At 42.7% G+C, this 71,060-nt stretch overlaps 4 protein-coding genes across 12 annotated transcripts in view; 3 read left to right on the top strand and 1 right to left on the bottom strand.

The window, feature by feature from the left end:
* The first annotated feature begins 1,555 nt into the window (after window positions 1–1,555).
* On the top strand, window positions 1,556–3,688 carry CCDC166 (coiled-coil domain containing 166). The gene is made up of 3 exons (XM_051965232.1): window positions 1,556–1,660; window positions 2,010–2,457; window positions 2,751–3,688. The coding sequence occupies exons 2-3, from the start codon at window positions 2,020–2,022 to the stop codon at window positions 3,603–3,605; spliced, it is 1,293 nt and encodes a 430-aa protein (XP_051821192.1). The 5' UTR covers window positions 1,556–1,660; window positions 2,010–2,019; the 3' UTR covers window positions 3,606–3,688.
* A 16,648-nt stretch (window positions 3,689–20,336) lies between these two features.
* MAPK15 (mitogen-activated protein kinase 15) lies at window positions 20,337–33,302 on the top strand. Of its 4 annotated transcripts, XM_051971399.1 has the most exons (14): window positions 20,337–20,494; window positions 22,175–22,273; window positions 22,399–22,428; window positions 24,000–24,090; window positions 24,224–24,354; window positions 24,874–25,037; window positions 25,497–25,636; window positions 25,989–26,046; window positions 29,279–29,416; window positions 29,871–29,976; window positions 30,513–30,753; window positions 31,051–31,169; window positions 32,361–32,492; window positions 32,789–33,302. In XM_051971399.1, the coding sequence occupies exons 1-14, from the start codon at window positions 20,426–20,428 to the stop codon at window positions 33,008–33,010; spliced, it is 1,740 nt and encodes a 579-aa protein (XP_051827359.1). In that variant the 5' UTR covers window positions 20,337–20,425; the 3' UTR covers window positions 33,011–33,302. The 4 variants fall into 4 exon arrangements, with proteins under 4 accessions (XP_051827359.1, XP_051827360.1, XP_051827361.1 ...); XM_051971400.1 differs by lacking the exon at window positions 22,399–22,428; XM_051971401.1 differs by lacking the exon at window positions 25,497–25,636 and having other exon boundaries at window positions 29,283–29,416.
* Window positions 33,303–35,384: 2,082 nt separating this feature from the next.
* On the bottom strand, window positions 35,385–57,676 carry FAM83H (family with sequence similarity 83 member H). 3 transcript variants are annotated; one of them, XM_051971398.1, is made up of 5 exons: window positions 57,533–57,676; window positions 50,047–50,541; window positions 40,372–40,536; window positions 40,030–40,154; window positions 35,385–39,791 (listed from the first exon to the last, which is right to left on the bottom strand). In XM_051971398.1, the coding sequence occupies exons 2-5, from the start codon at window positions 50,521–50,523 to the stop codon at window positions 36,671–36,673; spliced, it is 3,888 nt and encodes a 1,295-aa protein (XP_051827358.1). In that variant the 5' UTR covers window positions 50,524–50,541; window positions 57,533–57,676; the 3' UTR covers window positions 35,385–36,670. The 3 variants fall into 3 exon arrangements, with proteins under 3 accessions (XP_051827358.1, XP_051827357.1, XP_051827356.1); XM_051971397.1 differs by lacking the exon at window positions 57,533–57,676 and adding an exon at window positions 57,283–57,419; XM_051971396.1 differs by lacking the exon at window positions 57,533–57,676 and adding an exon at window positions 51,634–51,717.
* A 6,498-nt stretch (window positions 57,677–64,174) lies between these two features.
* The window catches only part of IQANK1 (IQ motif and ankyrin repeat containing 1), a 48,538-nt gene continuing 41,652 nt past the window's right edge, over window positions 64,175–71,060 (top strand). The window contains exon 1 of one of the 4 annotated variants that reach the window (XR_007949492.1): window positions 64,175–66,100. Coding sequence is in view for 3 of the 4 variants with exons in the window: in XM_051971395.1 (XP_051827355.1) it covers window positions 66,010–66,100 (91 nt within the window). In the remaining variant the exon portion in view is untranslated. The remainder of the gene's footprint in view (window positions 66,101–71,060) is intronic. The other 3 variants (XM_051971395.1, XM_051971393.1, XM_051971392.1) reach the window with 3 other exon arrangements.

The following is a 71,060-nucleotide window of genomic DNA, read 5'->3' as shown; positions in this document are numbered from 1 at the left end:
ATGATACTATAATCAATGATTAGAGTAATCTTGTATTTGATAAACCCCCAAACTCCAGTTTCTGGAATAAGAATTCACTATTTCACAAAAAATTGCTGAGAAAACTGGAAAATAATGTCAGCATAGACCTGCATCTCACACACCATAACAAAATAAAGTCAAAATGAATACATGATTTGGAAGCAAAAGGAGATACCATAAGCAAATTAGGAAAGCAAGAGAGAGTTTACCTATCAGATCTTTGGAGAAGGGAGGAATTTATGACCAAAGAAAAAATAGAGAACATGATGAAATGCAAAATGGACACCTTTGATTATATTAAATTAAAAAGGTTTTGCACAAACAAAACCAATACAAACAAGATTAAAAGGGAAGCACAAAATTGAGGGGGGAAAAATTACAACCACTGTTTCTGATAAAGGCCTCATTTCTAAAATATGTGGAATTGTGTCAAATTTATAAGAACACACATCATTCCCCAATTAATAAATGGTCAAAGGATATGAACAGACAATTTTCAGATGATGAAACTAAAGCCATCTATAGTCATTCAAAAAAAATGCTCTAAACCACTATTGATTAGAGAAATGTAAATTTAAAAAACTTTGAGGTATCACCTCACACCTCTCAGATTGACTAAGATGACAGTAAAAGTTAATGATAAATATTAGAGATATGGGAAAACTGGAACACTAATATATTGTTGATTGAGTTGTGGATTGATATAACCATTGTAGCAATGGGCCCACAGCCCAAAGGACTTTGATTCAGTAGTGCTACTACTGAGTCTGTATCCCAAGGAAATCATAAAAGAGGGAAGAGGACCCACATGTGTGAAAATGTGTGAAATGTGTGAAATATTTGTAGCAGCTCTTTTGGTGGTGACAAAGAATTGTAAAAATGAATAATGTCCATCAATTGGGGAATGGCTGAATAAGTTATGGTATATAAAAGTGATGGAATATTATTGTTCTATTAAAAAATAATGAACAAGCTGATTTTAGAAAGGCCTAGAAAAATTTACATGAACTGATGCTGAACAAAACAAGCAGAATCAGAAATACATTGTATACAGTAACAGCAAAATTTGGGGATGGTAAACTATGAAAGACTTGGTTCTTCTCAGTGGTTCAGTGATTCAAGGCAATCCCAATAAACTTTGGATAGAAAATATCATCTGCAGCCAGAAAGAGAACTATGGACATTGACTATAAATCAATACATGTTGTGTTCACTTTTTTTTTCTTTTTCTTCTGGTTTTTTTTTTTCTTTCATGTTTCTTCCCTTTTGTTCTGAGTTTTCCTCTCCCAATACAATTTATAAAAAAGTGTGTATTTTTTAAGTGAATATACATGTATAACCAAAAAAAAAATGATAAAAAATAAAGTACACAGGGGTGCTCCCTTCAAATGATCACTACATAACCAGGGATTTGTGATGAGGGTGAATGGAGCCAGGACCAAGGCTGATGCAATAGTAATAGTGATGTTTAAAGGGTCTTGGAGTTCTTTTGCCTTTCTCTATAGCAACAGAACTCCAATCCCTTCTAAAGGAATTGGCTGTCAACATCCACAGGAAGGGATCTTCCAAGCAGTGAAGAGCTAGAAATGAGGTGACCCTATGAACTCAATCAGGCTCCAACCAGCCCAGCAAAGAACAGGTCAGTAGCCCCTGAGCCCTCAATATCTGTCTGTCTCTTCCTCCCGTTCAGTCCCTATCCCTACTTCTTATTTCTAACAGGCACCTGGGAATGAAAGGGTTCATCCTGAAAGACTGAGGGTGGAGGAGGAGAAGGGAAAGGGAGAGGGAATAATAACGATGGGATAACAAGAAACTAGATGATCTTGGTGCAGGTGACAACCTCAGGAGGATAAAGGAATGGGTAGGATGACTCCAAGAGCACAGAGTGTTGAGGGGATGATCCTAGAAGGATGCATATGATATCTGAACACAAAGGAGGGGATGGAATGACCTAAACAGTGCTCCTGAAGTTCCCCATGTCCCCACAGGTCCAGCCCCATGGCCTCAAAGAAGAAGAGTGGGGGCGCAGGCCGCCGGGGTCCAGGAGGCATAGATGTCACAGAGCCGGTGCTATCAGAGCGCTACCAGTTTCTGCAGCGGGAGTATGCAGCATTGACTGAGCAGCTAGAAACCTATGAGAAGCGTGTGCAGAATATACTGTGGGAGAATGATTTCCTGGACCGGGAGGCTGCCCAGCTACGTGAGGAGAACCGGCAATATGCAGCTTATATGTCCTCACGGGCCCAGCGCTGCGCCAACATCATCATCACACTGGATGCACAAAATCGTGCAGACCTGGCTCAGGTGCATTTCCAACAAGAAGAACTCACTACCCTGTACCAGGGTCGGGAGGGTGCAGTGCGCTCCCAGCTCACAGAGATGGAGGCCCGCTCAGCCAACATGGCGTACCAGGTGGAACGTCTACAGCCCTTCAAGGTCAGTGACCCACGGGTGACCGGGGTACAGCACACAGGGCTGGGGAAAAGGGAAAGGAGGCAGGGGAAAGATCAGATAATGAGGACGCTACAGCGCCTTCGGAGATGGCTCGCAAAGGCAAGGGAGTGGAGTGGCTCTTGTCCCCATATATTTATCTGTCCCCTCAACATCAGAGACGCTGGCTCAAAGGTCTGGATATGAAACAACCTAGATAAATCCTCGGGACTTGCACAAAGGGGACTGAGCATGTCAATCCCATGGGGCTGATTCTGTGGTCCCCTGCACTCTCCCAGGAGCTGCAGCTGGAGCAGCTGGCCAGGATCAAGACGCTGGAGCGGGAGCTGCTGCACCTGCGGGTGGAGCACACCCAGCTGCTGCATCGGGTGAAAGGCCGCTTCCTGGAGGACAAGGCGGCTTACGAGCGGGAGGCCCGGCAACAGCTGCAGCTGCTGGTGCGCAAGGCGGAGCGAGAAGCCACGCGCTCCCTCGTCTTACACATTCAGTCTATCAAGGCCGAGAACCGCCGTCTCAGGCAGGAGCTCCTGGAGCTCCTGCTCCGGACAAAGCTGCTGCACGATACCAGGCAGGAGCTGCTGGAGCAGCGGACGCGGTTACGCCAGGAGCATGAAGACACCAGGGAAATGGGCAAAATCCATGACTGGCTTAAACGGGGACCTGATGGACCCAAACTTTGGGAGCCACCACTTCATGAAATCAGCTCCACTTCTCCCTCAACCTTGTTCGCACCTTCCTCACTCATGCCCACCTCTTCATCCTTACCCCCCTCTTCACCCAGGCCCCAAACCTCCCCCATGTACTTCGCCTCCCCCATGCTCCAAGGCTCCCCTATACCCTCAGCTTCCCCCATGCTCCAAGCCTCCCCTATACCTCTAGCCTCCCCCATGCTCCAAACCTCTCCTTTACCTCCAGCCTCCTCCGCTTCACCTGTTGCCCCAGTCTCACCCAAATCCCCAGAGTTTTCAGAAAACACTGCTGGTAGTCCAGGTGTCTCTCCATCTGTCCCTACAGGCCCCAATACTGAGTCTCCAACTACAGATGGATTGCATGAGGTTCCCCTCCAGGCCTCTTTACTGAGTGATAGCACTTCCCATGAGTCTATAAACATAGGATCAAAGACAGACTCCTGAGCAGGGACTTGGGGATCAGAGAGGGTTGAAAAGAATGGGGAAACAAGAAAGAGTTTTATAATAAAGGTCTATGTCATGCCCCATGTCCTGCCATTTATTATGATTTAGGTATGATCTGTGGCAATTTGGTATCTTTCTCTGAGTCTCAATTTTTTCATCACGAAAAAGAGGAGATGGCTCGAGTAATCTTTAAGGGCCCTTCCAGCTCTAACCTTCTATTAGGTTTATTTTTTTGTTCATTTATTCTGACTTATACCTGACTTTTTCGTAATGTAGATTGGTAGCTAGCTAGACCAACAGATAGAGCACTCAGCCCAGAGTCAGGAAGACTTGAGTCCACATGTGACCTCAGACACTTACTAGGTATGGGACCGTGGCCAAATCAATTAACCTCTGTATACCTCAATTCCTCATCTATAAAATTAGGTGTTAACAGAGTTGTTGAAAAAATTAAATGAGATATTTGTTTAAAAAGAAACAGCATCTGGCACATAATAAGCACTATGTAAACTTATACACTTCCCATTGAGCCAAAAAAAATGAGACAGTTGATGTAGGGTCAGTGCACACCAAGGCTACATTTGCTATAGAATCCTATCCCTGGTTTATTTCTCTGCTTTCAGAAACCTACAGAAAAAGATTGTCAATTGGTTAATGAACTAAAAAGGAAGTGGAGTCCATAATTTGACCATCAGATGGCATTAGTGTCTGCCTACCCCAGCAAAGGCTTTTTAACCAGATATTGAGCAGATAATGAAGGTTTTTTCAAAGGCCTCAATATTTCCACTGCTTATCAAAAGGCTCTCAGTCTACCAGTTCTTAGACTTTTCTTCTCCCAGTGATAAAGCCCCAATTAAATCTTGGTTCATGAATATGAGAAAATGTAAAATGTCCCTGAAATGTTAAAATTATAGAAATGTCAATGGCTCTGCCCCCACCCAACATTAGGACATGTCCTATTCTCATTCACTTCATAAGACTCCAACTTTGACATTTTTAACAATTAAGTGAGTTTTTTCAAGCAAAGGTAAATTTTTTAAAGTAAAAACTATCAGGTCCAACTTTCTCCCAAAATCTCCTACTTACTCCTGTTCCATTTGCATACCTAGAATGCCATCATTTAACTTAAAAGGTAAAAAATCACAAGAGGAAGACAAGCCTCCCTCCCCAAAACAACTGGTCGCCCTAATTATATGATAGCATTCCACCCCACCGACACTCTGGAACATGCTCCAACAGCAATGCTCCCCATAAATCTTGGCTCACAACTTCCATCTCCATCCAGGATCAGCCAGATCCTGACTTCATTTCTGGCTGAAATAGCAATACTACCATTACTTGATACTCTTAACTCAGGGGTCCTCAAACTTTTTAAATAGGGGGCCGAGAGCTGGCCTATAGTTAAAAAAACAAACAAACAAAAAAAAAAAAAAAACAACTTTGTTTTCTGGGCCTTTAAATAAACTTCATAGCCTTGGGTGAGGGGGATAAATGTTCTCAGCTGCTGCATCTGGCCTGCAGGAGCGTAATTTGAGGACCCTTACCTATTCTCACTCTTCCTTCCATCCTTTTCCCCTTCTCTCTCTCTTTCTCCACTTCCTCCTTCCTATGCTCTTTTTCCCTCTCTCTCCTAAATTGTTCCCTAATGGAAAAACTGGGTCAATCATATAGAAAGACTCAGAACCGAAGCAAAACTCTCCCCAAAGCAAAAACTCCATAAACAGCCCAGAAGTAGGGGCTGAATTATGTTTGCATGAATAATTATAGCCTTTCTCCCAACTTCTTATCTTCACCATAGTCTCAAATTTATGACTAAGCAGTCCTAATGTGATATCTTAAAGACTCAGTTTTTCCTGTGCCTGCCCTTAAAGACTCTCACACTACTATAGAGATACAACACATTGTAAATTCTAGCCAACAGTATGAGTTAAAAGCTTAAGCTATTTTCTCTAGCCATTACTTTATAAAATTAAGAATTTGGGATAAGTGATCTAAAATGTCCCTTTCATCTCTAGATAGTATGATTATTAAGTTCCTAGTTGCTTATATGATGCAAAGATGCCCATTTCTCCTATTTGATAGAGCTTTGGAAATGCTTAACAATAGCAATAAGACAGGAAAGAAATCAAAGGTATAATGATAGGTAAAGGTATGATGGTACACTTGAAAATAGCTAGGAAATCAGCAAAAATACTAATGAGAGGATTAATAGCTTCAGCAAGGTTACAGGCTACAAATAAACTCTTAAAAATCAACTTCATTTCCTTATAAAATCCAAGAAGCAATAATGGAAAGGGAAATCCCATTTCAAATAACCACAAAATACAAAAAAAATCTGGGGATCAGCCTTCCAAAGTACAAAAAAGACATAGATTCAATCACAAAGTGCTTCTTTAAAAAAAAAAATTCAATCTAAATAAGCATTTCCAATACAGTACAATAAAAAAGATGGTTAGACATGAAACTGTAAACCTACTATGCATAATTTGCTATTCCCTCCAAATATACAACAAAATTATCATGTAAATTTCTCTTTTCTTTTTTTTTCTTCCTCCCCCCTCAGGATGTCTACCATTAGTCACAATAGGTATGTGTAAATGTAAGTGTGTGTATATTTAAGTATAAATATATGTATATATGCATAAAATTATTCTCTACTTTTATATATCAGTTCTCTGGATGTAGGTAGCATCTTTCTTCATATGTCCTTTATTTTTAATTTGTGTATTTATAATAATCAAAATGACAGTCACTCAGAGTCTTTTGGGTTTTTTTGCTGAGGCATTTGGGATTAAGTAATTTGCTCAGGGTCACACATCTAGGAAGTGTTAAGTATCTGAGGTCATCTTTGAACTCAAGTCCTCCTGATTTCAAGGCTGTACTCTAACCACCACCACCTAGCTGCCCCTCAGAGTCATTCTTACAACAATATTGCTTTTAGTGTATTTAACATTCTTTTGGTTTTGCTCATTTCATTCATCATTTCATGCATATTTTTCCATGTCTTTCTAAGATCATTGAACCCATTATTTCTTATAGTACCTAGTATTCTGTCACAACCGCACACCACAACTTGTTCAGTCATTCCTTAATTGATAGAGATCCTGGTGATTTCCAATTCTTTGTCACCACAAAGAGAGCTACCATAAACATCCCATTCACATTCAAAATTATAATTATATTCAAAATTTGAATCTCCATCTTTTTACTTAGTATTTTCTTTCTCAGACTTTTAAAATCATATTCTTTTATCTTTCCCACCAGTCCCCTACTTCCCACTTCAACCATCCCTCCAAAAGTTCCCCCATCCTCCCAAATACTAATTCACACATCCCACTAAAAGTCCCTCCTCCATCCTCTCCCCTAGTTTTCTCACCTTTACACATTCAGAAGACTTCTACACTCTTCCAATATACACATTGTTTCCTCTTCAATCCAGATAAAAGGTTCCAACATTACTAGCCCTCCACCCCCACCTGCTTTCTTTTTATTATTTCATACCCCATTTTTATACTATAATTGTTCCCTCCCTCACTTAAATACAATTCATTTGCCTGTGGTAGCATCATCTCCCTGATGTCATGATCCTCTTCAAAAAAATAAGGACAAAAACAACAATTCTTTTTTTTTAGAATCACCCCATCATACATAACTCAGTCCTTATTTTTATTTCAAACTATTTTAGTAATGATGACAGTTTTAAGAATACTGATAACATTTTGATATATATAAGTAAACAATATGATTCTAATGAGTCCTTATGATTAGTCTCTAATGTTTCCTTTATATTTTTTCTGGAGCTTTTGTATTGAATTTGAAGTTGAAATCATTGAGTTGAAGTCTTTTTGTTACAAATACCTAAAAGCCTTTCAGTTCATCTAATATCTAATTATTTTTTTATTCAGGATTAAACTCAATTTTGCTAGGTAAGTTATTTTGGGATTTGGATACAACCCCAGCTCTTTTGCTCTTCAAAATATTTTCCAAGACCTATGGTCTTTTAAAGTAGAAGCTGCTAGCAGAAGCTGTGAAATTCTGACTGTATTTAAATCATGTTGGGTTTTGGTTTGGGTTTTTTTTTTTTTTTTTTTTTTTTTTTTTTTTTGGTTGTTGCTTGCAATATTTTCTCCTGGGAGTTTTGAAACTTGGCTATGACATTCTTGTAAGTTTTCCTCCTGGAATCTCTTTCAGGTGATAAATGATAGATTATTTTTTCTATTTTATCCTCTTGTTCTAGAATTTCAAGGCAATTTTCCTTAATACCTTATTGTACAATTGTATACAAGATTCTTTTTTTCTGGTCATAACTGTTCAGGTAGTCCAACAATTCTTATATTGTTTCTCTTTAATCTGTTCTCCATGTCACTTATTTTTCTGATAAAGTTTCAGATTCTCTCCTATTTTTTTCTAGTTTTATTATTTCCTAGTGTTCTATAATGTTGTTCAACTCCTCTTGCCCAGTTCTAGTTTTCAAGAAGTAATTTTCTTAACATTGTAGATATGTTTTTCCAATTTGTTAACTTTTGCATAATTTTTTTGGATTACTCTCTCCCCCCCTCTAATTTTTCCTTGATCTCTCTTATTTGATTTTTGGATTCCTTTTTTAAGTTCTTCCAATAACTCTTTTGAGACTTGTGATCATTTATAATCTTCGGGATAGGAGTAGCTTTTTTTTTTTTTAACCACACTATCTTCCTCTAAATATGAACCCAGATTTTCTTTTCCACCAAAGTAGCTACTTGTGGTCAGGTTCATTTTCCTCTGCTTACTCATTTTTATTTTTGTTTTATCTTATTTTTAGCAGCTTATTATCATAATCAGATTTTAATCCCAAATTGTTGGTTCTGTTGCCCTAAGCTTCTCGTTCTCCTTACTGTTATTTTCTGAATTCTATTGGGCTCAATCTCAAAGATTCCTCTCCTCCCCTAAATCACAGTTAGAGCCCCCAGCCACACTCTCCAGAAAATGTTCTTGCTCCCACCACACCACACTCGCTTCTGGTCAGTGCTGCTAGGCCTGACTACCAGAAACAGCTGAGGGAGGAAGGAAGGAAGGGAGGGAGAGAGAAAGAGAATGTCCTTCAATCTCCCCCCATTCAGCTACTTGCTGTTTTTTATGGATTAAAAGATCCTGAGGTGAAAGTTTATAAGGTGAAATTTCTTGAGGTTGTAAGGAAAAAGTTGAGGTGAAATATACCAATACCAACAGACTTCCTAAGTCCAGAACTCATTCATAATCAAGATGTGTTCTCATCTAATAAATGTATCAGCTAAGTGGAATGAGTGATTTCCTTGTTCCATATATGTTCTCATCCTATAAATGTCTCAGGATGTAGCATTTTATCGCTTACTTTAAAAGGGGTGGGATGATTATCTAGGCTGGCACTCCCCGACCCTTACATTTAAATAAAACAAATAAATAAATAAAAAGAGTCTGATTAATTAATGACTGGGACTTGTTGATAAAACTCCACAAAAAAAAAAAAAAAAAAAAAATTGGAAGTGGAAATGAGAACAACCCAGGGCTGTAAAAGCCCTGGGAGAAAGGAATCTTCTGTCACCTAGAGTTTACGGAAAACAACAATCTCATCTAATGATCAAGTAGGATCAGATTGGCTTTGAAAATCTTTGTTCCTACACCCTCATTATACTTAGAGAACTATCAAAATGCTCTTACTCATTCATGTAGTAGTATGTAGGGAAATTCCTAGCACAGAAGAAAAGGAAAGAGAAGAGAATAAAACCAAAATGTTCCTACTCATACTCATTCACGTAGGAGTGTGTAGGGAAATTCCTAGCACAGAAGAAAAGGAAAGAGAGGAGAATAAAAGCAAACCAGGTAGAGATGTTACTCTCAGCTTGCATTCCTGTCAGAGGCAACGTGTATTCAACTTTAATTTTTAATTTTAATTAAATTGCAGTAACCATATATTGCCAGTTTGAATTCTTTGATATGCTGAGGAAGGTAAGGGTATGCCTGTGAGAAAAGGAGGAAGGAAATTGAAAGAGATAGTTATTCCAAAGGAAATGAAGGCTTAGTCAAGATAATTCGAAGCCGCTTTAAAAATAATTTTATTCTCTATGGCTGCTTTCTGCTTAGAAAAATTCAGGCTTTAAGCTCCCTCTACTGGACAGAAGGGAGATTTCGGATTACTAAAAGTTCGAGGGCTCCACAAGTGTAGTCAAAAAAGAAATGGTTCGCCATCCAGTGGTTACTTCCAATATTGTACTGAGGCACTCTGCTGAGACTCTCACCATATTTTCATATTCCTTTCCTTACGCTGAAAGGAGAAAGCACTAAATCCAGTGTCTCATTAATTATTTAGAAACTAATTGCCTAAGAACGGAAATGTCAACAGAGCCCGGGACAGAGACCACTTTAAGCCCTCCAAAATTTAATTCATACCTTTTTTTTTTTTTTTAAGTACATTCTATCTAAATAAATAACTGAAATGCATCCAATAATCATCTGGATTATTTTAACTGTCTTCCTCTGCAACAGATCCTCAGTACTGAAGATGACATGTGCTTCTGTGCTTGGACAGAATATCCCAAAGAACAATTGTATTCTAGTCATTTTAAAAAGGGAAATTTACAGCATAAATCTCTAAAGCCTATGCAAGCATTAGCCATCAGTGGACTAAGAAAGTCTACTATGTAACCTTGCCTCAGTTCCCCTTGACCTTCCCCCTCCCGAAGACCGGGTAGATTAGATTTTACACATACATACACACACACACACACACACACACACACACACACACACACACACACACCTCTATTCTAGTACCCTTAATGGAGATGAGAGAATTTAAGCTCTCTGTCATGGGCTCCAGGCCTTTTTGATGGTCTCTTCCAAGTATAGACCGGGTACTCCTGCTCCCCAATTCCATTTAGCCACTAACAATCAGATTAGCTTTTACACAGAAATATTTACATGAGAAAGTATAATCACTGCAAAAATGTTTGTGGCGGCCCTTTTTGTAGTGGCTAGACACTGGAAATTGAATGGATGCCCATAAATTGGAGAATGGATGAATAAATTATGGTATATGAATATTATGGAATATTATTGTTCTGTAAGAAATGACCAGAAGGATGAATATAGAGAGGACTGAAGAAACTTACATGAACTGATGCTAAGTGAAATGAGCATAACTAGGAGATCATTATACATTTCAACAATACTACATGAGGATCAATTCTGTAATTGCTATTATTCTGTAAATGCTATTTACACTCTTTCTGTTACTGTTTGCTTACATTTTTGTTTTTCTTCCCAGGTTATTTTTATCTTCTTTCTAAATCCGATTTTTCTTGTGTAGCAAGACAAGTGTAAATATGTATACATATATTATATTTAACATATACTTTAACATATTTAACATGTATGGGACTACCTGCCATTTAGGGAAGGGGGTGGAGGGAAGAAGGGAAAAAGTTGGAACAGAAGTTTTTGCAAGGGTCAATGTTGAAAAATTACCTATGTATATGTTTTGTCAATAAAAAACTATAATAAAAAAATAATAATAACAAATCACTTATATTATCTGTAACATTTTGCTATCACTTCACAACATAATTTTATAGTTTTAACTTTTAAGGGAGAAAAAAAAAGAAAGTATAATCACAACTATACAAATTTATCCCTCTATATGTGGGAGGTATAAAACCCCTTTCTCTTATGTCCCAGTCTTTGGTGAAGAGAAAGGTTTTAAGCTCTCAGTTTAGCTGAATTCCTAAGAACACAGTCCCTATTCTCCACCCTCCTCACACCCAAGTTTCAGGCACCTTGGCTTCCCACAACTTTTATGATGGACTGGTTGGCTCCACCACCCCAAGTGCTCCAAAGGCTCAGGTATCTAAAACTGAGAACAACACAGAATCAAAACAAATATCACCAAGACCATTTCTTGGAGCCAAGAGAAAGGAGAGCAGAAAAATTTTTGCTTCTTCTCCCAACTGTTCAGTTCTGATATCTGCTATGGTGACAGTCGATGAGATTTGCTGAAAAGGGAGCAGCAGAAAGAATGCCAGAAAGAATGAAGCCAGACCAGCTCAATCTTGCCAGTTATAAAGCACATATCTTTATATTTATGCCAGTTATTTAGATGCAACCAATCAAAAGAGGCTCTCCCCACCCACCTGGTAGGGAACTAAAAGACCTCCATGTTAGGCAATCTAGTCATGTTCCAAAAGTTTTTTCAAGACACCTCCATCTCGAAGTGGATTTCTTGACAAAGAGACCTAACTGAGTTTCAATGGATAAAGATGGACAGAAACAGCTACACGCAAAGAAGGAACACTGGGAAACGAATGTGAACTATTTGCATTTTTGATTTTCTTCCCGAGATATTTTTACCTTCTGAATCCAATTCTCCCTGTGCAACAGGAGAACTGTTTGGTTCTGCAAATATGTATTATATCTAGGATATACTGCAACATATTTAACATATATAGGACTGCTTGCCATCTTGGGGGGGGGGGGGTGGAGGGAGGGAGGGGAAAAAACGAAACATAAGCGAGTGCAAGGGATAATGTTGTAAAAAATTACCCTGGCATGGATTCTGTCAATACAAAGTTATTATTAAATAAAATAAAATTTAAAAAAAAAAAAAGACACCTCCATCTCAGGTGAAATAGGTAAACATACCTTGGATATAAATATTTGTGTTAAATTTGAGTGAGTCTGCATCCAGTACTAAAAACCCACAGTCTCAATTGTCAGTTTGCAAATACCTAAAGTTTAAACAACAAACTGAATGAACTAGAGGTCTTAACACAAAGATGCAAATTTGACCACACATTTGGCGGGATAAAGACCATCAATATAATAAGATTAATTGGATACAACTTCCTCATAAAAAATAAGCCAGGTAAAGAAAATTTATTTATATTAGAAAATGTAAGAACTGGAGTGGGAAAGAATAACATCGGAGTAAAAGTGAATAGAGAAGTAACAAAAGGAATTCCATCATTTTAGTATGCTGCAGAGCAAAAGATGATAGATAAGGAATTTGAGAAATAGATTACAAACTCAGTATAGAGGCATGATATGGTAGTAATAGAAGACTCAAATTATCCAGGCAATTGCTGGATCTCTCTCTGCAAAAACTAACAAATAACTTTTTAAAAAAAATAAAACTTTAATTACTTGCTTTTATTTTTTAATCACATAATTTATGAATATCTTTTCCTTCTCTACTTGATGAGGTTTAGGTTTTGAGGTTCCCTTCTGTCAGGGAACCAAATGATGAGGTCTAGATTTAGGGAACCAAACTGAGATTAGGGTTCCTGGTGTCAAGGAGTTAAATGATAAGGTCTAGTTTGGAGCTTAAGGAACCAAATGGAGAAGTTTGGCTCCCCTACATCTCTTGGGATTCCGTGCAAGGGTAGGGAGTTTGGGGAGCTCCCTTCTGGTGGTGCAGAGATTCTCTGTAAAGGAATTTGCAAACCCGAAAAGGCTAGACTGATAAAAGAGATTTAGAGATTTATTATTGGCATTGGGAAGTCTATGCAAGAATAGGAAGGCTGAATTCCTCAGAGAAGGAATTCTGGCAGAGAAGTAAAGTTTAGAGAAATCCCAATAGAGAGGCAAAAAGTCTCGTTAGGGAAATAGATGAGGAAGACAGAGAGAGGGTAACACTGGAAGAGAATATTATTCCAGTGGGCAGAGGCTTGCTATGCCAGGAAGAGAAATTCCTAGGCACCTTAGGTCCTCTGCAAAGAGTTGTTCCAAGTTGCAGTTTTTATAAGCCTTGGCTACAAGCTAAAAGGGGATAGTGGGGGATAGTGGATGAAGTTCCAAGTTGGTTCTTTTTTCTTTTTATCTACAAGCTGGATTTCAGCTTGAGCTGAATTTGAATAGAATTAAATGAGTCTCTTTAATTCAATAGGATTGGTTTCTCCAGCTCCCAACTCAACCAGCCCCACCTAAGTTACAAAATGAAGCTGCTTGTTCTCAGGTAGGGTCCCTTCAGTGGCAGCATTAAAGAATAATTTGTCCTTCAAGGAGTTTTAGAATTTCGGGGTCCCTTCTTCTTTTTTATTTTATTTTATTTTATAATAACTTTGTATTGACAGAATCCATGCCAGGATAATTTTCTTACACTTGCTTCCATTTCGATTTTTCTTCTCCCTCCCTCCACCCCCTCCCCTAGATGGCAAGCAGTCCTATATATGTTAGATATGTTGCAGTATATCCTAGATACAATATATATTTGGAGAACCGAATAGTTCTTTTGTTGCACAGGGAGAATTGGATTCAGAAGGTAAAAATAACCCGGGAAGTCTGTGCAGCGGGAGAACTGTTCGGTTCTGCAAATATGTATTGTATCTAGGATATACTGCAACATATTTAACATATATAGGACTGCTTGCCACCTTGGGGGGGGGGGGGAGGGAAGGAGGGGAAAAAACGAAACAGGGCTGCCACAAACATTTTGGCACATACAGGTCCCTTTCCCTTCTTTAAGATCTCTTTGGGGTATAAAGCCAGTAGTAGCACTGCCGGATCAAAGGGTACGCACAGTTGACTTTTGGGGCATAATTCCAGATTGCTCTCCAGAATGGTTGGATTCGTTCACAATTCCACCAACAAAGCATCAGTGTCCCAGTTTCCCACATCCCCTCCAACATTCATCATTATTTTTTCCTGTCATCTTAGCCAATCTGACAGGTGTGTAGTGGTATCTCAGAGTTGTCTTAATTTGCATTTCTCTGATCAATAATGATTTGGAACGCTCTTTCATATGAGTGGTAATAGTTTCAATTTCATCATCTGAAAATTGTCTGTTCATATCCTTTGACCATTTATCATCGGGGTCCTTCTTCATACTCATTAATGTTTTCTTTGTAACGAAGATTTTTAAAGGCTATTTTAATAAAACCAACCAATATAACAACCACATCTCTTTATAATTTGTATTTAATGTTTTGTTTCTTACATCACCAGATATGCCATGCATCCCTCCTTCCCCGAAAGGAGTTAATAGCTTATTAATATGCCATAATAATAATTTCATCTTTCAAAGAATAAAAGCATCATACAAGGGGGAATTCTATTCTGGATCTGATTAACAGAGAAAAACTGACAACTGAAGTGGAAATTATGAGACCCGAAGGAGAAAATGACTACTGTTTTCTCGAGTTGGTAGTAGAGAGAAAAGTTAGACATAGTCAGGTATGAACTCTAGATTTTTAGGAAAACATATTTCAAAGAGTTCAGAAGAAGGATAGATCAAGTCCCATATGATAAAGTTATTTGCTGAAAGTCAGTTGAACATGAATAGAAAAGCCCTCAAAAATGAAATTCTGAAGTCACAAAAGGAAACAATTCTGATGAAGAACAAAATGGGAATTTTCTAAAGAACATATTGTGAACACACATAGAACTCAACAATTTCCTCAAATTTTTTTTATAAGATATAATACAGAATATAAGAGCAAGGCAACAAGATAAATACGAAAACTTCATACATTCATTAAGAAATGTGCCTAAACAGTCAGTGTGAGAGGGAACTATGAGAGGCACACTAATGTATTGTAAGAAAAACTGGAATGGTATAATCATTTTAGAAGGTAAATTATGCAAATAAAATGACCAATAGGTCTGTACTTATTATGAACTATGATGGACCTATTTCATTATGGGCTTACACCCAAAGAAAGTCCTTGACAAGAAAAAAGTCACCATATACACATAATATTTAGAGTAGCTCTTTTCTTTGATAATTAAGAATTACAAAGTCAGAGAATAGTACATGAAATTGTTGGGCACAAATGGACTGGAATACTACTGAGCTGTAAGAAATAATGCATACAGAGAAAGTATGGAAAGGTCTACATGAACCCACTGTGGAGTGAAAGAAGCAAGAGTCAAGAAAATAACATATATAGTAACTTTGTTATTATTTTCAGTAATATCCAACTCTTAGTGACCCCTTTGGGGGGGTTGACAAAGATACTGTAATGACTTGCCATTTCCTTCTCTACTTATTTAACAGATGAGGATCCTGAGGCAAATAGATTAAGTCACAAGCCCAGGTTCACACAGTTAATAGAAATCTGAGGCCAGGATTGAATTCAGGAAGATGAGTCTTCCTGATTCCAGGCCCAGTGCTCTAACCACATGCCACCTAATTGCCCCTTATACATAATAACTACAGCAAAAACAACCCACATACACTAAAATCAAAGAGACATGTAACAAAAGTATAAAGATTTAGCAGGATTCAAATGAAAAGATATGAGAAGACCACCTATTTCTTGATGAACATAGGAAGTTTACAGGTAATACACATTGTACATGCTTTCAGACTTTCTCAATGTATTCATCTATTATGATTATTTTTTTTCTTTCTCTTCTAAGAAAGAAAAATTTATTATTTGTTATCATGGATGGTTCTCAGGGAGGGGTAGGAAAGGGATAAACAGGATATTATGATGATATAAGAAACAAAAAAATCAATAAAAATTGTTTTTTTTTTTAAATAAGAAAAAATAAGAATTCTGAGTCAAAGCTCAGAATGAATAGAAAGGTGGCAGTGAAAACAATAAATAAAAGGAGGGAGTTTTAAAGCTAGAATAAGAATAGTATCAAGGAGAAATGCATCTATTGCTTGGAGTTAACCTAAAAGGAGCTTTCAAAGCTAGGACTTCTCAGGCCAAATGAACATTCTGCTTTTGCCATGGCATTCTATAGGGAATTGCTCAACACTTTTGCTGCAATCGTTGGAATAGTCAACTCTTAAGGCTTCAGACTCTGATTTGTTCTCCTGGACATGTTACACCTTCACTTGTTCATCCAAATTCAATAGTCATTATAGAGTAATTAAATTATGCCTTGCTCCTTATTGCCACTTCCAGGCTTTCCTTCTAGCACTGTTACAGGAGCAACCTGTTAGTGGCTGCTGGATGTTATGGGAGCCACCTGCCAGTTGGAGATCCAACTCAGACTAGCCAAATGGATTCATTCATATGAGAAGATGATAATGATACAAGGAGACTGAGAGGCAGTTGCATTCTCTGACCTCTCTCCTCTCCCCTCTTGCCTCCAGTTTATTTCGTCCCCAATCCACAAGCAACATCTGTGTCAGTAAAGGCTAATTTGGAATTCCTCCAGGGTTATTATGATTCCCAGCTGTAGGGGCTTTTGGAGAACCTACCTGCTCCTTCACACTTAAGCATAGTCCTTAACATAGTACCATGACTCAGTCAACTCTCCTACCTTGATAAATACATTTATAAATATAAATATAATAAATATAAGTATGTTTATTTATCATAGTTATAAATATATATTTATCATCCAATCAAAACTCTAGTTGTCTACAGACCTCCAAAATACTTTTTTCCCTTGCTTAATAAGTTTCGTGACTTGCTCACAGTGTTTCTTCCCCAACTCCTGCTTTCACACTAAGAACTCCAGCATACATACTTCCTCAACTACTTTTCTCCTAATTCCCCCCATTTACTCATTTCCTACAAAATATATTTCTTCACTACCATAAGTATACACATGAAGGGTCCTACTCTTAATCTTTCCATGACTCATAAATGTTCTACATCTATGTTCATGAACTTTAAAATTTCTTTATCTCATTGTAATGGGTTGTTTATTCCTCTTCTCCCTCTCCCTTTCAAAACTTCTACAAGTTTATATCACATAATCTCAAACTATGAGCTCATCTCTGCAAGGCAATCCTTTTAGATCTTCTTAAACCAATCACTATCCCACTTACTATAATGGCTTTTCATCTCTCCTTAAACCTTCCCTAACTCTCCCTAACCCTACCCTCTCAGATAAGAACCTTGTCTTTGAGGCATTTTGAAGCAAATATACACACACACACACACACACACACACACACACACACACACACATACACATATATACATATATATATACACACACATATATACATATATATACATATATATATGCCATTATCAGAGAGCTAGCTCTCTTTTCTCCCTTCATCTTCATCTTCTCCCTTGTTCCACCCCTCACATCACTCAAATGCCTTCTATCACTATTTCTCTTTCACACATGCAGATGTAGCTTTTCTTCTTGACAAGGATAACCCCTCGGTGAACAAGTGATCCTATTTCATACCATCTTTGCCAGCAGATTCCCCAATCCATCTTGCCTCATTATTCCTACTCTCTCGTTGCTATTTAGTCACTTTCAGTGTACTGGCTGCATCTACTTGCCAACATGACTGTCAGCATAATTCTCAAAAAAACTTCACCTGATCCGCCTATCCCCACTAGCTATTATTCTATAACTCTCCTTTTATTGACTAAACTCCTCATGAAAGCTTTCTACAATAGGTACTTCTTCCTTTCTTCTTACTCTCCTCTTTGCAGTCTGACTTCCAACTTTATCATTCAACTGAAACTGCCAAGATTATTAATGATTTCCAAATTGCCAAATCAAATATTTCTTAATCTTCATCCTGCTTGACCTCTCTGCTGCCTTTGACATTGTTCATTCTCTTTAATAACACTATTTTCTTTCTTTTCTGTGCATTTTGCTAGATCTTCATACATGTTATGCTTGCTAAAAGTTGGTGTCCCACAGCGCTCTGTGGTCTTGGACCTTCTTATCACCTCCCTCTAAATTATTTCATATGAAGATTCTCATCAGTTCCCATGGTTTCAATTATCATCCCTATGCAAATGATCCTTAAACCTACTTGTCCAACCCTAACTTTTCTCCCAGTCTCTAGGCTCTTGTCTCCATCTACTTATTATACATCTCAAACTAACATGTTCAAAACTGAACTCATTTTTCTCTCCAAATCCTCTTCTCTGATTAACTTTCCCATAACTGTGGAGGTTATGATAGTATTCCTAGTTTCCCAGGTTCACAAGGTAAATGTCATCTTTAATCTCACCTCTCTCCATATCCAATCAGTGACCAAGTCCTGTCATTTCCATCTTTATAATATATCTCATGAATGCCCACTCTATCTTCTGACACTGATACCATCCTGGTTCAGGGCCTTCATCATCAGACACAAAAGCCTTCTGGTTATTCCTTCTGTCTCAGGTCTCTCCCCGCTCCAATCCATCTTCCATTCAGTTGTCAATGTGATCTTCCTAAAGTGTATATCCAGCCATAACACCACCCCAAGTAATAAATTCTAGTGACTCACACTATTACCTCTAAAACCAAATATAAAATCTTCTGTTTGGTTTCCAATACCTGGTTCCTTTCTTCCTTTACAATCTTCTTAAATCTTGTTCCTCTCACATACTTAGATTCAGTGATATTGGTCTCCTTGCTGAAGGCAGAGGCATTTTTCTCTGTGCCTGAAATATTCTTTCATCTCAGCTCCATCTCTGGACTTCCTTGGTTTCCTTCAAGTCTCAACTAAAGTTCTATTTTCTGTAAGAAACCTTTCCTACTCCTCTCTAATGTTAGTGTCTTTCTGAAATTATCTGATTTATTTGTCAATATCTTTTTTTGTACAGAATTGTATGCATGGTTCTCTTCCCCCTCATTAGATTGTGAGCTTCTTAAAAGTAGGAATTGGTTTCTTTGTATCTTTAGGCTAGTACAGAGTAGATGTTTAATAAATACTAGTAGAATGACTGATTTGTTTCCCTCCCCACCCCTTATTCCCAACACTGAATAATTCCTGCTGAAGTCTTTTCTAACTCAGTGAGAAAGAAAAGAGCTAAAGTAGTCTTAATAGTTCACTTTTATATACCAGAAAAGGAAGAAACAATACATCCCGGAGTCTCAATCAAGTCCCCTGTGTTCTATCAAAAAATGTGCCCATAAGCATGTCCATATTCCATGTGGAGGTGTCGCTTAGCTGGCTTCCAAGACTTCAGTTCGTCATCACATTGACTGGGCAACACATGAAATTGATCATTTTCTACTAAAATCTAGGTGAATTAAAAGTGGCGCAGCAGACAGAGCAGGGACCTCAGAAAGACCCACATTCAGTTACAGCTTAGACAATTACAAGCGGCATGCCTTGGGTTGGCCACTTAAATAAGGATAATAGCCCCTTTCTCCAGGAGGACTAAGAGGTAACATTTGTAAAGCACTTAGCACTCTGCCTGGCACATAATAGACACTTTATAACTGCTAGTTGTTTTATTATTATTATTTTAAAAGGGAAATAAAGTTAGCTTCCCAAGACCTGCTGACCCTTGTTCATTGGTTTAGACGTATACCCGCCTGTACAAATATGGCGACCTAACAGCACGCATGCTCAGACTAGGACACACCCCCTAGAATTTGACAAATCCATGTCATTCTTTGAGTCTCATTTTCCTCTCCTAATTTCAACCGTTCCAGCCCTCAATTTTTCGACAAATGTCGACTAAGGAAAGACAGGATAATTAACAAAATGAGCCTGCAAAAATAATGGAAACCAATCGGTGAGAAAAAAGAAAACAAGGAAATTCTCAGAAACCTCCATTCCACAACCGGACTTAATAGTAAGGGGCGGAGAAGACTATTGGACGGAGGGGAGTGACACGAGCACGAGGGCGGAGCCTGGAAGGCGGTCACGGGGCGTGGTTAACTTTAAGCCACTCCCCAGGGGATGTGCCCCGGTGCTTCCGGAAGTCAAGTCCGAGAAGAGAAAGAGGGCTGGGCCAAACTGGAGGAAAGGGCCAGGCTTCCCCGCGCACCATCCTCGGATTGGCCCAGAGGCGCCGGCGTCTGCGCAAGCGCAGCATCTCCTCTGGTTTCCACAGCAACGGGTTCAACAGCTGCCTCTGAGGAAAGGAAAGCGGTGAGAAACTGGGGAGCTGATCAGAAGCGAAGGAATCTCAAGAAACTGGGCGTCTTCGGCCATGAGTTCGGTGGAGGTGGACGAACACGTGGCCCAGCGCTACCTCATCAAGCGGCGGCTCGGGAAGGGGGTGAGAGACCCGGTTCTGAGGGCGCTCCTGATGTGTGCGGAAAGACCCAGCCGGATTTGCTTCTGAAGACACTGCGGTCTGTGGGGGACCCAGGGGGGAGTCTCCTGTCTGAGGAGACACACTCCCGCCTGTTCTCAGGGGGCCCCAAGGCCTGATGAGTGCCAAGCCCCCGCTCAGAGGGAACCCCATGTCTGAGGAGACACACCCCCTCCCCCTCTCCTGATGCCTCGGTGTCTGAGGGGAGCTCGGGACCCTGCCCTGGGGAGCCCCTATCTAAGGAGAGACACAGCTCCTCATGGAGCCTCATGATCCAAGGGGAACTGGGGGTCCCCCCTTCCCCTCCTTAAGGAAATTCCTGATAGGAGAGGAACTTCAACTCCCCCTTGTTCTCAAAGGGCCCCTTGATCTGAGGGAGACTCAAGGCCCTGGCCCCAGGGAACCCGCTTTCTGAGAAAACCCCCCCTTATGTCCTCAAGACCTCCCCTGATCTGAGAGGGAATTAGGACCCCCATCCTCAGTGAGCCTCCTAAGTCTCTCTTCTCTTGTCTGGAAAGGACCCTAGGATCTGCTAAGGAGACCCTGGTATAAAAGAAAGATACCATTCCCACCTCCCATCCCACCCCCTTAAGGAGCCTCTGGTCTGTGAAAGGTCCAGGGGCCACCCTCTTTTAAGAGGAGGGGACATACCCTTTGCCTTCAAGAAGCAGAGGGTTTATAGAAAATTCAAGGATTTGCCCTCAGGGAGCTTGTTACTGAAGGGGGTAACCACCTTGGGACTCTGTGGACTCAGAGCTCTACCATTAGGGAATCCCCAGCTTGAGGAGGATAAAAGGCCTCACCTGTACCAAGGGTCCTCTGGTCCATGAGAGATTCTTACTCTTAGAGAGCCCAGCCCCCCTCCTTCAAAAGTGGATAGGGAGCTCTGCCCTCAGGGGAACCCCTGCAGGAGGAAGATTCCAAGTACTGCTTATCTGCTAGAGGATGATCTGAACAGACTTGGGGCTCTGCCCTTAGGGAGCCCCTGGACCTGGCCCTCAGAAGGACATCTGGTTTGTCTTATCAGGACACTCCTGGATGTGCTCTGGTTTGTCTTATCAGGACACTCCTGGATGTGCTCTCAGGAAGTGTTCTATCTGAGAGGAAAACATGTGCTCTTTTGGGAAGGGAACCCCTGGTCTGAAAGGGAAACCCAGCACTGCTCAATTCAAAGGAGGGGAAACAAAGACATTGAGACAAGAAAGTAGATTAGTGTCAAGTTTAGGCATTTTGGTTGTTTTTTTTTGTTTTGTTTTGTTTTTTTTTACAGTGGAAAAAAACTGCAATTAAGAGTTGTGTAATGTATAATATATCCCCTGCTGATTTTACCCCATTGGCTCTTTCTACATAGTTAGGGTTATGTCTCCCTTAGATACTCCTTGGCTGTGGAGGTCTCTGGCTAAATCCTGAAACTAACCCTGGCCTTTTGAACTAGGACAAACTAGAGTTGGGTGCTGAAGAACAGGTATAGTAGGAATTGTTAGAGAAGAAGTGAGGAATGGATTCTAAGAAGACCCACCACTAGCATCAGGTTGTGGAGAGGACAGAGATCAGTGATGAGACTATCCTAGTTGGGGTAGGACCCTGGCCACCCTACCTTCCAGGTTCTATGGAAAGGAAAAGGCACGGTTTCTGCTCTCTCAGGCCTATGGCATCGTTTGGAAAGCTGTAGATCGAAGGACAGGGGAAATCGTGGCCATCAAGAAGATCTTTGATGCGTTCAGAAACAAGACAGATGCACAGGTGAAGGAAATAATGGATATTTGGAAGGGAGGGGGAAAGGTCATGGTAGAAGGCACAGACATGTTGGGGAAATGAGATCAATAACATCACATACCACTAGCAATACCCTTTGTGTTTTATTACAGAGAACATTCAGAGAAATCACGTTTCTCCAGGTGAGCAACTATGAAATGACATGGCCTAGCCTCAGGCAGACAGCACTCTTTAGAGACATAAATACTGTCCAGGTTCATGCTTACATGGATGAACTTGTGATTTCATTGATGTGGGTACTCTGTCCAGTGGTTCAGACTTATCTGTACCTAATCAGACTCACTCCTATATCAGAAACCTCTCAAGGGGAAATCTAGTGTAGGGAGGGAATCACAAAATTTCAGAATTAGAAGAGTTCTCAGTGACCATCTAATCCAGGGATCCTCAAACTACGGCCCATGGGCCAGATGCAGCAGCTGAGGATGTTTATCCCCCTCACCCAGGGCTATGAAGTTTCTTTATTTAAAGGCCCACAAAACAAAGTTTTTGTTTTTATGATGGTCCGGCCCTCCAACAGTCTGAGGGACAGTGAACTGGCCCCCTGTTTTAAAAGTTTGAGGACCCCTGATCTAATCCAATAAATATTCCCTTGATGTATACAACTGCCAGCCTTCCAGATTTTACTTGACAATCACTGTGCTTTAGAAGAATCCATTTAGCAGCTATATGCAACAAAGGCTGGATATAAAATCATATGAAGAAGATATGGGAAACTTTCATATTTATCAATGATGTGAAAATCATATATGCCAATGAGATCATATTAAGAGAATAAAAAATGAGAACCCTAGCCACATCATTGAGATGGGACAACACTGTTCAGTTCTGGACACCACATTTTCAAGGGATAGTGACAAAATTGGAGCACAGAGAAAGGCAACTTGAATGATGACATCAGAAATCATACCATTTCAGGATTGTCTGAAGGAAATGGGAATGTTTGGCCTGGAAAAGAAAAAGTTGGCACATGATCCTTTGCTTTCAAGTATTTGAGAAGTAGTATATGAGTGAGGAATAAGAGTTTTTTAACTCATTTCCAGAAAAAAAAGAAATAGGAATTAAGTAGAAATACTTGGGTAACAGATCCCAGTTTAACATAAGAAAAAATATCCTAACAATTAAAATTTCAAAAGTGATATGAGTGATCCTTCTTCTTCATTCTTCATTCTTCATTCAGGTAGTAGAAATGCTTATTGGACATTTCTTAGAGCAGAAGCAACCAGTAGGGCATATATGAACCATAATACTCCTGTGGTCCCAACCAGATTAAAAGGTAATTGGGAAATATTTAACAAAATAAAAATACAATAAAACATAGGCAACATTAACATTTAAAACTCAGCAAACATGCAATCCACATGGATCCTTATGTACAGATTAGTAGTTCCTGTTTCTATTTGAGTTTAACACCCTTGTTGTAGAAGGTAATTCTTTTTAGATGAGACTAAATGATGTTTAAGATTCCTTCCCACTCTGAGATTGTATGATTCTGTACTTCACACACTCAAGTTTATAGATTCTCTTCAAATTCTATTAGAGACTACTCACAGGAACAAGGGGCCTCGAGAGTGACAAAGACTGGAACCAAGGAAGACTCCTAATTGACTTGTCTCCTTGCCCCTTCTGGACCACCAGGTCAGTGTCAGCCAAGCCTTTATGTAGCTCTTGCTGATTTGTGACTTTTCACCCTCAGGAGTTTGATAATCACCCCAACATTATCCGGCTTCTGAATGTCATCAGGGCAGAAAATGACAGGGACATTTACCTAGTATTTGAATCCATGGGTGAGTGACTTCCTTTTCCCTCATTCCCCGAAATTATATACATAGGTGGATGAATATGTTTTAACATTATCTCATTATCCCATTTCCCAAATTCCCACTCCCCTGACCACTGAGCCCCATATTTCCCCTGCAGACACAGACCTGCATTCTGTCATCCGGAAAGGGAACCTGCTGAAGGATATTCATAAATGTTACATCCTTTACCAGCTTCTGTGTGCAACCAAATTCATTCACTCAGGGAATGTCATCCACAGAGACCAAAAGGTGAACCCCTCCAGGTCCTATCCATTCCTTTCCACCTTTTCCCTATTCTTCTTACTGGCACCTGCTTCATCAAGCCCCCATATCACTTATTCCTTCAGAATCCTCACTGACTCCTAGTGTAGAGTCCTTACACCTAACAAAAAAGAAAGGGATAAGATTTCCTGTAACATAACATTCCAGATTTTTCCTAGCAACTCAGAATTAAGACACTACTCTAAAAATTCACAAACATACATCAATCTATTATTTCTCCCATCAAGATCTTCACACCATTCTCTCAGACTCACTTTTTCCTAGGATCCTCATCTTCAATCTCAAGGTACCCATTTCTCAGGTACACCTGAGAAAAGTGCTGATTATTATTCTCATATCTGTCCTCATATCTCCCCCAAAACATTATAACAGTTTTCCCAACTTTTACATATACAAATCCAAGATCCTTAATCTTCTCTCGTCCTTTAGCCCTCCCAACTTTCACATATACAAACCCAAGATCCTTAACCTTCTCTCGTCCTTTAGCCCTCCAATGTTCTTCTGGATGCTGACTGTTGTGTAAAACTCTGTGACTTTGGCCTTGCACGTTCCCTGAGTCAACTTCATGAAGAACCAGGGAACCCAGCCCTGACAGAATATGTGGCTACACGCTGGTACCGAGCCCCAGAAATCCTGTTGTCTTCACACCGGTAATGGGGAAACCTGGAGAAGGGTGAAACACCAGGAAAACAGGGATAAGGAGGCGAATAGCAACTTTCATACTGAGCCCTAAAGATCCTTCTGACTTCCTTTTTTTTTTTGATATTTTATTTTATTTTATTTAATAATAACTTTATATTGACAGAATCCATGCCAGGGTAATTTTTTTTACAACATTATCCCTTGCACTTGTTTCTGTCCTGATTTTTCCCCTCCCTCCCTCTACCCCCTCCCCTAGATGGCAAGCAGTCCTATATAAGTTAGATATGTCCTTCTGACCTTCCTACTAGCATTTCCTCCCGGCTACCTTGTCACCAATCCTTCTCCCCTCTCCCTGTCACCAATCCCAGGCATGCCTTCATCTTCCCACCTCCACTCCTCCAACAACCCCATCCTTACCTTACCTTCCTCCCTCATTCTAGGCATGTCTTTACCCCCTGACCCTGCAGGTATACACAGGGTGTGGACATGTGGAGCTTGGGCTGTATCCTGGGGGAGATGCTGCTTGGGAGACCTTTGTTCCCAGGAACTTCTACCCTCAACCAGCTTGAGCTAATCCTGGCAGCCATCCCAACCCCAAACAGAGAGGGTGAGCACTAGCTGAGGAGATAGTCATTCCATCCCTGACTGGTGTTTCAACCATATTAGCACACAATCACTAAATAGCTGGATATCTCCCTGTCCTTTCTAGACCTTTTGTGGTCTGAGAGGATGAGATTGAACAAGGAACTGTCCTTTCTGATCCCAGTTGGAGTAAATGAGGATGATTGACAGTTGGGGGTAGGGGAGTCATCCTAGCCCCTCTCCTGTGGGTGAGAGTGACCAGGGAGAATAGTCATTCTACCCTTGGCCAGAGGAGGTCCCCCAGGACCATTTTTGAACCCCTGTCCCTCCTTTGTTTATTCTATTTCATGCTACTACCTTCTGCTCTCTATACCCAGACTTCCTGGCCATGGGCTCAGAGTACAGTGCTTGTGTCCTCCAGCGCATGGGCCCCCGGTAAGTGTGGGCTTGAAGGGAAAGGGTTTAGGCAGGACTAATGCTTCTTTTATCTTCTTAATATGTTGGGATCAGTCACTTAGTTCTAATATGGAAAGTAACTAAACATTGGACACAATATTTTCTGAGTCAAAGGCCAAAATGATCTCAGAAATTAGGGGGTATTGGTAAGAAACTGATGAAACAAGGTATCTCATGGCATTTCTCAAGTAAAAGATCCCCAGTTGGATCAACGCCACCAGTTTTGGATAACTTTTCACTACCCACTATACAGAGTATTAAAAGAAGGATGTTTTATCCTCCAAAGACCCTAACTTGGAGATCACAGCCTCTTCCCTCTCCTCTTCTTCCTCTTCTTTCTCCTCTTTTCCCCTCTTCCTCTCCTTTTTCTCCTCACCTCCATCCTCCTCCTCCACCCCAACTTTTTAATATACCTCTTTTGGTGGCACTATTTACCCTGCCATCATTCACAACTATATTTTACTATAATATTAGTGAATATTGAAATATAAATTATATGTAGAAATGTTTCCGTTACAATTCTACATTTATTCAATATCTAATACATGTGAGGAGCTAAATAGACGCAAGAGTTACAAAGATAGGAAATTATTCTGTCCCTGTTCTCTAGGAGTTACATCTATTACAAGGATGACCCATATATATTACAATTTATCTGTATACAGGAAAGAGTAAACTGAGAATAATGGGAAAATTTAGACAAAATACCTTTAAGAAAAATCTGACGAAAGCTCCAAAACCCTGGAGAAGGATCATTCCTCAATCAAACCTCAAAGGAGGAGAATTTTTAATCAATAGAGAAGAAAAAAGAGAATATTCTCTGGTAGAGAGCCAGTGATAATGCATAGAGGTAGGAGAGGTCACAATCACTCTAGTTTGACTGAAATAATAGAGTGTATCAAAGGGAATAAATCAGTTAATTCAGTCTTATGTTTAGTGATCAAATCCATTAGAAACATGTATTTATTATATCAAGCAGCTGCATAGAGGATTTTCCTGGTGTACAGATCTTGCTACTCAACTAAATGTCCCAATTTGGCATAAGAATTCTAGTCTTTAAATATCCTTCCAGAAAATCCTAGGTAATTATTTCACTTTAGAGAGCTTATATTAAAGGTACAAATAAAAAACAGGTGGTTTCTCTAAGAAAGGAAAACAAGTAAATGATATATTTTATGATGTAAGATTTCAACTGTAACATATAACTTCATTAACTCTAGGATGAAACATAAGTATTATAAATACAGAGATTCAAGAAATAGCTAAGATGAAAACAAGCCCAGTCTTTAATAATAAAAATGCTTAATATCATCCAAAATGTGATAGCAATCATTCCAAACTTTTTTGTTCTGAGAACCTCTTTCAACAGCAATAAAATGTGTTGTGAATCCTCAGTAAAAGAATAGTGTAGAAAAGGTAGGAAACAGCACATGATCTGGAAGTGGCCTTAAGGAAAATATAAAAACATGTTTAGTTAGGGAATGAATGATAGGAAAATGCTCACTTCTGGGCATAGCTCATATAAGGGTTTCCAAGGGGTCCTTGGTTCTGGACATTTCCATTTACTTTTAGGAAGATAACCTAGCAGCAATATGTAAAAATATGAGAGATTCCTGTTGATGGGACAGAATACAGGAATCTAATAAGATAAAATTTAAGAGATGTTAATATTTATACTTAGATTCAAATTCAATATAACATGTATGTATTCTCTACTTATTATATACCCTGTCGTAGGTGCTGGGAATACACTAACAAAAAATAAAACAGTCCTTGCCCTTGTAAAGTTTATATTCTATTGGGGAAAAAAAGAAGAAAAGGTCAACTTCACAAGTATAAGATGGGAAAGATTTGGGGAGACAATATTTCACCTGAAAAAAGATCTAGGAGATGTAGTAACCTGGAAGCACAGGCATAGAGGCATCTGAAGGTACATCAACACACACTTAGTGTCCAGGACTAGGGAGAAAATGGTTCCTTTGGACTCTGATCACGTTGCATCTTGTGAGCACATGTTGTACTCAATTCTGGAATATTGATAAAGTGGAAAGAATCCAAAATAGACAGCCAGGATGGTGAAGGATCTTGGAACTTTGCCATAGGAGCATCAGTTGAAATAACTGGGGATAGTTTGCCTAAAGAGGAAAAAAACAGCAGAGACATGATAGTTCTCAGATATTTAAAAAAACTTTCATGAGGAAAAAGGATTCAATTTGTTCAATTTGATTCCAGAGAACAATTAGCAAGAATTGGGGTGTTACTAAGAGGCAATTTTAGGTTTAACAAAAGGGAAAACTTACTAACAATGAAAGTTGTTCTACTGAAGTAGAATTGAGTGCCTTGGAAGAGAGTGGCTCCCCCTCTCTTCAGACTGTCTTCAAAGTCAAGGCTGGATAACTTCACATGAGATATTTTGTAAAGGTTTTCATTCAATCTGAGGCTGGACTAGATAGCTTCTGAGGTTCCTTTCAACTCAACTTTTGTGATGTGATTCCTGATTCTAAATTCACCTGGCATCTATCACAATCAGTACCCCACAAATTCCCCAGGACTCTTTTCTTCTCTATTTCCTCTTTCCCTTCTTACCTTCCTTCCCACTCTTCTGCTCTACCCGTCATCCATCCCTCCTGCCCTATTGCCTTCACCTTCTCTCTTAACCTCCTTTTACCTCAGCTCTCGCCTTTTCTCCTTCCCTCCTTTTTGCTTTTAATATTACAAATTCTTCTCCAATTAATCCTGCCTCTTGTTTTTCCTTTTCCAGTCTTTCTCAATTCCTACCTTCACCACAACTCAGATATCTCTGGTGCCCAATAGTAGCCAAGGACTACAGGTCCTCCTCCCTAGACATCTCTTAGGCTTTATTCTTTTGCATCAAGCAAATAAGAACACATTTCACAAGTTAGAATTCCTGGATTCAAGAGAACCCCAAGATGTATCAGTTATGAGACCATGGGTCAAAGATTTTACCACTCTGAGCTTCATTTTATCAGCTATCCTTCCACTACCTACCTCTTAGATGGTTGTAAGAAAAGCATTTTGTAAGCAGCAGTGCACAATAGAACTGTGGTTGGTTCGACATCCCTGAGGTGGAACTGCCACAGCCACAGCAGCAGATCTGTCTGGGGCTAGAGGGCATGGTGAGTGACAGTGGAGCTCCCAGATTTGGGATAACAAGTGACCAAAATGTGGTAAGATCAGCACTTGCCTCTAGGCAGCTAGTGACCCTGGACTCCCGCCTCCCACCAACCACTCCTCCTGAGGCCTTGGATCTCTTGCAACGACTACTAGTATTTGACCCGGAGAAGCGTCTGACGGCAGATGAGGCTCTCAGGCACCCCTATGTGAGGAGGTAAGGAGAGAGCAGGGGTGGTTGAGGGAGGCCCCAGGGGAGGCTGACAGGAAGGGAAGGCCAGAAGTGAGGAGCTAAGGAGGAGAGAGAATGAGAGGGAACAGAGACAGAGGGCAAGATTTACAAGCTCCCAAATAAGTGTAATGACGGGGGTGGAAGAGCGAAGGGAGGCCAGGACTCGTCAGGGATGGGGAGCAGAGAGAATGAAGGAATGGAGGAGAGATTGAGGGAGGGTAGAAAATGCGGAGTTGATGAGCTGATGATAAAGGAATCCCTAGGGATTCCCAGTGAGGCCAGCAGCAGCAGCAAGTTAAGATGGAGAACAGGCTGAGGTCATAGAAGTCCCTGTCCTAGCCATATCCCTCATATGTGTGAGTAGAGAGATGGGGTATATGAAGGGCTTCCTGGGACAACAGTTTCTCTCTCTAAATTTCCCTCTGATCTCTAACCCCAGATTCCACTGTCCAGCCAAGGAACCAGCCCTGGAGTATGAAATAATCTTGCCTGTGGATGATGGTGTGCAACTCTCTGTGGTGGACTATCGCAACCGACTTTACAAGGTGACCTCCAAGAGCCTCTGCCTCTTTCTCTAGGAGACACACAGGCGTGCATGTATCCCCATGCACTCGCCTATGGAGGTGTATGTATGTGTGCCTGGCATTGTGCATACATGTGTGAGCTCCTGCACACCTGTGTGCACACAGATGCTCACAGGCACTGCCCATGACATGCCCTGCATACATACCTGCACGGAGTGTGCGCATGCTCACGCACACACACACACACACACACACACACAATCCTCCCAGAACCTGGATGGAGCTACTTGGAATTCCCCTGGTCATCTCCTTGTCAAGTGTTTTCATGAGTTCTTTCTAAATACAATTTAATATTTCCCCACCTCAAGCCACAGAATTTGACTTGCCTGATTATCGGTCCCTTCCCATGACATTTTCATTCCCACTCTTAAGTATTCCTTCAATTCAGGAAATCCTTCAATTCATGTTCTATACCCCATAAATTATTCCCTCAGCCTAGAATTTCCCTCAGATTATCCCTTGACCAATAGTGCCTCCTTTTGGGACTTTTCCTCTAGATGATCCTGGATCGAAGGGCCAACAGTCGGCTCCAAAGGCTGGAGATTCAGAGAGAAGTGATGGGGGATCTTCCCCGGTCAAGCTCTGTACCCTTGCCCTCCCAGAAGGATCCTCTCCTGCAGAACTATACCTCTGAGTCCACCCAGGCTCTGGGGGAACAGCCCCAAACCTCCGCCCTGAGGGAACGTCGAGCACAAATCCCTGGACCCAGGCCACAGAGTGAACCTGCCCCCAGCCGTGGTATGTGATCTCTGACCCTATCTCCTAATATAAAAATGCTGGTCTTGCTATCCCATCCTGAATCCCATCCTCACCTCCAATGGCATGTGACTCCTTGACCCTTCAAATGTACTGTGCTTGATCTGAATCCATAGTATTTTACTCAACACCCTCCTCCCCATGTGTGTTATAACACTTGACCACAACATGGTATTTGATCCCCTGACCCATTCCCACACAATTATAATTCTAGACCTCAGATAGGTATAAACCCTTACCTTTACCATGATGTGCTCCTTCCCCTCACCCCAAACATAGACACCCTTGGTCCCCGGCAGGGGCCAGCACCTTCCAGTTGGCTACAACATCGAGGTTTCTCAGGGAAGAGGCGACAATCATGTTGGGGTGATACTCGCACGCTGACTGGCCCATTTGGGGTAAGATGATTCATTCTTATCAGCTAACACCTGCTATGTACAATGTCTTAAGCTGGGCTTTGCTAGACTAGGAAAGTACAGAAGGGAAGGACTTCCCTGTCCTCTGAGAACTCACAGTATAATCTGACCACCATGACATGGTCAGTCAGTGAAGAACAAATTGAAATCAGTGTAAGACCCAAGAAAGGAGAGATCACTTCCATTTGGGCTTAAGTGGTGGCAATAGAGAAAGCTTCATGGAGGAAATGACAATGGATGAGGTCTCCACAGAACCAAGGGCTGCAGCAGGCAGAGATTGGGATTAAAATGTGTTCTGTTCCAGGAAGAGAGAATGACTTATGAGATGCACAGACATGGGAGGGTCAATCAGCACTAGAGTCTAGTCTGAAGCAGTCCAGTTTAGTTAGAATATAAAGTATGTGAAAGGGAAGAGGGTAAGGGAAGATAAGAAAGATGAAGGGATCCTAACCAAACAGGGCCTTAAGGGCAAGGCTAAGAAAGATTCTCCTACAGAATGACAGGGAGTCACTGGAAGGTTTTAGTTAAGGAAAGGATGTGGTCAGACCTGGATGATGGATGGGAGGAGGAGAGATTTAAAGCAGAAAAACAATGTTAAAGTGCTTGCTATGGGAGAGCAAAAGATGAATGTAGAAGCTGCAGTAAAGGTAGAATCAGTAGGGTTTGGAAAGTAATTGGATGTGGCGGGGGGGAGGGGATAATGAAGTCCAAGATTACTTGGAGGAATTGGTCTAGAAGAGGACGGGGAGAAGGGAGAGGAGGAGGAGGAGGATATCACCAACAAAATTAAGGAAGTTAAGAAAAGGAGGTTTTGGAGGGAAGATGATTTCAATCTCAAACATGTCAAGTTGAAGGACATCTATGTGGAAATGTCCAGGAGGTGTTTGGAAATAAGAGTTGGGGGCTTAGGAGAGAGACTGAAACTGCATAAAAGTGAATAGCACCACAAGGAGAAGTGGAAAGAACAGTGGAAGAATGAAATTTGAGGCATCCAGACCCCCTCCAGACCATCTCCTTTCTCTGACCTCTGTAGCCACCTCCTGGTCTTTTCTTTGTCCCTCCACTTTTCAGTAGCATTGCTGGGGTTCTCAGGGCCCCATCTCAGGATCCAATTGCTCACCTCAGGGCAATAATCCTGTCTGCATCCAGCAAGAGTTGACACTTCTATTTTAGGAGAAGCCAGGCCTCAGATGGACCGGGCCTAACAGCTTCCTCACTACCCACGCAGCCGCAGTGACCAACCAGGCCCTCATGCGCAAGGACAGCTCCCTGATGGGCGTCATGACTTCCACCAGCACCCGCCTGGTGAGGGAAACCAGCCGCTGACTCTCCCTAGCTGTTAAGTCACCTGAGAACCTGGGTGTGAATCCCAGCTTTGCTATGAGATCTGACCAAGTCACTCACTCGCCCTTTCTGACTTTTAGTTGCTTACAAGCTTGGGTCCCTTCTCCCTCTAAATCTCATGATCCCGATTGTCCTTCTCCTGACACTGGTCATCTCACTCCTGGTGCACACTATCCCCTTCCTGACATTTCCCAGCATTAACTGGCCACTCCAGATGCTGATCCACTCTCCCCTCATCAATTCTTGTTTTCTCCCAGGTCCCTCGCCTGCCCCCTGGCTCTACTCAGGATGCTCGACCTCTCCTGCGTCCTGCAAGGAGGATGTTCCAGTCCTCTGCCTCCCAGGGGACCATAGGGGCAGCCAGGGCCTCCCTGGGAGGCTATTCCCAGGCCTATGGTACCATCTGCAGGTCAGCCCTGTATGGTCTACCCCTCTCTTATTCCTCCCTTCATCCCCTCCCCCATGTACCTCCATCCTGATTCTCTTCTAAAGACAACCTAATTTTTTCTCTTATGTACTTTTTCCAATCCTTGACTAGTCCCTATCTGCCCAGAGATATCCCCAACCTGCCTCACCCTATGGACTTCGCTCATCTGATTTCCCATGACCCTCTGAACCTTTTATTTCTTTACTCAGACATTCTCTATATATAGGATCCCTCATCTCTGACTCACTCAATGGGATCTCTAGCTTGGAGAATGTTTGGCCTCAGCCCTTTACCCTTCCCAAAAACATCAACATTTTAAAAAATAAAGTCTCTGATTTTCTGTATCTTTTGATATTCCTCCAGCATAGGGAATTGAGCTTCCCTAAACCCTGACTTCCCTTTTCTTGCCCTATAACCAGGACCATATAACCCCACATATAAATGCATCATTTATGATGATTGTTCAATTTTTTGTTGTTGTCCATATACAGCAGTATGTCTCAGGGCAGGCTCAAGGTTTCTGACTCTAGGGGGTTATTGTATCTTGGGGCTGGAACCCAGCTCCTCAGTGTGGGGCACTAACTAGGGCATTCGTTGTGGGGGTGGCTGTGATTCACTAGGCATTCCGAAGTCTGGAAAGGTATCAAAGATCACAGTACTTCGTTGAGTCAGTGGGATATACATTAGGTGATCTTGATATGGTAGAAAGTTGGAGTAAAGAGGGGAATCAACTGTGCTAATACTGGGTTTTTTCTCTGGTATGTTCACCAGGGCTGATTGACCTCTGGCCCTGAAAAGGCTTTTCCAAAGCAGTTGCTTTGAGTGGCAGGGAGGTAATCAGGCAGCTTTTCAGACCTGGTCTCTAAAGGAGCAGCCCCTTTCTCTTCACTGCCTGCCAAAGCTGGCCCACACCCAAGAGCGCCTTTTGCCAGGTTCAGCTCATCATGGGTTTGGGCTCCTGGCCCTGTCCAAATGTGAACTGAGCAAAGCACTGCATGAAGAACCCCAGAATAGGTGTAACTGGACCTTCCTTTTTTTGTTTGTCTTAATTATAATTTTTTGTTGACAGAACTCACGCCAGGGTAATTTTTTACATTATCCCTTGCATTCACTTATGTTCCGATTTTTCCCCTCCCTCCCTGCACCCCCTCCCCCAGATGGCAAGCAGTCCTATACATGTTAAATATGCCACTAACTGGACCTTTCTGAAATGGAGTGGTGCACACCTACCCGTAATAGAAGGTGGAGAGGGAATCAGGACCTGTGTAATTCCTGAGAGGGGTTTCATCAGGCTGGCCCCCACTCCAAGCCTTTTTCTCTTACAAAGGTCTCATCTCTCTCTTGGGCCTAGGAAAAAAGGCACAGAGTCCTTTTGGGTAGGGTAAAGTCACTCCTAGGGTGTCCTGTCTCAAAGCCAAGATACTTGAAGTCTGAATTTTAGGTACAGATCTGCCAGAAATAATTTGTAGTAATTTAACATTCTGAATTCAAGCACGAACTTGAGCTTTAACTGACAGTGTTCTCATCCCTTGGGATAGTTCTCTAACACTAGATATTTTGAAATTACATAGGAAGCTTTAAAAAAAAAATTCCTTTTTATTTTGAGTTCCAAATTATCTCTCTCCCTTCTTTCCATTGGGAAGACAAGTGGTAAAATGTAGGAATCTTGAATAAGGAAAATGTAACTGATAAAATGCAAATTAACATTTTGTTCTAGCTGTTGCATTTTGGGGAAAAGCTATTTAGCTCTTGTTCACCCTTCCTTTAAGAAGTCTTCCCCATAGTGTGTAAGTAGTAGTGTGGGTCAGTGATGGGAACACTTTGGGCAGGAAAGATTGCCAGGGTATTACATCATTTCTTGGTCTTGAAAGTGCCTGAGAGCTTGGGCAAAAACTTGCCCACCTTACGGTCCCTAGCATCAGCCTCACCTGTCCCAACCTCCTCTCCTTACAGAAGACCTTAAACTGACTACAGATAGGCCTTGCCTGCTGAAGAGGCAGCCTGGCCCAGGAAAAAAGGAGGAGTCTAAGTCTGGAGGCCTAGTCCCAGGTCTGGCCAGTGCAGGAAGACAGGGAGCCCACTGGGGCCTCTAAGAAAGGGGGACACTGACTTTCCCTAACCAGAGAACCAACGGAAGCAGCCAGAATCCCAAGGCTTGTCATGGAGTGGTTCTGCTCCCTGAGCTCCCTGGCCCGCACACTTTCTCCTCCTCCAGTCAGCCCTGCCCACATCTTGCACATACCTTGTAGGGCCAGGCACAGGCCCACACAGGTGCGAACACTGCTCTTAGATGTGATTCATCTCTATGTCATAGGAACCTGAGACTGACTCCATCTCAGTACTTGTTTCACACACTCCTCCTAAGGCATACATTCCTGACAAATGTTTGTGTGGTTGTGAAGAATATAAGACTCCAAAGCCAAATATAATAAATTCAAGTCTAATTTATTGATGCAGCAAATTAGTCTTCCCTCATCCCTCCCTCTCATCCCCTGGAGAGGGCTGAGGACACACAGGCACCAAGTTTGTGCCATCCCTCCCCATGAGAGAACCCCCCCTTTTTGTCCATCATTGTGGGTGCCCCTCTTTAACACTCTTAGTGGCACACATCCACCTAACAGGAGAGATGCTAGCTCAGAGCCTCAGACAGCAGTGCCTCCCTTTCTGGAGATCCCACCAGAACCCATAATTTCCAAGGGTCCCACTCCATTTAACCTGCAAATCATCCAGCTTTTATTAAGTGCCTACTAGTACAGACAACATAGTATCTGCTGCTGGAAAGAACATCTTCCTTGTACGTGCTACAAGATAAGTTTCTGATGCTAAGACCTTTCTCTAGGAGGACATGTTCCCTCCTTCCTCTAAGACAGTAAGAGCTCTTTTGGGAGAAAAAACACACACCTCACAAAGATTTTTCCATTCTCTCTGTGGGAGAGGCAATTTGGTACAATGGAAAACAGCACCAGAAAAGGATCCAAGAAATCTGATCTCTTGTTCCAACTCTGCAGTTTCTTAGCTGTATAACAAGTCACTTTTCTTGGCTCTTTTCCTCACCTGCAAATATACTTCAGGAGGCCATTATGAGGATCCAGTGAGAGAGGGTGCGACTATTCTAAATAAACTGTAAAACTGTTCAAATGAGCATTTATACTTCCAAATTTCCCCGACTGAGGAATGTGCTCACAGGCTGAGGAGGGGATAGGCAGATAGTTCAGCAGAGCAGTGTTTCAGGGAGAAGGGATCTGCAGATGGCTAAGCAGACCAGTGTGTGGAGGTAGAGGGAGGTGAAATATGCACCTTCCAATTTAAGGTAAGGGCTTGGGGAAAAAGGAAAACAGAGAATGAATAGATGAACAAACCAACAGAACCTGATGGGCAGATGGCAATGGTCCCCCCAGAAAGGTAGAGCCCACATTCCAAAGGCAGGCAAGGCAGTAGTGTATCGTGGTGGGGACTAGGTCTGCCCAGGGGCACTGGGAGCCCAGTGAGGGTGGGGGCAGTCCTCCACACCTGGGTAATGACATCCTTTAAAAGCCCAAGAGGACAGCCTGCTCTTCAGGATGTGGGCGCCCACTCCCCACCCTATCTCATCCCACCCGGTTTACAGATTTGGCATCTGGCTTAGGCCCTGGACCCAAGACTGAGTGTGTAAGTGGTAGTGTGGGTCCGTGACGGTGACACTTTGGGCAGGAAGGATTGCCAGGGTATTGGATCATTTCTTGGTCTTGAAGGTGCCCAAGATCTTGGGCATGAACTTGCCCACCTTGCGATCCCTAGCATCAGCCTCACCTGCCCCAGCCTCACCTGCCCCAGCCTCACCCGCCCCAGCCTCCTCCTTCTTACAGAAGACCTCAAACCGACTGTAGACACGCTTTTCCTTCCGCATACTCTCCATCTTTCGCAGCAGGGTGTCTCGCTCTTCCAGACTGGCCGGCAGCGTCCGGCTGAAGCGACTCTGGCCCCCAAAGCTGTCTGAGCGGAAGATGGCCGAGCACTTGTCCTTGTCAGACATCTCGTGGGCCCGGCTGGCATCCAGGGCCGCCGCAGGCGAGCGGTACAGCTCAGGACTGCTGTGGGCTGCACCCCCGGCCCCAGCCCCGGCCCCAGGCCCGGGCCCACCCCGATGTTTCTGGCTCTGAGCACTGATCTGCTCTAATATCACCTTGGTGTCATCCCGGAGGTTACTGCTGTAGAGGGCATTAGCGGTGGCAGAGGCCAAGCGAGAGCGGGAAGCCCGCTCCTCCAGACTGACCTCAGGGCTGTCTCCCCGCGGTGGCCGGTTAGGGCTCTCAGGCTGCCCGTTCTCCTGGGGCCCTAAGAAGCCACCCTCCTCTTCCAGCTTTTTCTCCCCCTTGGGACTCAGCAGCTGTTTCAGGCGAAGTGAGCCCTTACGCAAGAACTCCATGGGACTGGGCTCTTGGCGGCCAGCATCTTCCTCCCCAGGGGGCCCTGCCTTCTGGTCCCCAGCAAATGTGAGGCTACTCCTCCGCTCAGGCACTGGGGGTATAGGACTGCTCCTCCGTTCAGGCACTGGAGGTAGGGGGCTGCTCCGTTGGTCAGCATAGGCTGAGGTGGGACTCCCCTTCCTCTCAGGGAGAGGCGGCACAGGGCTCCCCTTCCTTTCAGGATAGGCAAAAGTGGGGCTCCCCTTCCTCTCGGGGAGAGGCGGCACAGGGCTCCCCTTCCTCTCTGGATATGCTGACGTGGGGCTCCCTCTCTTCTCCAGCACAGGGCTCCCTTTCCTCTCTGGATATGCTGGTGTGGGGCTCCCTCTCCTCTCCAACACAGGGCTTCCCTTCCTCTCTGGATACACTGGTGTGGGGCTCCCTTTCCTCTCAGGTGGAGGACTTGCCCTGCCCTGGGTCAGGGCAGCCCTACCATCAGATGTAAGAAATCGAGAGGGCAGTCTGTCAGTGCCCCGACCCAGGGTGTCAAGGAGCTGGGCGGCACTCAGAGTGGCTGCCCCTGGCTGTCTCTCAGCCTCTTCATGCAGCCGACTGGCAAAGGAGTCACGAAGGTCTAAGAGGCAGCTCTCGAGGCTACGTCGCTCTCCCCCTGTGCCCCCACCCCCTGTCCCAGTCTCTTCCCGCCAGGACTGTGACACCGCTGCTTTGCTAACAGTGACCACACCACCCGTCCTATCCTTATCCTGGTCCCGGTCCCGGTCCCGATCCCGAGCCGGGCCCTTGTATTTCTCCAGAAGTTCTGCCACCTTGGAAGACGAGGCTGTCCGCACTGTCTCACCACCCTCACCCACGGTCTCACTGACTGTCTGCTCCTTCTGGAAGAGCTGTACTTTCTCGGTTGTGGCCCCAGCACCAGTCCCGACTCCAGGTCCCTCCTTTTGGGAAGAACTGAAAATGAGGGAGGAGCGAAGACGAGAGCTCCTCTGGATCAGGGGGTTAAGGCGGGAGCGGAATGAGTCCTGCTTGACCAAGCCTGTCCCATCAGCCACCTCTCGCTCTGGGCCATCTCCCCCACCTACAGCCTTTGAGGAAAAAGGTCCCCCAGTTCTGAAAGAGGAAGGGAGCAGGTCCCCAGTGGGTAGAGGGCAGCGGCCAGGGGGGTCACCCAGGACTTCATCATAAGATTCTGCCTCCATGGGGCCAGGCAGACCCTCATCTCCACCATCAGAGTGACAGCCACTAAGGTAGGAGGAGATACGCCAGTTGCGTAACCCTGCCCGGCCCTCAGGCCCACCCTTGCGGTTGGGTTCCATTTCCATTTCAGCCTCTGGTGGGAACCACCGTTGCTCCAAACTCTGCTTTTGTGTAGGTGATGACTGGCAAAGGAATCTCTGCCCAATGTTGGGGCGCTGTGGGGCACCAGGTTCCAGTCCACGGGGTTCAGGGTCAGAGCCATGTCGGACTTCCCTTGATGCATTGGACGGCACATAATCCAGCCGCAGATGTCCACCAGGGCCCTCAGGGTGAGGGCCAAAGCCTGACTCTAATTCTGGGAAACGAGGGTTCCCCTCTATCCCATAATCTTCAGGGTCCCCGAAACCCGGACGTCCAGCCCGCAGCTTCTCAAACAAGCCCTGGGGCCGGGTAGCTGTAAACTGGGGTTCGAACTGATAGTGCTGCTGGTAGAGCTGGTCACGGTGAAAGTGGCTGGTCTGAAAGCGGAAGTCATCCCCGTGGCTAACAAACATCTGACGGGACACCTGGCGGGATGAAGCAAAGTTCTCCATGGCTCCATCAGCAAAGGTGTGCCGCTTGAAGGCGTCCATCTCCAGATGTTTGGCTCGGAGAAAGCCACGGGAGCTGGGGTCCCCACTGTTGCCAGTCTCCATCTCCAGGTGTTTGGCACGGAGGAAGCCCCGATTACCAGAGTCTCCACCATGCCCGGCTTCCATCTCTAAATGCTTGGCACGGAGGTAGCCACGAGCGCTAAGGTCTCCACCATGGCCAGCCTCTACCTCCATGCCAGGCCGACGTGAGAGCATCCTCAGCCCATGCATGTCTCCTGCACCCCCTGAGTGCCGAAGTAGGTCGTCCCTGCGGAAGGCTGACAGGAAGTGACGGTCAGGGTCCAAGAAGGAAGGGAAGCCCAGTCCCTCATCACGAAGTGGGAACAGCAAGTGGGCACGTTTGGGGAAAAAGGACCCTGGTCCTCCTATAGGACCCCCCATCATGGGCCCTGGGCCCCCATAAGGAGTCAGGGCATAAGTGTCCGCATGGGTCAAGGCCAGGGCCAAGGCCCCAGCTGCAGGGATCAGTGGCTCAGACTGAGCAAAGAGAATGCGGAATTCCTCATCAAAGCTGGATACCAGCTCTCCCTGGAACACATGAGCGATGCTCCGATGAATCTTCTCAAAGGACCACATGAAGCTAAAAGGAGGGAGACAAAGAGATCAAAAATGGGGAGGACACTGGAGGCTCAATGAACCATTGTGGAAGGACCCCACAGAGGATCTTCTCAAAAGATCACAAGAAATTGGGAGCAGGAAGAGGCAGGAGTTAGTGAAGAGAACCCAGAAATAAATTTAAGGAGAAAGTGGTTAAAGTAGGAGGGAAGACCCCACAAAGTCTTTTCTTTTCATACCCAGCCCTCTCCTGAAAAGCTCACCTGTAACTCCCACTCAGCACCACAGCACAATCCACCAACAGGAACTTCTCCTTCACATGGCCCTTGAAAGACTTTCCTGTGCGACAGTAATAAGTAGGGCCCGAGACTGTGCGAACCCGAAGGAACTAGATAGAAAGGCATATGAGTTAAGGGCAGAGGAAGAAGGCAATCTCCATTCAGACTCACCCCTGCAACGAACCTACTTGGTACAAGCTGAATCTCAGCTGCTAAGGTTGCCCTTTGTTACCTCCTCCTTTCCTCCCTCCACCAGTCTCTGGTGTCCAAGATACACAGATTGAACTTCCCATAATTATCCCCCATTCCTTCTCCCAAGTCACTTACATCCACATGATGCAGGTTGACTCGGCATTTTTCAGCCATGTCCAGAAAGTGCTGAGCATTCATCTCATCTAGGAGGATATAGACAGGGACACGTCGGGCAGCTGCATCTAAGACCTCACTCAGCAGGTCTACATCTGTGAACATGTCCATCACAATGGCCACCACCTGGAAGATGTACAAGGGGCAGACGTGTTGCTGATCAAATTACTTCCTCTGAGGTAAGGAGACTCCTCTTCTCCTCACTCACATAGCCTTGAAAGTTTTCTCTCCTATCCGTCCACATCAACAAAATATCACACTCCTCAGAAGAGCTGTCATCTGCAATCCAATATGCACTTCCTCTCTTATATTTATATACTGAAATAAAGTTGGTCCCTGGGAAACTCACCCAACTGTTCACAAATTCTCCATTCAGAAAAATATCCATTTATCCCTCTTTTGTTTCCCGTCTCTAAATTTCCCTGGTCCCAACAAATAGGTCTACCAAGAAAGGTAACAAAAATAGTAGCTGACATTTACATAGGAATCTAAAGTTTACTGTGCATTTTACAGATATCTCACATGAACCTCAAAAGAATGAGATAGGTACCAGGAATTTTATACCCATTTTACAGATCATGACATTAAGGCTCAGAATAGTGAAGAAAGTAGCAAAACAAATTAAGTATCTGAGGCAGGATTCCTATACAAATTCTTCTATTCATTACACCTTGCTACCCACTCAACTGATGTAACAGTAAGAAAAAAGATGACACAGAAGTGGTATCAGGAACCCTAAGAGCCAGAAGAATGCCAGTGATGAATGGCAAGGACAACAATAATTAAAAATGGCTTTTTGAGAAATGAGACAGATCAAAGCAGGAAAAGGACTAATGAGCAATGACATAATCAACAATTGAACCACTCCAGGGGTTTCTCAACTATGTTGAATGATCTTCAGACTGAGACATGGAAGTAGGGGGAAAGGAAGTAGGGGGAAAGTTAGCACAGAATTAAAACCCAAGAGGGAAACAAGAATACATCATATGGGTTCGATACAAAAGCATGGCCAGTCCAATCCCCTTATTTTAGAGGTGGGGAACTGAAGCCCTGGGGATCAAGAACCTTGCCCCTATCACACAGTGATTTGAAATATACCATCCTGACTTCAAATCCAAGACTTTGACCACAACATTTCATTGTTTTGTGGCAAAAGTCAGTACATATCAGATGGAGAATGGCTAAACAAATTGTGGCATGTGAATATGTCATCTTAAAAAATGATGAGTGTGAAAAATTCTGAGAGATTAAGTTTTTTATACACTAATATTGAAGGAAGTAAACAGAACCATCAGCAGATGACCACAATAACTAAGAAAAACACTGAAAGACCATCAGCACTCTGAACAATGTAGTCAACAATCCTGACTCTTTCCCCGTTTCCCAGCACAGATGTGTGACTTTTAGCTGCAATATGAAGCTATTAGTTTTGTTTTTTTTAGTTTGGAGGGTTTATTTCTTTGTGTTTTTTTTTTTTTTTCCCATCAGGAACAGGAAGAGAGATCACTGGGAAGCGATAGTGATGTGAGCAAGAAACAAGTAGTAATAAAACATTTGTCTAAAAAATATTAAAGCATAGTACGACACCTGTCAGATTGGCTAGAATGACAGGGAAAGACAATGCGGAATGTTGGAGGGGATGTGGGAAAACAGGGACACTGATACATTGTTGGTGGAATTGTGAACACATCCAGCCATTCTGGAGAGCAATTTGGAACTATGCTCAAAAAGTTATCAAACTGTGCATATCCTTTGATCCAGCAGTGTTTCTACTGGGCTTATATCCCAAAGAGATACTAAAGAAGGGAAAGGGACCTGTATGTGCCAAAATGTTTGTGGCAGCCCTGTTTGTAGTGGCTAGAAGCTGGAAAATGAATGGATGCCCATCAATTGGAGAATGGTTGAGTAAACTGTAGTATATGAATGTTATGGAATATTATTGTTCTGTAAGAAATGACCAGCAGGATGAATACAGAGAGGACTGGCAAGACTTATATGAACTGATGCTAAGTGAAATGAGCAGAACCAGGAGATCATTATATACCTCAACAATGATACTGTTTGAGGATGTATTCTGATGGAAGTGGATCTCTTTGATAAAGAGAGCTAATTCAGTTTCAATTGATCAAGGATGGACAGAAGCAGTTACACTCAAAGAAAGAACACTGGGAGATGAATATAAACTGCTTGCATTTCTGTTTTTCTTCTCGGGTTATTTATACCTTCTGAATCCAATTCTCCCTGTGCAACAAGAGAACTGTTCAGTTCTGCACACATATATTGTATCTAGGATATACTGTAACCTATTTAACATATAAAGGACTGCTTACCATCTGGGGGAGGGGGTAGAGGGAGGGAGGGGACGAATCGGAACAGAAGTGAATGCAAGGGATAATGCTGTAAAAAATTACCCTAGCATGGGTTCTGTCAATAAAGTTTAAAAAAAAAAAAAAAGCATAGTATGGTCCTATAAATAAGAAGTATCAAGAGTGCTAAAACTCAAATGAGCTGAAGTTGATGAGGAAATTTAAGGAACAATTAGAGGGGATGAGATAATGATAACTAACAACAGAAGACAAAATTGTTTAACTCATATTTTATTTGTCTTCTCCACCAAGGAAAATGCTCTTTGGTCTAAAAAGAACAAATTAAAAATAGTTAATAGAGTAATGTCCAAGAGAGTGATTTGACCTAGTAAGAGTACATTATAGATTATCCTCTATTTGAATAACACAGAACTAGTCTATACAAACAGGAAATTAGAGGGAAAAAAATGGAACAATGTGTTGTTTAGAACAAGGAACTAAAGATGCAACACAAGGTGACAAATCTGACAATTCTGAGTCTATTCATGAAAAAAAAGATAGAAATTCAACAAAAAGAGACATTTGAAACTTTTGTAGAAAGAAAATCAGATTTGAGGAAATTATTTGCTCCTCAAACACTCCATACAACAGAAATGCAACAAATATAGCAACCAAAAACAACAAACTAACAAGAACCAAAAAACAAACAAAAACAAACAAACCATTAAGAGAGCCTTAGATCCCTTTCTAAATGCATACAAGGTGACAAAGAAACAGTATAAAAAAATGAGAAGTGATAGAGGGAAAGAAGGCCTAAAACATCACAAACTAAGCTTCATAACATTCATCCTTCAGTGAATCAATTTTTTTTGAAGGATTAAACTGCAGAATGAGAAAGTGCATAAAAGAGGAGAAAGAGAGGAAGAAGACAGAGAACAATATGAAATGCACCTAATCAAGTCAAAGGCTAATGATGAAGGGAAAATTAATTCCTCTACTCTCTGAGGGAAAAAGCCTACAGCTGGCTGGGCATGAAGATAAAGGGAGAGATTGAAAAGGAGAAAGGAAGAAAGACTAAAATCTTGTTCCAGGAGGGAGAAAGGGATACCTGTCTTGGGACAAAAGAAATAAAATGGGATTGGGACCTAACAATGGACCTAATCCACATGTATTTGGTTCTTTTTTTTTTGGGGGGGGGGGGAGAGGGGAAGGGGGAGAGGAAGGCTGGGCAAGCACTCATCTATCCTCAGGAGAAGGAGAATCAAAGCTTATGGAAGCAACTCATACACAGAAAAGTGGGAGGGTATGGACACAGGAAAATTTCAAGACAAAAGGGGAAAAGATAAAAACAAGAAAAAGGAACTAATAAATAAAACTCCCAAACTAGGGAAAGGTAACAAACATTTAGAGATGTTTCAGTGTGAGAAGAGAGCTGGTAGGAATAGTCTTGCCTTAAAATAAATGAAGCTAAAATAATTTAAAAGATAGTACTCTTTACAGAGGAAATAGGGGAAAGAATAGGTTATATATCAAGCATACAGAATCACAGAATGGTAGATGTGGAAGGGACTTCAGCAGACATTCAGTTCAATCATACTCGGTGAGTAAAATTCATAAACTAGTCAACTTGCTTTTACTTGAAGATCTCCCAGGAGAGGAACCCACATTCTCAAGGCAGCCCACATTTTGGATAACTCAAATTAAGTTGTTTTTCCTGACATCAAAACTAATTTGACTTGTCATAATTTCTACTTCCTACTCCTGGTTTTGTCTAATTGGGCCAGATAAAACAAGTCTAAGCTTTCCTTCACTTAATATCCCTTCAAATAAACAGATCTATCACGTGCCCATCTTTGTCCTCTCCATGTTAAACATGCCTTTCAACTGACTTTCTTAAGACATGTATTCAAAACTATTCACCATCCTAACTGTACTCCTCTAGACACCCAGTAGCTTATCAATGTCTTCTTACATTGTGATTTGAAATGAACAGAAAGCAACATTCCAGATAAGATCTGACAAAGTCAGAGCAGAATTGAACTACCACATCCTTATTCCTGGAAGCCACACTTCTCAGGATAACCAATGATTACATTATTTTTGGCTGCCATATCACACTGCTGACTCACATGGAGTTTACCTTCACTAAAACCACCAGATGCTTTTCAGAACTGCTATGTCATACTTCCCTGGCTTGTCCTTGTGAAGTTAAGCTTTTAAGAATATAAGTATAAGCCTTTACATTTGTCTCTATTGGGTTTCATCTTTATTAGAATCAGCACAACACTCCAAGAGCTGTCAGGATCCTTTTGGATCCAATGTATGAGTCATTCCTTCCAGCTTTATGTCATCTGCAAATATGTGTATTCTATGACTTTCTCCAGTTTACTGATAAAAAAATGTTAAGTAACATAGAGTCAGAGACTCCTAGACTACTCTATTGGAGACTCCTTCCAAATTTTTATTGAATTATTAAGAACTTGTTCATTGAGCCCAGCCTTTTAGCCATTTCACCTCTCCATCTTCTCCATATAAATAATATGAAACCACTTTTCAAAATGCATTGCTAAAATGTAGGCAATTTATATCTAGTGCATTCCCCAGTTTACCAGTTTAGTAACCTTATTGAAAAAGAATATAAGACTTGTCTATAAGACCTGTTCTTGATAAAGCCATATAGGTTCTTAATAATTCTGATTTTCCTTTCTAGATATTCACCAGCTACCTCTTTAATAAGATCCATTCTATAATTTTCCTGAGAAGCAAAGTCAATTTCATTGATCTATAGTTTATATATTATATTATCTTCCCTTTTTTGAAAATTAAGAGATTTGCCTTTCTCCAATCTTACACTACCTATTATATTTTCCACAATCTTCTAAATATTACTGATAGTGTCTCAACAATTCTTTTAGTATCTAAGAAGACTCCTTCTCATTGGAATTATTTCCCTTTGTGTCTTCAGAATTTCATTTTTAAACATCTCTAATCTCTTGGTCTAACTTCCCCTGAAGAATTTTACTTCTTGTGATTATACCTGTCTTTCATCTTAACTCTTTGAAACTTGTTTTCCTAAAATCTAGGGTACACATCAAACTATATCCAAGTTTCCTCTTTTTCTATTACAGACTATCAAGAGAGAGTAGTTACTTTCTCTTACTATTTTGATCCTAGTAATTAACTTCTTCCAATTAATGTGAATCAGCTCCAAATGTCTATCGGACATTAAAGTGTCTTGCATACAAAAATTCACATCATCAAAAGTAAAATTAAAGAATATTGATGTAACTGAGCAAAAATGTAAGGGTAACAAAAGAGTATCAGGAATGCTTAAGCTCAGAGAATGGAAGATCATTTTCACAACCAATGCTGGGAGGAAAATTGTTAACAGCCAAATATAGAGGAGATTGCAAAGAGAAAAACCCACATAATTTCAATTATATATAAAATATAAAAGCTTTTGTACAACTGAAATCATTGCATCTAGAATGAGACAAAATTCAGGTTGGGGAAAAAATCCTGACATCAAATATCTATCTGATAAAAGTGTGATATTCCCCAGACATATAGGGAATTGATACTAATAAGATCAATGAACCAATCCTCAAATGAGTCATTAATGGAGATTCATAAATGGTTTCCAAAGAAAAGTCATCAACTATCAATGGCCATGAAGTTCACATTGTAAAATAGAAAGACCCACATTCAAATCCCACCTCTCATGTTCACAACCTATGTGACCCTGAGCAAGATACTTAATTTCTCTGAGTTCCAGGCTCCTCATGTGTACAATGCAGAAGTTCAACAGAAAGGCTTTTAATGTCCCTTTTAGCTCTATTTAGAGTATATAAAATCCTAGGTGGGGAAAAAATGCTTTAAAATCACTAAAAAGAAGAATGTAAATTAAAGCAACCCTAAAACCACCTCAAACACAGAAAACTGGCAAGATGACAAAAAATGGAAAAGAGTGATATTGGAGAAGTCATGAGAAGGCTGGTATACAAACTTTTGGTAGACCTGTGAACTGGTACAGCCATTCTGATAACCAATTTGGAATTATTTGAGAAAAGTAACTAAACTCATCATACCCTTTGGCAAAGCAAACTATAAGTTGATCACTGTGTTGATCACTGTGTTCTCTGTATATCTACATTAATCTCTTCAGCCAAAATCAATTTTTTTCTATTGGAATTGTTTCCCTTTGTGTCTTTAGAATTTCACTTTTAAGCACCTCTCAAACCTTCTGGGCTGAATTCTGCATGGAGGTGACTCACGGAACCTGCAGAAAGTAGCTGGAAATCTAGAAGCCAAGTTATCCACAGCTGGGGCTAACTAAGATAAGGAGCATAAATAATCTAGTATAAAATGTATTTTAAAAACCATCAAGTTTCTGCAAAGAAAAGAAAGAATTCTGTAAAAAGTCTGCAAATAGAATGTATCCAGTGGGGATAAAAACAGTTCAGCATTTGAGACGAAAGAGAAATATTCTTTAAATCTTTAAATTCCCTCCTAAAATTTGTAGTTACGAAAGAGTCACAGTCTAGCTGTTTTCATCAAAGACTGTCCTTTTATACAAGATTATAGTTTGGCAAAGAATGCTAATCAAATATCTGGAGGGAAGACAAAGAATGAATGCCAATCAATTGTGGAAAGGTGGAATGAGCCATGGCAAATGAATGCAACAGAATTATTATGGTGCCATAAAAAATTATTATTACTAGCCATTCAAATAAACACAGCAAGGCTTTTTGGAAATGGTGGAGTGAAAAAAGAACTAAAAGAATAATACATATAGTAAATACATATAATAAACTACAGCATGTTAATGAATTTTGATGAACAATCTAAGTCTTAGAGGGCATTTAGATGGGGCAGTGGAGAAAGCACAGGGGCCTAGAATTAGGGAGATTCATTGGAGTTCAAATAGCTGTGTGACCTTGGATAAGTCACTTAATACTGTTTGCCACAGTTTTCTCATCTGTAAAATGAAGGAGAAAGAATTGGCAAACCACTCCCGCATCTTTGCCAATAAAACCCTAAAAAAGGTCATGAAGAGTTGAAAACTGGCTGAACTACAAATCAGTCTCAAAGAAAAATATGGAAACCCACTCTCATTCTCTCAGTAGACAGGTGAAGACTGTCACTATGAAATGTGATAGGTTATTAGACAGGGATGTAGGCAGTGAGGTAGCCCAGTGAGGAAAGCACTGGACTTAGGAGTCAGAGAAACCTGAATTCAAATCTCTCCTCAGACACTTTGTAGTTGTGAGAACTTCAGCAAGTCATTTAACCTATTTACCTATTTCCACAACAGTAAAATGGGGATGAGACAAGAACCTACCCCCAAAACTTTGTGAAAATGATTTTCTTTGTTACAATAAAAATTCAAAAGGGGGCAGGGGTAGGAATGGGGTTTTTAAGAGTAAATGACAATGATATAAAAACAAAAACCAACAACAACAAAACTTATTTTTAAAAGAAAATATGCTCATCTCTAATTTACCTGGATATCTGTGGGTCTAATATGAAGCCCTCAGAGGCATCCCACTATTAATGAATGTCTGTCTGTCTCTCTCTCTCTCTCTCTCTCTCTCTCTCTCTCTCTCTCACACACACACACACACACACACACACACACACACGTACACAAATGTACATCCAGTCTCTCAGACCTCTAATCATTTGTGACTGCAAGTGACTACACTGGCAGGTAAGATGAACAGCAGAAGCTTACTAAAATTTCAACAAAGTCCCTCCCACTCTGTGCAGAAAAAAAGGGAGCTCTATGAGCTAGATGACAATATAGTATGGTGAATATGGAATGGACTGAATGGCCAGACCCAAAGAATAGTCATGAAAAGTTTTACATATGAACTTGGAGGGTCATCTCCAGAATAATGCTTCTAGGGATATGTGACCTTAAATTTAAGAGATTTAACTTTTTTTTGATGACTCGAATAAAAGCTTAGGAAATGTGCTTATCAAAGTTTCTGATGAAGCCGGGAGGGAAGGATGGCTTACACAGGAAATGAAAGTTAGGGTCTGAGTAGATCCTCGAAAGCCAAAAAGTTGAGCCAAATCTCACAAAACGAAATTTTGTAGGGATAAAGATGTAGCATTACACTTGGAATCCAAAAAACCTCAAGATCCCCTTAGCTTTTTGGGCATCTTAAGCTACATCATGAGAGACCTAAGGCCAGGACTCAGGTCTGGAGCTACAGAAATGGCACCAGACCCAGAGCCAGAAGAGGGAGATCTCAGGCAAAGGTTTGGTACTGGGCTGGCTGGGAACAAAATGAATGCCAGAAGGACTAGACATTTGACATCAGGAGTGATCCAGAGCCAAGCATATATTCCCCATCCGGCATAATGCCTGAGTGCCTACTCCTCTGTCACCTTGAGGTACAGCTGCCAAACTGCTGCTAATTGTGAGTTTAGTCTAGCTCCTGGGGAGCCAGACGTACTTTAACTCCCAACTACCAGTCCCTTGGCTCTCAGTGTTTGGAGAGGGAATGCCACATCAATGCCGTCCTCCATTATCACAGGACTGCAAAAGATAAAGGCTCCAAGCAACTGGTGACTAAATTTGAAAATGTTAATTGCTCCCAATCCTAGTGACTCATCATCAATATTACCCAGAGCAAAAGTCAACTTCCCCCGCTACCTCTCCCTGACAGCCAATCCCATCGCCTCCCTTCTTTGTCCTTTCTTCCTCCATCTCTTCTTTTCTCATGTCTTTCATCTTCTTCGCTCATGGAAATCTGCTTCTTTACCACCAGCCACATTCTCCAGTGCTGGTGACTCTTTCTTTGTCCCCTGATATATACTGAGACGGGTAAAGGAGTTGGCCCTCTTTGCTCCCCTGGGCCCCATCCAGACCTTCCCTTGCCCACCATCATTCAGCACCTTCATCTAATCCATTCATCTATTGTATCTGGTCAGTTGTTTGATAACAGGATCTACCAGTCTCCAGAGAACTCTCCTTTATCAAGTTTATTGCCAGATTCAAAGTATTTCCCTTCAACACCAAGTACTCCCCTCCTATCAGTGGACTTAAATCTACATGTTGATTTGTCCACCCTCCCTCCCTCTCTGTTTCTCTCTGTCTCTGTCTTTCTCTGTGTCTCTTGTCTTTGTCTGTGTCTCACTCTTTCTCCCCCTACTTCTTCCCTAGACTTTAAGCTTCCCTAAGGACAAGGCCTGGTTCCCCGCCTCTTCTCCCATAACTTGCTTCAGAGTTGAGCACAGTTGCTCAGTACAGACTTGCTGATTGGTCCTTACAACCTTCCCTCCCCATATCTTCCCCTTGACCCCCGTGGCTGGTTCTGACCTGTTGGGCAGCTCTGATCATCCTCCGGGCCTCATCCTTGATGCTGGGGTTGTCAGGTGGTGGTGGCTGCACCAGAGTGGTCACCTCGGTGCCCTGAAAGCCAAAGGTCATAGGCCAACCAAGGTCAAGTTCAGGCACAGCCAAGTCTGAATTCACAGGCCAGTAGGTCCCAGAGGATCCATCCATGTCCACGTCACCATCTGCTTGGGGAAGGGATCCAGAGGCACTTCCCTGGGCAGTGGCATTCTCCCGGGAGGCATGCTGTGGCTGCTGCAAATGGCGGGTCACATGAGCCAGCTCGTCAGGACACAGAAAGTCGGGGGCTCCCTCATCGGCCAGGAAGCGTCGGTAGGCCTCAGCTCCCCCTTCAGCCAGGGCATCTAGGGCCAGCCGGTAGTATTCCTTGTAATGGGGAGGCAGGTAGTCTGGGGCCAGGGGATTGTCCCCCTGCGAGGAGCTCTGAGATCGGCGCGCCATGGCAGTCGGGCCCGGGAGCTGCAGCAAAAAGGAAGACAGTTAACACACCAGAAGAGAGCAGGCCCAGAGCTTCCAGGAAGTCAGTGGCCTGTCCTCCAGACTGAGAAAGCACAGGCTATCCCCCCCACACCCACAGAGTGGGACCCATCCTGGAACACCAACACCCTCACAAATATCCCTAGAGCCTGCTTCAGAACACCTCCCTACGAGCAGAAACACTATATGGCCATATATGGGTGGAGAGATGGGCTACATTCCTGAGGAGCCCCCAGAGGTCACAGTTCACTGGGAAAGCAGATACCAAGGTTAGCTGGATGGGCACTCCCTGAAGGTTCAGGATGTGAAATATCCTGGTTCTACAGGAACAAGGGACCCACCTTTTGGCTAGTAGGTCAGATCCAAGTCCTTCGGAGGTTCCCCGTTATTTCTCCAGTCAGGAGATGAGTACTCTAAAACCTTAGAGATATATAGCACCTTAGAAATAACCTAATCCAAGTCTCTCATTGTTATAAAGAAAACTGAGGTTCAGAGAGATACAGGGAACCTCCCTCTCCTCCACTCTTCTTAGCTCCCTTCAACATCACTAATCAGCCAGGAATTCAAGACCCCCCAACCTCATGATCCTTATTTATTACTTCTGCTGCAAAGGGGATAGACCTTGGAACACACCCCCAATTAAAGCCTCTCAAAATCCCCTATGGATAAGGGTGTAAGCTGGAAAGACCCAGCCTCGGATGAGCTCTCACTAACACAAGAGGAAAGGAAATAACCCAGGTGTCCAGGCCTGAGCTGCCTCCACCCAGCCTGGAGGGGGAGCAGGGATATTGCATCAGGCGACACCTAGGCCCCGCCCCTGTAAGCTCATCTCCCAGAATGGGGCAGGACCTGAACAGCCTCGGGGCGGAGACCTGGAACCCCAGGTTGCCTTTACCTGGGCGGGGAGAGGTAGGGGGAGGGCCAGCCACGCCCCCTCATAGAGACAGCTGGAAAACCCGGAGTGGAGAAGCACAAGAGCCCTTCCAAACCACTAACCAGAGACCAGTTACTTTCCCATTGAAACACACACACACTTCTACACAAACATGCATCCACACCAACACCATTACCTACCTGAAGCAATATTTTATTCATCCACTTTTCCATTGCATAGAAGCAAAACTTGTTTTTGTTAGCCCAGAAATTACTTATATACATATATTGTCATCCCCTAACATTACACACACACACACACACACACACACACACACACACACACACACACACACGAAGGAAAAGTAGTTTTCCTTATACCCAGACTGTTAGATCCTAAGGGCTGTGGTGTGTGTATGGGGGGGAGAGGGAGGTAGGATAGAGATAGGAGAAAGAACAGTACATGGGGTCAGAAGAACTGAGTTCAAATTGTGACTGCTATTTACTGTTGGGCAAATCACTTAACCTAAGTTTCCTCACCTGTGAAATGAGGGGATTGGACTATGTGACCTCCAGAAGTCTCTTTCAACTCTAAATCTTTGACTGTATATGTTACACACACATACATACACATACACAGACTCCTGCCAGTCCTCTAAAGACCCCTAATTATGCTCCACCCACAGACCCTACTACCCAAAGGTCTCAACTTTATCTCTTCAAGATCTTAATTACTCTCCCTTTCCCTTTCCTTCCCTCTATAAGCCACATCCTATAGTGGACAGAAGTGAATCTTGTTTTCTAGGGAGTTCCAGCTGAACCCATTAGCCATATACAGGCAGACCTTCCCTAGAGCCAAGCAATCAGGGGCTCGAGATATTTGGATGTTAGAAGTCATCTAATCTAAAGGTCAATTCTCTCATTTTATCAATCAAGACATTAGAGACCCAGCACATGCCCAGATCTCACAGGTACTAAGTGGCCAGTTCCAAATTCAGTACCCAAAATCCAGAGCTCTTTGCAGGGCACCACATCTCTGAGGTGGTTTGACCCTGTGGTAGACAACCACTGTCATATATGAGGCAGATTGGGGAAGGGGGGAGAGTGTATAGTGAATACAATGCTGAGACCAGAGTCAGAAGACCAGCGTTCAAATCTAGCTTCAGATGCTTACTAGCCATGTTGATCTTGGACAAGTTACTTAACCTGTCTGCCTCAGTTTGCTCAATTATAAAAAAAAAAAAAAAATTAAATGAGATATTTGTAAAAGTGCTAAGGATAATGACAGACACATATTTATGTAGGTACTTAACAAATGTTTGTTTCCTTTCTTTCCTTCCTTCCTCCTGGTTAGAAAAAGTTTCTCACGTGCTACATATGGATACAAACTAGAAAAACATTTTTCTTTTTCTTTTTTTTAATCTGTAGAGAAAAATGAGGATAGGAACTGGGTCCATGATTTCATAATCTGGTATAAGCAGATCCCAAATGAGGAAACTCCCTCTACAATGCAGGTCAGCACCATCTCTGCACTTCCAGTCTTAAAGAGTTGCCTAGAGCATTGAGAATTTAAGTGATTTGCCCAAAGTCAGCATATTTCAAAATGCAGGATTTGAATATTGGTCTTCCTTGCTCTTGAGCCAGCTTTTATTACTGCAGAAAGAATAAAAAGGAAATAACCAAAGGAAATATAATTTTTAAAAAATTTTACTTAATTCTTGAAAACTAAATTACCAAACTAAAGATCCAATTTATCCCCTGACATCACTGTTATTTTGCCTATATGCAGTGATTACAGTTAACCTTCACAAACTGTATTCCCCAAAAGACTCTGTAGTTTAAACTCCTTCCCCCACCAAAAAAAAATTATTACCACCAAGGCTATGACAGGCTTCCCCAGAACCGAAAAAGCCAAAAATATCTCTTTACCACTAAGGCCTGAGATGTAAAAAGTCTCCTCTCTCCCCATCCAGAAATGGAAAAATACGATGCTCAATGGATCTGAAAAATCTACAATTGTAAGCAGGTCTTATACTGTCCATGTTTCTGCCACTTTGGATTTGACCTTGGTCTTCCCGGCATGTGCCCCCATAGACACACCCTTCCTAGACTTACCCATTCTTCCCCAGGCCCTTCAACTCTCCAATTACCCTTATAGATTCATAAAATATTAGCAATGGAAGGAACCTTGCATGACCTTACATGTCTAGTCCAAGCCCTTCCTTGACAGTCAAAATAACTGAGATTCAGATAGAAAAGTGACTAACCTATGGTCACACAGCATCCCCTGTCCCTCATCACAGGGTATGTGACAGGCTGAGTCTAAGTGCTGAGATTTAAAATCAGGCCTTGTAAATCTTTCCAGTACACCACAACCAGCTCCCACTCCTTTGCAAACTTCTTCCTCTCCCAGTCCTTTCTGCCTAAAAATTAGGGCAATTCCTAACAACACAATCCAAAAATAGAATAGGTATCCTCTGGATTTGATAGGGGGATTCTGTCCAGGTACAAGATAGTTTCATGGCTTCCAAGGTCTCTTTCAACTCTGATATTCTGTAATGACTCTCATTTGTTTTCAATTCATTTCTTACCATCCTTATACCCATTATTCTTCTCTTCCTTCCTTCAAAGTTCCTCATTTTCCTCCCCAAAATCCATTCTCCCCTTCCAGTCCTAATCCTCATTTTCTCTGTTCCTCACGCCCATTGTTCTCATTCTCTCCAATCTCCTTCTTTCACCAGCTCCCTCCTTTTCCCCCCAACCCCTTCTCTCATCTCCTTCTCTCCAACCCCTTTATCCCTTTAGAAAATCTTTTTCCTCAAAATTTCTCATCCTATCCCAGTCACTTCTATTTATCAAGAACTTAACTTTCACTCATTCATTTTTATTCTTTCTTCCCTCCTTCCACCTCCTAACTTTACTAATAATCTCTTGGGTGCCTGCCTTCAACCCTGGTTGAGAGAAGATAGGATAAACTACTTCAATGAGAAGTCTGAGTACCAAGGAGACCTGGCCTCCCAGGCTGTCAAGTAAAGTTCTTAGCCTTTTTACCTTCCCCGGGTCTAGCCTGCTTTCCTGGGGTATGAACCACAAGACACAACTCAGAGGCAAAATCAGGAGGGATTCCACTCAAGACAACTAGAAATAGTTCTGAAGGAGATTCTGAGATTTAAGACACAGGTAGGTGCCCTCTGAAAATAGGGGAAGAGGCCAACCACCTCCTTCCTATGGTGAAGTCTATTCAAACCCTAAGGACCCAGGAAAGTACCCTAACCCTACAGGAATCACAAACCCCTAAAGTAAGTAGGGCACTTGAGAGAGTTAAGCTGGGAAGTTATTTTAACTGACCACGTGAGGTCTGTGAATCGATTGGTCAATCAATAAGCATTTATTAAGTAACTACTATGTGCTAATCATTTGGAACATGTTGGGGGATACAAAATCAAAAAGAATTAGTCCTTGTCTTCAAGGAATTTACATTCTCCCAAGGCTACATTCTATGTATCCAGAATAGCCTCAGAAATAATTCAAGTCCCTATGTCCCCCTCAAATCCAAATGGAGAGGCTCTGGAAATAGTATGGCATAGTGGAAATAATCTGACTCCATTATTTCTTTCTGTGGGATCTTAGGTAACTCACTTTCTCTCTCTGATATTCAATTTTCCCATTGTAATGAAGGAATGGTCAAGTTATGTCCTAGAAGGGATTCTTGCTCAGGAAGGTGGCCTCCATGAGCCCTAAGGATCCTTCCAATTATGAGATTCTGTATGTAATCTCCAACATCTGTGATCTATAAATTTATGATCTCATTGATCCCAAAGTCTAGAAGTACTAAGACAAACGTTTAAGGCCTTTAATATCAGCCTCAACTTCCACCCCTCCAGTTATCCCTTATAGCCCAGTGAACTATGACCGTCCACCCAACCCCCAAAATCTGACCTTTGACTCCCAACCATGGTTCCTATCTTCCCTGATCTTTAACCATCATAATAGTGACCCTCTATAACTTCACAGGCATATTATTTACAAGTTATTCTCCATCAACACCAAGGGTTCTTAACCTGGCAATGGCAAACTTAAAAAATCAATAACTATGATTTAATTGATTTCCTCTAATTCTATGCACTTTATTTTATTCATTTAAAAACATTCTGAGAGGATCCACAGGTGAACCAGCAGTCAAACAGGGTCCATGACACAATCCAAGTTAAGTACTGATGCTCTAAAATATACTAATGGCCAGTCACTGCAGTTTAGAAGCCAACTCAGTCAGGAAGCAGGGGTGTTTTCCCTCTCTATTTTTCAAAGAGATGAGGAGAAACATAGGAAGCAGGAGTGTTCATGTGGGATATAAGGAACAGACAAGAAATAGGAACATTTATATAGGAAATGGGGAGCACAGACAGGAAGTAGGGGTATTTATGTAGGAAATGGAGGGCACAGACTGGAAGTAGGGGTACTTATGTAAAAAATGGGGAGCACAGACCGGAAGTAGGAGTGTTTATGTAGGAAGTGGGGAGCACAAAAGGAAGTAGGGGTATTTATGTAGGAAATGGGGGCACAGACAGGAAGTAGGGGTGTTTATGTGGGAAATGGGGGTATATAGAGGAAAGTAGAGGTTTTAGATAGGAAATGGTGGGTACAGAAAGGAAGTTTAACTAGGACATAAAGACATACAGGAACTAAGAGTGTTATAGAGGAATGGGGGACACAGGAAGTAGGGGTATTTATATAGGAAATAGGGACACAAGCAAGAAGCAAGAGCGTTTAACTTGGATGCAGAGGGCACAGATAGGAAATAGGGGACTGTAGCTAGGAAATAGGGGGCACTGACAGGAAGAAGAACTAATAGAAAGTAAGGTAGTGGACTTTCCAAAAAGGCTTACAAAAAAATCATAGATCAAAAGAAGGAAAATTGGGCCCTAACCAAAAAAAAAAAAAAAAAACCCAGAATAAAAATGGATTCATATACTGAAAGGGAGAATCAGGACTCAATGGAAGTTCAAATAGAAAATCAATTCACATTGGTGGGGCCACAGAGAGGAAACAAGGAGATATTTATCTTGGTTTTGGGGGCCATAGAAAGTCCCAAACAAAAAGTGGAGCTCAGAAAGAAAGGAAATGGATCACAGATAGAAAGGGAACAGAGATTACCAGTTAACTTGAGTCATTTGCACACAATAATTATCCCCAGACCTAACAGTCAGTAGACCCAGGTTCTAGTCTCATTTTGACAACAGCTTTGAGTTCTTAGGACAAGTATCGTCCCCCAGTTGCTTCCCACCCCTCCCCCACTCTACCTGGCACTTACACCACCTTAGGCATCAGTTTCCTCCTGGGTTCAAAGACAGAGGGGATTATACTCCTTGTCGCCCTAAGGTTCCTCTCAATACCACCACGCTGGAGTTTCTTTCTTGGCTCCAGGAAAGGAGAGCAGGGAGTCACTAAGTCCTCCTGCCAAAGCTCGCCTCGCCCAAACCTGCCCAGATCCCAGATCATTCTGACCTCACTCTGATCTTCGGTCCCCCTCCAGGGACACTATTTCCCCCCACCTGGAATCTTGCCTTCTCAGCTCTCTACCTCTCATAGACAAGGCATCGGAAGGGCTGAGAGGACAGCCAGCCAAGGAAATGGGTAGGGGGATTCAAGGAGGAGGAGATCATTAAAAACACTGGGTCCCCAAAGCTGCCTTAAGTTACTCCACCCCCCAAAAAAGTAGGCTGGAGAGAAAAAGGCTGGAAAGGTAGGGAGCCGGGCCAGGGTGTTCCCCACAACCCCTGCCCCCCATAGCCCTGTGTCTCACACTCATTTTCCCAGACACACCCAGAGGGACTCACATATTGTACTTACAAGGCAAATCTCAGAGCCCTGATTCCCCACTCTGAGGCCAGAGTACTTGAAGGTATCCCGAGTGCGTACACATACACACATACAACACACACACAGACCCTCCAAACTGGATCTGAACTTCTGGCTCACAATCTTCCTTTTCCTCTCACCGCTACCATGTCTTTAGCCCTGCCTAAGGTGCTGGGACTCAAGCCTGACCTAACCCCGCCCCCGCAGTGTGAGTTGGGAAGTGAGACAGGGGAAACCTTACCTGGCCAGGTGAGGGCCCAGGGCTCTCCGGAGGTGACCACTAACCTGGTGCCGGCCCAGGCTGTCCCCTCCGCACCCGCACCCGCACCCCACCCCGCTGCCGCTCCCTGCCTCCCTGCCCCACGGACTGATTCACACGCTCCCTCCCCCAGCCCAGCCCTGCCCAGCCCCCTCTTTGCCTGCCCGGCCTGCCCGGGCAGCACCTCTGGGGGGGCGGGGAGCAAGGCCCCACCCCGCCTGAGAGGGAGACACACAAACTCCGGAGCTCCCTTACTTCCCTGCTCTCCTGCTCCCTTCCAGAGCCATTCCTTCGCCCCCGGGACCTTAATTGAAGCAGAAATCAGGATACAGGGTGGAAAAGTCCTGGGGCAGACAAAGCTCTCCTGGAAGCCTTCTCCAGGTCAGGACCTGCCTTTCCAGGCCTGGGAGAACTACACCAAGCTGTGACTTCCTTAAACCTACGGCTCCCCTGACCCTAGCTCATCCCATATTTTCGTCAGAGACACTGAGATTACTGTGGAATTTAGGCAGGAAAGCTTTCATCTTCTATGATCCAGTTTGAGTGAGCTTCAAAAGCACTGTCCCTGCCCCCTAAGAAGTTGCAATTTAACAGGAGGCTGTCGTAACCATATATAATACACTATCTTACATCAAAAATACATTGAAAACTATGATACAAAATGCTCTCTGAGGGAAGATCTGGGAAAGGTTGTTCTCAATCGGGAGAGTCAGGAAGGCTTTCTAGAGATAACTTTTAAACTGAACTTTAAACAGAAGGGAATTCAACAAAATCAAGCAAGAGAGGGAATTCCAAGCAATAGCTTCCTTCATGAGCAAAGACCCTGGGGACAGGAAAGTATCCCCTAAAACTCTGGCACAGTGTTTTATGCACATTAACAAAATTAGTAAATTTTTCCAGAATGGAATAGAAAGAAATGAAATTCTATTCTATTAAACATATTTATTGGACACCTACCATGTGCAAGGCACTAAACTAATTTCTAAAGCAAGGAGAGATAAAACTCCAAAACTCCCTCAAATATCCCTTCCCTGGCTCCTCTGAACTACTTTGTATACAAATAAATGTGATACAAAGTAATTTGAAATTGAATTAATTTGAGAAAGAAAAGTATACTACAACTGAGAAAGAGAGATCTAGGTTCTGAATTTTCCTGAATTTTGAAGAAATACAAGAAGTTTGAAAAGCAAAGATGAGGAGGGGGTACATTCTGGACATGAACGACAGTAAGGACACATGAGATAGGTTGCCCAATTTCAAAGAGTTGTAGGTATTCTCATCTGGCAAAAGCTGAGAATCTAAGGGATCTGAACATTTGGTGTATCTTGGACCCTTTGTCCTGCCTCAGAAGACTCTGTATCCCTTCTTAAAATAATGTTTTTAAATGAACAAAATAAAAGATGTGGGATTACAAAGAAAACCAATTATACTGAATTACCAATTACCTATATATATATTAAGCAAATACACAAACCCAAGGTTAAAAAGACATTTGTCATTATTCTTTATCCTCGAATCTATCACCATCTTATTCTGTTGACAATCACACCTTGACAAATTCCATCCTGCTGGTTTACTCCTATCACCTACTTCCTTAACTTCTATCCAGTGTTAATGAAAGGAAATGGAGAAAATATTATCTAATCTCATCTGGGTCCTCACTGCAAGGTAAATAACAATGTGCTATCCCATTTTCCACAGCTACTATTTTAAACATTCTCATTTCTTCTCTAGTTTCTCACGGTATTCTCAACTCCTACTCTAGGATGAGGCACACTACTAGGAGCTTCCTCATCTTTTCCTCTCTTCCTCATCTCATATCCTTCTGCCACCACTGTCTTCTCCTTCATCCTTTCTCAGATTAAGAGGTAGCTTGTCTCCTTGTCAAGCTCAAATCCTCTATAAGCACATGTACCAATCCCCTCCCTATTTCTCCAGCAAATTGCCTCCTCTGCTAGCCCCTTCTTTTTTTTTTTTCTTTAATTTCCTATCTATTTGGCTTCATCTACTTCCTACAAACATGTCTACATCTTTCCATCCTTAAAAAGCCTTCAACTGAGTCTATCCCCTCATATCTATTATTCTTGTCTTCATGGATAAATGCCTTGTGAAAGTTATCTATTATCAGTGCCTCCAACTCCTCTCTCTCACTTCCATCTAAGCCTTTCGCAACCTCCAGCCTCGCCATTCAACTGAAACTATCCTAAAGATCTTTTAATTGCTAAATTAAATGCTAAACCTAATTATTTTTTCTCAGTCTTCATCTTCCTTGACCTCTCTGCTATCTTTAATACTGTTGATCACTTTTCTCTCCTAGATATTCTCTCCTTTATGGGTTTTCATATCATTGTTCTTCCCTAGTTCTTCTATCTGACCAACTTCTTTTCTGTTTCCTCTATTAGTTCTTCATATAGATCATACCCACTGAACTATAGATTCCATGTTCCCCAAGGATCTGAGCCTTCTCTTTTTTTTTTTTTTCCAATACTGTCTCACACAGTGATCTCATAAGGTTTCATGGATTCCATTATTATCTTGATGCAGATGATTTCCAGGTTTAAATATTCAGCCCTAACTTCTCTCCTGACTTATGTAGTCAAACATCATGAATTGCCTCTTGGACATTTCAAACTGAATGCACTACAGGCATCTCAAATTCAGATGTCCAAAACTGAATATTAGAACATTTTTCCAAACCTTGTTCTTTTCCCAGCTTTCCTATGATTGCTGAAGGTATTTCCATTCTAACTTTCTGCCATTACCAGCTCCTTACCCTCATATACCCTATATGCCCACACAATTCTTTGCCAAATCTTTTCTTTTTTACCAAAACATTTCTCATATAGGTTTTCTTCTCTCCACTCATACAGCTGTAACCCTAGATTAGAACCACATTACCTTCCAAATCCCTCCCCACCATGATCCATTTTCTATACAACTACCAAAATGATTTTTCTAAAGCATAGGTCTGTTGTGTCATCCCCTTTTCAATAAACTCCATTGGCTTCCTATTACCTCTAATATCAAACATAAACTTTGTATGACATTTAAAGCTTTTCAAAAATATGTTTTGCATGACTTCACATGTATAATGGGCATTATATTATTAGTCTTCTTCATGGGTAGGGTAAGAACTGGAGGGAGAAAAAGAATTTGGAACTGAAAAAAAATATAAGGTAAAAAGAAATAAAGCTCTTCATAACCTATCTCCTTTAAAAAAAAAAAAAAGTTTTATTATACTTTGTTCACCTCCATACATTCTATGATCCAATTATAACTGGCCTCTGTCTCTCTCCTTAGTGCTCTTACCCTGGTTATCCACCCCCCTCCCCTAGTGGCTAGAATACTCAGTTCCCTGTCCTTACCTCTGTTTCTTGTTTTACCTTCTTTCAAGACTCAGCTCAAATATCACCTTCCCCAGGAGACCTTTCCCACCCCACACCCCTGCCTTTCCCTCTCAAGCTATCTTCCATCTAAATATCTTGTATGTACCTAGTTATTTACCTATTGTCTCACCCATTAACTCTGTAAGCTTCTTGAGGAGAAAGATTGTCTTCTGCCTTTCCTTATATCCCCACCTCTTAGTACAGTGTTTAGTACATAGTAAATATTTAATACAGACTTGAGGTTCACTGACTGAAAAGGTAGATTTGGTTCAATTCAATCCAGCAAATATTTTAAGTAGTCACTATATGCCAAATACTCTGCTAGGTAATACATTCTGAAGGAAAAAAGTACAACGACTCTTATTCCCAAGGAAATTATAATCCACAAATGGAAAAAACATGCAAAATACGGGGGAGGATGGAAGTACTGATAATGGCATCGGAAAAGGCTGCTGCAGGAAGAGATACCTGAGCTGATCCATTCTAAGAGGAGTCAGGACAGCATTCCAGCCATGGAGTTGGGGAGAGGGAGAAAGCCTGAGCAAAGGCCCAAAATGGGCTCAATTTGAGGAGCAGGTTGGACACTAAGTGTGTGAAAGGGAATAATGGGCATAAGTCTTGAAAGGTATGTTGGAGCCAGATTTTTAAAGGCTTTCAATGCCAAAGAGGAGTTTTCACTTTATCTTAAGAGTCCACATGGAACTTGAAAGTCATTGAGCAAAGAAATCACCCAATTTAGTGTTATTTAGTTAAATCCGTTTGACAGCTGAAGAGGAGTTAGAGAGTGAAGACTGGGAGATCAAGTAGGAGGCAGGAGATGGTGAAAGGTGATGAGGGCCTGAATCAGGCCGGCTGTGGGATGAGTTGAGACACGCCAGGTATGGTGTGGAAGTAGACAGAAATCACACGCCTCAGCAGCAGATCGTATAATGAGGTTAGTGAAAGGAGAGTCCGGGGTGATTGCTACGGTAGGATGGGGATCCCTTCCGCAGAAAATTGGGTAGGCCGTGCCGACTGGGGGCATCCAGGAGATAAATAATAGGCACTTGGCAGCTCAGGAACTTAAGGAAGCCCCACAGCTTCATGACCCCTTTTGGCGGTTTCTTGGCCAGGACGGTGGCCTGGTTTGCCATTTTCTTCCCCGGCTCATTTTACAGGTGAGAAAACTAAGGCAAATAGGGTTGAGAGACTTGGTATCTGGATATCTGAGACCTCTGGGCTCCAGAGCCGGCAGCCTCTCTACTTTGCCACCCCGCTGCCCCAATCCGGGAGTCACAGAATTCCTAATCTGAGAAGGCGCTAAAATGCAGAGCCGCCTAACCCAAGATCCGTTGTGCAAACGGGGAAACGGAAGCAACCGGGGCGAGTGGCCTGTACAGGCTCACAGAGCTAGTGCCCGAGGCTGGATTTGCACTCGGGTCTTCCTGCTTCAGCTCTGGTGTTCTATCCACTGACCCACCAAGGCCACAGAGCAGAAATAAAGACTGGTAAAGGAAAGCTAAAACTGACTCCTTAATACTCCTGTCCCCAAATTAAGGCCCTCAAATGTGCTGTTCCTTCAAAATGACGGCCCCAGATTTAGGACCCTAAAGGGCACCACGTTAACTCCCACCGGAACTGACAGACGCACCTCCGGGCAGGAGGCGCCCCCATGTGGGCATGCCGCACCCTGCAGGGCCGCGCGCGGGCATGCGCATTCACTCCGCTCTCTCCCGGAACCTGAGAGCCCGAGAGCGCACAGACTGGCACGAACTTGGTGTTGCCGGGAAACCAGCCCCAGCCGGCAGCGGGAGGGGCGGGGCGGGCCGCCGCCCAGGTGCGAAATTTGGGGAGGGGAGGAGGACAAGAAGGGAGGGGCGGGACCGGAACCGGAAGCGACTCTAGTGACCTCTGTGAAAACCTGTTCTACCTCCTCTCCTCCTCTCATTTCTTTTGCCTATTCTCAGTCACCCCCTCCCCTCTTCCCATGTTCCCTTCTCGGTCACCCCCCCCTCCTCTTCTGACTCTTCTCATTCCCTTCTAATCTCCCCACTCCAGTCACCCCGCCTCCTCTCACCCCCCCCACTCCAGTCACCTTCTCTTTATCTTTTTTTTGTGTCCCTCCTCCTTCACCCCCCTTCTCATCCGACCTCTTCATTTTTGATTCCTCTCCTCCTCTCCTGTGACCCACCACCTCAGTCACTTCTGCCGCGGACCCTCGCTTCTCCTGTGACCCCCTGGCTGGTAACTCCCCCTCTCCTGTGATTCCCTACATCAGACACCTCTGCCTTGGTCACTCCCCCTCCTGTGACCCCCCCCCCCCTCTGTCTCATCCCTTTTTCTCATCCCAAAGCAGCCTCTCAATTACACCCTCCCACTCCTGCCTTCTTGAGTCACCTCTTTTGAGTTCAGGTGTTGGTGATACAAAAACAAAATGAAAAAGATGGTCCCTGCCCTCCAGAAGCTTAGCGTCTACTGGGTGATATAACATAAACATAAGTATGTACATGACAATTGGAGGAGGATGGGGAGAGAGAGAGGACATTAACAGGGAATAAAAAAAATTCTTACAGGGAAAGCTCATGATCTGAACCTTAAAGAAAGCTAAGGATTTTAAGAGAGAAGTGTAAAGGATGAGTGTGTTCCCCCACCAAGATTTGCATGGAGTTGAGTGCCATTGTTGGGAGTGCCACAAGTAGCTAGGAACACAGTTTGTGAGGAAAAGGGATCAACCTGGAAAGGAAGGCTAAAACTTGATTGTGAAAGGCTTTAAATGCAACCTGGGTATTTGTCTTTTATCTTCCAGCAGGGGTTCTTAACCTAGAGTCTGTGAACTTGTTATATTGATTTTGATCATTGTATTTCAACATAATTGTTTTCCTTGATAATTCTGTGTGTTTTATGCATTTAAAAACACTTTGAGCAGTTGTCCATTAGACACACAAAAAAGTTTAAGAATCCTTTTTTTAAAGGATAGGGAGACATTAACTTCCATCCACTGCTCTTAGTTCTCTTTTTAAAATTATATCCTTTTCACCCTATCCCCCCAAACCTTCTCCCTCAATGAGAATTAAACAAAATCCAATCCAAAACAAAGCTAGTAAAAACAAAATTCCATTTTGACCACGTTAAACAAAAAAATTGTCTCATTTTAAACTGTTTCACCTCTGTCAGGAAATGGGTAGCTTGTTTCATCATTAGTACTCTGAAATCATTGTTGGTCACAGATAAAAGTTCTGACTTATTTCAAGGACATTTGCCTTTGTATAAATTGTGATATACAAATTGTTCTCCTGGATCTGTTTAGTCTGTATTAGTTCACATAGGTCTTTCCAGGTTTCACTAAAACCATCTCCTTTCTTATAATAGAAAAGTATTCCATCACATTTATATACCATAACTTGTTCATTTATGACCAATTTATGGGCACTCCCTCAGATTTCCACTATTTGCCACCTCAAAAAGAGCTATAAATATTACCCTTTCATATACTTCAAATGCTTGAACTCAAATATACTTCCCTCCTCACTTCTTCCCTAAACTAATCAAGTTCACTCAGCAAGCACTTATTGAGAGTTTATTATGTATAGGCACTAGACTAAGCTCTGGAGATATGAATAACAACAAACCATTGGCAGTCTTTTCCCTCAAAGTTGACATTCTAAGAGGCAGAGACAATATGTAAATTAATTGGTACATACAGGATACACACTAGGATATAGATGGAAGATGCAACTATTACTCAGAATGAATAGTAGGCCCTTCCTCACGCTGACTGCTCTCCTCTATTCTTTCTCTTGCTTATCAATGCCCTTCTTAAAGGCCTTCCCCAGACCTGAAATGAACACAGTACTACAGATGTTTAACCAGGATAGAGTAAACAGTCTTAATTTAACCCATCTGAAACATGTTTTAAGTGAATTATTTTGCAAGACACTGATCTTGACATTGAGGATATTGAGACAAAAATATAATACCCCTGTCCTTATATTCTGTAGAAGAGGTAAAACATGGAAAGAAAGCTGACCAAAAAAAGTTGAGGGAGGGAGTGCAAACACCTGAAAAGATGAGGGAAAGCTTCCAAGAAGAGATGAGATCTGAGCTGACCCTTGAAGGAAAATAAGATTCAGAGGAAAAAATTAGAAAGGAATTCATTTCTGGGAACAGCTTGTGTGAGTGCATGGAGTGGGCAGATGGAGTATGAAGTCCAGTTTTTGAAATGAGATTGAAAGGCCTTAAATGTCAGGGTAAAGATTTATAGTCCTAAAGGCAGAGGGAACTACAGAATAGTGGAGTGATAAAAGATCTGCCTCTTAGGAAGATTATTTTAACAGGTGTGTGAAGAATGATGAAGACAGGAGAAAATGAAGAGCAGTAGAGTTGTTGCAATAGTCTGGACTAGAAGAGAGAAGGGTTTGATTTAGGTGTGGTGGCATTGTAAGTGGCGAGAAAGTGAGAGATTCAAGAGAAATAGGGAAGTTTAAAGAATAGCCTTAAACTTAGCACTTAGGGGGAAAGATAATAAATTCCATGTTGGCCATGTTGAGTTTGAGATAGCTGTGGAGCATCTATTTGGAGATATACCATAATTGATGTGGGACTGTAACTGGATTCAGTTATCTCTGCCTTCAGTTACCCTTCCTCTATCATCTTCTGACTTCCCCAATCACTCCTTTCCTATCCCTTTTGATTTCTTCTTCAAACACTTTTTTCCTTGCTTTTCTTTGGTCTCTCCCTGTTTCCTCCAATTTCTCCTAGTCTTATCTGACTGTCTTCCTCAGATCCGCCTTTAGCACAGTGCCTGGTACATAGCACTAAATAAATGTTTGTTGAATGAATGAATATACTCTGATTTTCCCCTCATTCATCTCCTCTCTTTTGATTCCTTTTCACTTAAACCATTTCTACTTTCATCTCATCTCTCCTTCCTCTGATGTTCCCTTTTTCTCTTCCCCACCCACTCTCCCATGAGTTCTTCCTCTTTTTTTCCTTCCTTCCTCAGTAGTTCCCATCTTTAGCCCTCTCTTCAGTCATTCTGCTACCTGTCTTTTCCTTCTGATCCCCCTCTCAGTCAACTCCCCCTCTCACAAGAGGATGAGTGGTAAAAAGCGGGGGGTAAGATCTCCTGCAGTATCTCGGAAGGTGACAAAGCCTAGCCCTGGGCCTAAATCAAGGGCACCTCCTGGTGAGTTCACGGGCCTCCCCCAACCACAATCTCAGGGCCGATCCTTAACCCTCCCCCTAATTCCCTTTTTCACAGATTACTGAAGGGCTTCCTACCCCACCTCTAATTTTATATCTGATGCAATGGGTGCTCCTCAGACTCCTACCAACTCTCTCCTGAACTGCTGAATAACCTTTAGACTTAACATATACATTCCCTTCAGCTTCTCCAAATCTACCTCAGACCTAATGGGTATCCCCTAAATTCTGCCTCTCTAATCCACTTCTGACCTACTGAAAACTTCTTCAAACCCCAATCATCTCCAGAGATTCGTTCTTAATTCCTGAATTTGGAGTGGAAAACTGGTCAAAAGAGAAGCTTGTGTTCTCCCTAGATTTCAGGATAGTGTCACTCTTATAACCATATTGGAGGGGAGGGAATTGGACAGGGTAAAGTAGGGTTAGATGATTAGCTATTGAAAATATTTTTGTTGAAGATACTGTCTTGGATTTAATGATAAAGATCAATTAAATTAGTCTGTTGGAGGGGAGAGGTAAGAGCAAAAATGGGGTAGAGATTGAGATCAGAGAAGAGATTTAAGAAAGAGGTAGTATTATGTTAGAAAGATCACTATACTTGAAGTCAAGATTTGGATTCAAAACATTTGTGTTCAAATCAGTACTTATTAACCATATAACCTTGAGTTATATCAGTCTTCCTCTCTGAAAAATGAGTGGGTTAGATCAAATAATCTCTGAGGTTGCTTCCAACACTAAAGCTATATTCCTGTAATTTAGCACAGCCACATATACAGAGTGCCCCAAAGGTTAAAACTTCACTCATATTTTTGAGACTTCCCAAGTCTTCTCTTTCCTAGGCTATTCATTCCCAAGTTCACCCAATCAACAAGCCCTATTAAGAAGTGATAGGCACTAAACTGACCTCTGTAGATATATGTTAAAAAAAAAAAAAAAAAAAGGTGGGGGGCAGCTAGGTGGTTCAGTGGATAGAACACCAGCCTTGAAATCAGAAGGACCTGAATTCAAATGTGACCTCAGACACTTTATACTTCCTAGCTGTATGACCCTGGGCAAGTCACTTAACCCCAAATGCCTCAGTGAAAAAGCCAAAAAAAAAAAAAAAAAAAAAAAAGACACTGGCAGTACTTGCCCTCATAAGAAGCAGAGACAATAGGTAAATTGATTGGTATATACAGGATACATACTGACTAAATGGAAGGTTCCTTTACCTCTCACTCATGGGATGAATGGTAGGCCCTTCCTCATCCTGAGTGCCTTCCTCCTTTCTCTTTCTTACTTATCAATAGCCTTCCTAACATATGGCACCCAGAAATGAACACAGTATTTTAAATGTCTAACCAGAGCAGAGTAAATAGTCCCAATTCAATTCATCTAATATGTATTAAGTGACTTATTTGCTCAGCACACTGGTCTTAGCATTGGGGATAAAGAGACAAAAATACAATTCTGTCCTCAAGACCTTACATTCTGTAGAAGAGATGCAACATGGAAACAAAGATGCCCAGGACCAGGAAAGTTGAGGAGGGAGAGATTGCCCTGGAAAGATGAGGGGAGGCTTCCAGGAGGAGGTGACGCCTGAGTTGACCCTTGAAGGAAAATAAGATTCAGAGGAAGAGATTAGGAGGAAGTTCATTTTCATCCTGGAGAACCCCAAACAGCAGGACAAAGCAGCTTGAAACTAAATAGATTATCCTCTCTGGTCCTCAAAATAACCCAGAGTGATCCCAGAAAAACATGTAATGAACTCTAAATGAGTTCAATATGCTCCCAGAAACATTTTTCTCATTGCTGACTGACCCCTGTTTACCCTAGGATGACACTGATGAAATTTTAAGCTAATCCTGAAAAGTCAATTCCTCTACATTTCCAAATCTCAATCACTCCCACCAAGATGCTTCAGTCTTCCCATTTATCAGCACTTACCAATGCATGTCACTACCACAAATCCATGTCCAATCTATGGAAGCACACACTGGTCTCCCCAGACTCAGAGATGTGTGCTATTCATAACCCTCAACCCTTCTCATTCCATTCCTTCCAATCCTATATTTCAAGCCTCTAGGGCTCACAAGATTCCCCATGTTGGATCAAAGGATCCAAGAGAAGCCATCTTCTGGGAGGGTTAAGGGAGAACAACTGTTTACCTTTCCCGATACACCCCCACCCTGCCAAGCCTCACACCTGAGTCCCTGAAATAGCCCCAGCTGAGTCTGAGGCTAGGGCCAGCCTCCTTAATGAGAATAATGAATACAGCCATGGCGTGCTTCCCTGATCCCTAAGCACCCAATAAATGCCAGAGAGGGGGACAAATCAACCAGGAAACCAGCCCTTAAGGGGAGATGGGGGTAGGGCAGAAGAGGATGCTTAGAAACATGAGCTTTCTCTGCTCTCCATCAGTCCTGACTCACCACACTCAGGCTCAGTCTCTCCCATCAACACAAACATGAACATATACCCTGCATTTCAAGCAAACAGATGATTCTCCATACACACATGTAGATATGCATATGATTTCCTGGGAATATCCTTCTTATGGAAGCGCTGCTCCAAAAAAAAAACACACACACACACACACACGCTGTCCCTAACATAACATCATCTGAACACATAGATGCATATCATCTCCACAGGAACAATTTCACCCAATTCCTCCCTTCTTATTATTCCTTCTCTACCTCATGTTGACCTGGGATTCTATAGCAGTTTCTCCTTTCTCCCATACTAATCCCTGTAAACCCATTTCACAGACTTTTGGTTTCCAGTCTGCCCATTTGAATGCACCCATTTCACATTCCTTACCTGGCCAGCATCCTCTCCCAGAACATTCCCCATTACTCATATGTACTAAGCCCCCTTAGTACATCAAAAAGATTCCATCACTGGTTGTACAGACCCCTGCCCAGAATACAGCCCATCACGCATGCTTATCATCTCCTCAGATTCTTGCCTAGAACATATTTCATTCCACATTCCATCATACATCCTCCAAACCTCTGTTTACCATATGCTCCATTATAAGACTACTAACCCCCTTGCCCATATCATGATCTATCAACTGTTTGCCAGCTCTCCCCACTCTTGCTTAGAACATGCTCCATCATGTCTTTTAGCAGCCCCTTCCCAGAACATGTTCTATCACATACTTGCCAACCCATTGCTCACAATGTGCTCCATCACATCCCCCAAACTGCTTGCCTTCTTATGCTTTATCCCCCCAGCTCCTTCTAAAACAGACATATCATCAAATGCCCAATATACGATTAAAGCAATGTATCTTTTCTATTGTCTTTTCTAGTCAATTTCCCATACACACTTAGCTATTCCTCGCTAGTCCCTTCCCTAAGAGGACATGGTTCTCCCTGCCCAGGCCCCATGGGATCAGTGACCAGCTTGTCCATCAATTGAGACACCAATGACTAGTCTCTCTGTGGAGTTCTCTCCATGGTTCATCCATCCCTCCAAGATGTCAGTGACTAATTGAAAATATACACTACCTCCAGTGGTGCCCCTTGGCTGTAGGCCCTAGTTCTTCTCTCAATGACTTACCTGAACATGCACCTGTTCCTCTTGCTGTTCAAAGCCACCTGTCCTTAGCTGCTCCAGTTCCAGGGCCAACTCAATCCCCTCCATCCGTACCCATGCATGCTCTTCTTGTAACTGCTCCAGCCATCGCTGTTCTTCTTGCCATAGCTGTTCTTCCCGCCACAGTTGCTCCTCCAACTGCAACTGTAGCTGGATCTGCCGCCGGCGGTCCTCCAATAAGAGCTGCTCCCTCTCCAGACACAGCTGGACCTCTTGGAGTCTCAATACCTCCTGGGCCAGGGCCGGATCAGGGCAGCTGGCCCCATATCCCCCCAGCTCCATGGCTGAGACCAACACCAGTTCTGGGCTTGCAGTTGAAGCCTCTACCACCTCTATTGCCCCTGAGCAATCTGATCTGACCATTGGTTCAGGGTGCCCCACAGGAACTGACTTGCCCATCTCATCCATTTCCTCTATCACGTGCTTTCCCTGACCCGCCCCATCCTGGGGGGCCCCTGGGGCCAGTGGCCTAGTCTCAACCACAGAGCCTGTCTCACCCCCTCCCTTCCGACCCCGGCCCTGTTTTTTAGTTCGGGGTCTACGGGACCGACTACGCTTCCCAGACATGATGTCCAATCTAGGCTGTTGCACCTGAAATGACTGTCTGCCCTTCTCTACTGGTCACAGTACAGTCTCAGTCCCCAACACCCTTGAGGGCCTGGTCATGTTGCCCAAAGTGTTCTCTCTGACCAACTTCCAGCAAAGTTAGTATTTTAAAATGGCACAAATTCCCAGAGGCGAGTGCCAGGACAGGCCAGCCCTCAGGCTCACCCACCCCTCCGTGGTCCCGTGCTTGCCTGCCTGTCAGCCAGCCGGTATCCTGTCTGGTCCGTCTGCCTCTTCCCCCAAGCACCCTCCCGGTCCTCCAGCCAGCACCTCCAGCCTGAGAGCTTTCCGAGTGTCTCTTTCAGCCTAGGAAGGCTGGGGCTAGGCCAGGCTATGTTGGAGAGTTTATAGGGACTCCGAGCTGCCGCCTCTCAGCCAGGCCTCAGAGGCTGACTAACAGGCTGACACATGGCAGCAGGGACTTTATGGGCCACAGGCCTGGTTAGCCAAACCAAGGTAGAGCTACACAGAGACAGAGTGAGAGAGGCAGCTTTCACAGAGACAGGATCTGACAATGTGTTTACAGCAACTTGTTGGGTCCTGTATCTGGGCTGGGCGTACACCCACAGCACTTCCTTATATGGAATCACTTCAACCCCCTGCTGATGGACCGGGAAACTCAAACCCTAAACCCTCACTTAGACTGTGCGCCCTGGACCCTTAAGGAGCAAGGGTGCCTTGAACCCTCACTGACCACTTGGTTTTGTAGTGACAAACCTTTGATCATATAATTAGTTGTCAAGCAGTGTAGC

Source organism: Antechinus flavipes, chromosome 1 (genome assembly GCF_016432865.1).
Source record: "Antechinus flavipes isolate AdamAnt ecotype Samford, QLD, Australia chromosome 1, AdamAnt_v2, whole genome shotgun sequence".
NCBI lineage: Eukaryota > Metazoa > Chordata > Mammalia > Dasyuromorphia > Dasyuridae > Antechinus > Antechinus flavipes.
The sequence above is the reverse complement of the archived record's forward strand: the minus strand, read 5'-3'. Positions and strand labels throughout refer to the sequence as shown.

Coding starts and splice junctions, on each gene's coding strand:
- CCDC166 (XM_051965232.1), top strand. CDS start 2,020: ATGGCCTCAAAGAAGAAGAGTGGGGGCGCAGGCCGCCGGGGTCCAGGA. Junction 2,458..2,750: donor AACGTCTACAGCCCTTCAAG/GTCAGTGACCCA, acceptor GCACTCTCCCAG/GAGCTGCAGCTGGAGCAGCT.
- MAPK15 (XM_051971399.1), top strand. CDS start 20,426: ATGAGTTCGGTGGAGGTGGACGAACACGTGGCCCAGCGCTACCTCATC. Junction 24,091..24,223: donor CCTAGTATTTGAATCCATGG/GTGAGTGACTTC, acceptor TTTCCCCTGCAG/ACACAGACCTGCATTCTGTC. Junction 26,047..29,278: donor CTCCAGCGCATGGGCCCCCG/GTAAGTGTGGGC, acceptor ACTTGCCTCTAG/GCAGCTAGTGACCCTGGACT.
- FAM83H (XM_051971396.1), bottom strand. CDS start 51,717: ATGTATATAAGTAATTTCTGGGCTAACAAAAACAAGTTTTGCTTCTAT. Junction 50,542..51,633: donor TGAATAAAATATTGCTTCAG/GTAGGTAATGGT, acceptor TTTTTGCTGCAG/CTCCCGGGCCCGACTGCCAT. Junction 39,792..40,029: donor GTGCTGAGTGGGAGTTACAG/GTGAGCTTTTCA, acceptor CCCTCCTTTTAG/CTTCATGTGGTCCTTTGAGA.